Source organism: Fringilla coelebs, assembly GCF_963513975.1.
Source record: "Fringilla coelebs genome assembly, chromosome: 6".
Taxonomy (NCBI): domain Eukaryota; kingdom Metazoa; phylum Chordata; class Aves; order Passeriformes; family Fringillidae; genus Fringilla; species Fringilla coelebs.
The window spans coordinates 57,429,184-57,501,272 of NC_140034.1; the positions used below are offsets into that span (position 1 = coordinate 57,429,184).

The following is a 72,089-nucleotide window of genomic DNA, read 5'->3' on the forward strand; positions in this document are numbered from 1 at the left end:
AGTCTTATAATAATCTCCAGTATCCAGGAGCAGGTGATGACACTGGCAGTCAGGAACAGAAATTAAGAATACAGAAGGCTGGCATTTCTTGCAGAGCTGATAGGTCTCAAACACTGGATTGTCTCTAGCAGAGCTGATGCTCTATGGGGTAACCCTTCAATGCATTATCACTTGTGTGAAGGCAAAAATGTAGAAGAGGATGTGAAGAACAGCTCTAGAGCCTGAAAACATCTGCATTTTAAGCCACTCAAATGCAGTGGCTTAAATACTGCTTAGAATCCTTTAAATAGCCCTGGCCAGCCCAGGAATTGATTAAAAACCTCCTTCCCCTACAGCCTGCAGAAGGTAGCTGACCAGCTGGTTTCATCCCAGCTTTGTTCTGCCCACAGGAGTACGGCAGCAAAGGCAGAGGAAGGTTTTCTACAGAGCTGTGAACAAACAACAGCAATTTTATCAGCTCTTTCCAAAAGTGACTCCTGTTTTTTCAGTCCTGTTGGTGATAACCAAGGCCTGAGATGGAATTCCTTCACCTTCCCTGTACTCACTGCTCCAGAAAGATCCCACTGTCCAAAGCCACTGAGATATCTGTCCTAAGCTTTTTACAAGTCCACCAAATTATTAAATTACTTAGCAGGGTTCCATGGGCTGCAATGATTCATAGTATTCTGTATTTCACAGAAATTTTATAAAAGACATGGATATATCAACAGTTTCCTTCTGAAGCATCATTACCTAAAAGTCATTCAAACAGAAATTAGAATTCAGGAAGAGCAAACTACGACAAACGTTTGGCAGAAAGTGCTTGCCAATCTGCTGGATGCAATAAAAGGAGAGAATATGTCATAGCAAAAGGAAATGGCAAAAACTGGACAGCACCAAGAAAACAGGAGGCATCAACATTAAAACAGGAGCATTGAAATGAGAGCCATTCCAATGGGACTGAAAGTTTTCTGCTTTTTGAGGACTCATAGCAAAAGTAAATAAACAAGGCCTCTGGTTTAATTATTGCAATTTATTTTTAAAAATGCACAGTCATTGGGAATTCAGCCAAATACAATACCTGTTTTCTTATGTCATCATTCTGCTGATACAACCCACCTGAGCAGACTTGCTTTCCATATTAAGCTATGGACTGGGCTGATACCTTAAAAGTATTTTCAAGTTCAGAACTGTTTCCTCCTGTAAATTCTCCGATCCTGATTCCTGCTGCTGTTTCATAAAATGTCTTTGTGAATGTGCAATCTGATAACACTCCAATTCCTATAGCTCCATCACCCTACAATCTGCTCCAAAATGGCCCCATGCCCTAGAATAAAAGGTCCCTACGACTGATAGAAAAATAGAATTTAAAAGAAATTGTTCAGAACCCCTAAAAGCAGTAAATATTTTAGCTAAAGGTGGTCAGACAAAATGTTACAAATTGCAGCCAAAGGTGGCTGGGGCTGTGTGCATTCTTGTAAAAACCATATAGCTGCAAATATTACATTGGAATAGAAGGAGGAGGAGTTGGAGCAGGCATTCCCTTTCCAGGCTGGCAGCACAGTGAGATGGGGAGCACACAGAAAGGCTGCTCAGATTTGGGAGGAAAGCCCCTCTGTGGACAAGCCACGCAGCAAACACGTGGCAATGAGGTGGGGAGGACTGCTGTAAATATTTCCTGTAAACTTTCTCTTCTTATTCCCAACAAGGCACACTGGAAGCAAAAGGACTGCGCTCTCTCTGTGCACTCAGAGCAATCCTGTGTTTAAGACACCAGCAGGGACAATCATGCCTGATGTTCCGGGGCTTGGAAAAAAGCAGTGCCTGTTTTGTTGAGCACAGCTCTCCGTGCCTCTCACACCCAGGGACAGGCCTGGAGTCAGTAATTATCACTGCATTTCAGCAGTGCTGCAGCAGCCCTGCTCTTGCAGGGACAGCTCTGACACCTATTTTTGCCCAAAGGCTGTACCAGGGTGAGGAAGGAGTGAGCAGGGAGGGATCTGGCCCATAGCCAGGAGGGTGAAGTGCTGCTTCAGTGCCAAATCTCAGTTTGCTTGCTGCAGTGCTGTAAAATCTGCTTCAGCTGGGCAGGAACTTGACCCAGGAACCACAAGATGGCACCACAAGAAGCCAGAAAAGCTGCTCTGTTATCTGCAGCTCTGATCTAGCTGTTTATATAATTAATAAAGCTATTGAGCAGCGCTGTTTCTTTTTCAGAGATTATAAATGGATCTCTGCTAAGTGACTTTTCCATTCCTCTCAGCTGAGCAGACAGTGTTTAGGCTGATCCATTTCAAGCAGCTGTGCTGAAACAGACACAACACAAATCAATATTTTAAAAGGTGATCCGTGCCCACAGGTATCCCCTTTCAAGGTCATTTTAATCACATTTAGGAACACACATTTGGCAGGCTGGCTCATTGAGCTGGCCCTGCAATGATGCCTGTTTTTTCCTCACTGTTCAACCCCCTCTCCCCCATCCTCTTGCAGAGCTGCCTCCCAAGGCATGCCTGGCATGATGGTGTCCCAAGCTCCTAAAGAGGGAGGAAAAAAGAACTTCTAGGCAAGATAAGAGGCAAGATTCATCCTAAAGAGAAGGACAGCCAGAGAATGAATTTCTAGGCATGATAAGAAGCAAGATTCATCCTAAAGAGAATGATGGCCAGAGTGATGGCCAGAAAATGAATTTCTAGGCAAGCTAAGAGGCAAGATTCATCCTAAAGAAAATGATGACCAGTACTTTCTGATGTCAGGCTGGCCAAGACTCTGGCTCAGGGTTCCAGCCATCAAATACCTGTCCTGTTCTGCATTTCCAGCTGCTGGCCCCCTGGCAGACACAGGAGTGTCTGTCTGGCAGGCTGGGCAGCCCAAACCCCCCCAGCACAGCACAGCCTGTGCAGTGCCTGCTCTCCATCCCACAGCATAGAATTCCAGCTGACCCTGCCAGGGATTTTTGGGATGGGATCATTCTCATCCCTTACACCATCAAGGTGTTTCACCCTCCTGCCAGGAAGAACATTGCTAGGTTTGGATTGGAAAGCCATGAAATGATGGCATGGCAGGGCACAAACTGCTTTGTGTACCTCTCATCTCAGCCTTCAAGGATCACCAAGGAAAAAACTTCAAATCCAGAACCCTTTAATAAAATCACAAAAACAAGTGAGTCAAAACCAGACACTTCCAAATGAGCTTCCTAAACATCTGTTTGCCTGAACAAATGTGGTGCCTGTGCACCACACCCCAAAACATGTTTAGCCCCCAGACAGCAAAAAGTTCTCAATACTGTGATTTAAATGAAGCTGACCTCCTGACTTCTGTCATATTCTAGCTTAAGAACAAGGCCTCTGGTTTAATAATTATTGCAATTTATTTTTAAAAATGCACATTCATTGGGAATTCAGCCAAATGCAATACCTGTTTTCTTATGTCATCATTCTGCTGATACAACCCAACTGAGCAGACTTGCTTTCCACATTAAGCTATGGACTGGGCTGATACCTTAAAAGTATTTTCAGGTTCAGATCTGTTTCCTCCTATAAATTCTCTGATCCTGATTCCTGCTGCTGTTTCATAAAATGTCTTTGTGACTGTGCAATCTGATAACACTCCAATTCCTGTAGCTCCATCACCCTACAATCTGCTCAAAAATGGCCCCATGCCCTAGAATAAAAGGTCCCTACGACTGCTTAGAACAATAGAATTTAAAAGAAATTGTTCAGAACCCCTAAAAGCAGTAAATATTTTAGCTAAAGGTGGTCAGACAAAATGTTACAAGTGCAGCCAAAGGTGGCTAGGGCTGTGTGCATTCTTCCCAACCTATTTTTCTTAAACAATTTGACCTAAAATTACTGCACTTGGAAAAAAATATGGGTCAGGCATCTTCAGCCCAGGACTTTATTTAGCAAGCCAAGTAAGGTGGGCTCCTCATCCATCCTCCAAGAGTGCCAAATCATTCTGCACCAACTTTGTTGTGTTCTCAGTGCAGAGTGCCAGCATGATTCACACCAGCCTTGTGTTGCATATCATAGCTGCAGTTTGGAAACAATTAGCAGCTGCTGGTTTTCATGTATGAATGAGTTTCAGTCCTGCCAAATTTACTGTTTTAGAAGAAGAAGGCATCATGAAATGCATCACAGAAGCTTGCCCAGCTCCTTAACACAGTTATAGAGCAAAAGAGAAATAGTGCTGAAATATTATAGCGTCTGAAATATTGGGGTTTTTTTATTATTTCTAGGTTTAACAAAATAAGAACATGGCAGGTCAGTGAAACAACTTACTTAGAAAATAAATGCAAGAATTCCTTAAACTAATGGCAGCATTTTTCCTTTGGACTCCAGTTATTCTATTATATTTGGGCCTTGAAATATTATTAACATAAGAAATAAGAAATAATTAAAATGTAAAATAAATAAAACCAAAAATTATTTAAATCATAATAAAAATAAACTCAAATTGGATTTGACTTTTCAAGTGAACATTCAGATATGTTTGTTTGTTTTTCTCTTAATCTTTCTGATGTTCTCAACAGCATAATGACAACTCCATACAGACCCAAGAACTGCTCAGGTAGCAAAAAGGAAACCCCAGCTGATCATGTATTGAATGACTTTATATATTTCCCATCAGGTCTTACATTTGCTTTGTCACTTTTCTAATATGGCTGATCCATGACAATGCTTTCTAGTTGAAACACACTATAATACTCAGAAAAACTTGCAATAACACAGCAGCACTCCAGAGCAATGGCAGAATTAAAACTTCCACTCACACACAAAAAAAGGAAAAAAAGTACTTTTCATTTGAAAATTAAAATACTCAGAAACTGCATGATACATAAAAATGAAAGAATGACAAAGAAATAAAGAGAGAGCATTTTTAGCAAACATATATTTATTATCCTTGGTTTACTCTTGAGCAGAACCTTAACACATTTCCTAACAGATACCAATGGAGTTACCACATGATCTTAAATAAGGAGCCAGGACCACACTGTGGTTCTGCAGGAGAAAAGAGATCAAGATTATAAGAATGGCATCTCTAAAAAGAATAAGAAATGCAGCTGGTTTGTATATTTAGAAAAGTGGCATAAGACTCAGCCATGAATGAATTTATGTCACGTGAGACAAGAGCTACAAGAGGTGACTGAATGACAGCAAAGCATCTGTGCCACAGACATATTTTCTGAAAAATCCTTTTGTTAGGATCTTTTCTCCTGAGAAGCTGGGAAGCTTCAGCTTCTCCATGTTTGTTACTTTGGAATGTGATTTGGAGAATTGTTTACCCAGCATGTGAATTGTTTTTACTTGATGACCAATGACAGCCAGCTGTGTCAGGGCTGTGAGCAGTCACAAGATTTTTTTTACCATTCCATTTCTTTTCCTTGCTAGCCTTCTGATGAAATCCTTTCTTTTATTCTTTAGTATAGTTTTAATATAGCATTTTCTATTAATACAATAGATATCATAAAATAATAAATCAGCCTTCAGAAACATGGAGTCAAGATTCTCATCTCTTCCCATGTTGGGGATGCCTACAAATTCAACACATCAGGATTGCTGTGTTTATCAAACACTCCTCAGAATCTTTGATTTCTGCTGCTGTTGGCTGCAAGCAGGGTTTCCACAAGGCTTAGAAAGACTAACAGCTTCTGTAGGGATTTGAAAATATGGGATATACAACCTCAGCTCCAAGGAATGGGAACTTGTATCTCCAGAGATTTCTAAAACTCTGCACTACTAAAAGTGCAGTCAATCCATTCTGGCATTTTCTTTAGTCTCCTGAGGATCAAATATTCTGCTTTCATATCTACAAATTCATCATTAATGATTAAGTCTTTAGCTGACACTAATTAGTCTCAACTATCTGTGTGCTCAGCAGGCCCGACCTACTTCACAGCTCTGTTCATTAGTGCTGGCAACTGAAAACATCATCAGTAAAAATTATATTGACCAACAATGATCAGCCCCTCAATGCAGGCACCACTGAAGGCAGTGAGAATTTAATAAGAGCCACAGTAAACCCCAAAGGCACAGAGAGGGATAAAGCAAAAGTCATCTCCCACCAGCAGCAAGCAACCAAAGGCAAAACCAAAACTCCAGTCCATTTATTCAGCACAGTGCTGCTGTGCTCTGGAATTCCAACAGCACAGAGGGAGCCCAGACTGCAGCACAGCAGCAACTGGCAAGCTTGGTGCTTCAAGGATATCCATTTAGTCAGTCACTGGGGAGCAGCAGCAAACCTCAGGCTAAATCTGGAGCTGTGCAGAAAAGCATTTGGACAAGCACAGACAGGGGAAAGGAAAGTGCTTGGGCAAGACAGGCAGTGTCCAAAGGAAGCTGGCAGAGGCACACACCCAGCAGGGTGGCACTGCTGCACTGCTCCACACCTCCATGGGCTGCAACCACACAGGAAGGGAATCAAGCCACAGGTCTGAGCACCTTGGACATGCCTTGTTCCAATGCAAAGCAGCTTTCACATGCAGAAGCTGTTTTCCTCAGTAACATACCTATTTATCAAGAGCTAAAACATGTAATCAGAACTAGGAACATCAGAAACTGATAACCACATCCCCTGACACTGTTAAGTTTAAAAAGATGTATTTAAGGTTACATTAGAAGCTAAAGCTAGGCTGCAGCAGGAATAGTCACAGGTATTCTATACCAAACATGTTTTTTCCCCACTAGAAGGCTGAATACATCTTCTGTCAGGACAGAGTCAGATTTATTACTCGTGGTGGATGCATTGCACACATATAACCAAGTCTTCCAATAGCCCTTGGACAGATGCTGAAGTTCTCTTAGATATCTAAACTACCTTATTTTAAGCAAGACAGACTTAAAACCTGTAGCAACAGACTCATTAGTCTTAGTACCACCACACCTGAAGAGAGAAATTCCATTTTTTTAAGGCATGTAAAGAAGATAAAAGCTTTCAGTTCTGTATTAGATGCTTTTGCAAGAAAAAAAACCCAAACAAAATGAAAAAACAATATCCCACACACACAAAACCCCCAAAACAAACAAACAAACCAACCACCAGAGCACAAGCAGAAGAAAACAAGCTTTTGCTGATAGAAGGGAAATAAGAACAAAATGTGGCACAGCACTTGTATTTGAAGTGATTAAAAAGAAGCAAAGCAAAAGCTCCCTTGTGACAGTAGTGGTGACAATGGCTTGCTAGGTTACAGCAGCAAACAGTCCAAGGGAAGGAGCCACAGAACACTAAAAATGTAGCGATACAAGAAGCCTTTTATGTCCCCAGGAAGCCACTAAGGCATCACAGAGCCATGTGAACCTGCTGTCCTCTGTGACTGCCACAGGAGCTGGCGAGTCCTCACCCCCAGACCCCCTGTGTTTGATGAACCAGCCCCCTGCTCATGCTGAGCATCCCCCTTGAGAGCATCTCCCAGATTCCTGCACCCCCTCCAGCAGAGTGCAGAGGTCTTGGCCATCCACTGCTCCCTCAGGGCCCTTGAAATCAGGGCAAACCTTCATTAAAGTGTTTTCATTGTGTTAACGGGCTCCATGAACTCTTCAGGAGAAGAATTTCTGCTAATCCCAGCCCTCATTCACACTCTCCAATCAGTCTCATCACACTCACACACCTCTGTCTCATTCTGGAACAAATACAGAATCACAGCAGCACTGTAAAAGTCAGCTTTTCCTTTGAAGAGAACAATTCCCCTGAACTGTGCTCCCACAAGTGAGGAGGGCTGAGAGCTGGGGTGCTGAAGATACAATTTGGCAGGGGCTAAACTTGCACTGTCTGCTTGTCAAACCATGCTTTAGTCCAAGTGCATGACTTCTTCAAAACATGAAACAGATCAGATATTTTCTGTACTGCCCTCTGCAGATGAAACTTACTTCATCTTATTCAATTTGCATAAATTAGGACTTAGAAAAGATCAGATCCTCAGTAGGGATATAACAAAAGTAATCAGCTTTTGTCTGGCCTCTCTGGAATTAGAGATTTGCAGCAACTGAGAACCTCCTCTGAGAAGACAGACTGTGTTGACAATAAATGGTCTTTTGTGTCATTATCAAACAGTCACAGGGTTTATATTCATTCAGAGAAAGAGATCTAATTTTTTTTTTTTTTACTTCTTTATAGATTTAAGCGAACTCTCTTCTCATTCAAACAAAGTTTTTATTACAGGAGACGCCCAGGGAAAATTTTCAGCTCACTTTCTAACTTTGGTGAGATGCAAAATTCCTTTCCAAACGCAGGTACTGCAGGGAAAGTGGAACAGATGGGCAATCTGCAGGACCCCAGCAAGGTATGACACACTTAAAGGGCTCATTTGTAAAAGCCACTTGGAAAAATACCCCGTCTGCAGGAACCTAATAGGCCAGGGAGAACTTATTTTCATGATAAAATGCTTTTAAACTCTATGTCCTTGTCTAGCTTTCCTTCAGGGATGGATTTCTGTAAAAGTCAGACTGACCATAACAGAACAGTCATAACAAAGCAAGACTGGCTGTTCTGGGCAGGTAATAGTAAATACAGTGAGTCATCCTCCCCAAAAGTGGTGTGTGAAGCTCAGAGATCTTTCTCTGTCCTTATTCTGGTGAAGAGGCACACATCCCTAACTTGTGAATGCAGGAAATACCCAAGCACTATCCACAGACTTTTATTCCCATGGAAAACCAAGGAATACATTCAAGTTGGGTTTGCATGGTTGCCAGTTAAAAACATTAGGATTTTCCCTGGAACATGAAAATATTTCATCTGAGATCACAGACATGAGAACACAAATCTGGAGCCTCATTATGAAATCCTAACAGTCCCTTTCCCCAACACAAATATCCTCAAACAAGTTAAAAACGTGATCATGACAGGAAGCAGGACTGCATACACTGAGCTAGAAAAGAATGGCAAAGAAAAGAGGAGTTCTTCGTAGTTTGACAAAAATCACATTCCTAGCTTTATTGGATCAATGAATAAATACATATGCAGCTCACTGGGTAAGATTAACTCAGAGAAAACCAATTAAAATTGAACATTTCCCTGAAAAAACCAAGAATTTAATCATTAGCTAAGAAACACTACTGGAGTGTCCCCACTGTGAGGGGTCCTCCACTGCCAGAGGACCACCTTGCACCCCAAGCCATCACCTTGGGGGCTGACAGAGCACTTTAAACACCTGAACATTTCATTTCCAAAAATAGGCTTCTCAGCCTTTTTCAGACTGTGAAATGGCTCAGCTATTTCTAAATGCCACTGAATCAAACGCAGTGACATGTGGGGAGAGACACTGTGACAGTAACCTTCACCATCCCTTCCTGAGTGTGTTTGGCTTTTCTTTTTTCCCTCTCAACAAAGCTTAATCTCCCTGTCTGGCTGAGCATTAATCCTCTTTCACCAAGTCCCAAACTAATGCTTGCTGCATTAAGACATTGCAAATCCTCAAGGTATAAATTACACCCAATTCAGTATAAAAGGAAAGCACAGGGCTTTCTTCTCACTACAGCTGGTACTTCTAGGAAGGCAAGTAGAATACAGGTAAGTTTTCATCAGATCCTGATGGAGAAATCTTTTTTCTTTTTCATATTGCAAACTCTTAAAGTAATTAAATGCTTCTGAAAAAATACGTTATACTTTGCTCTTTCTCTCTCTTGCTTCTTTGTCTTTACAGACAGGATACATTCTCTCTCCAGAAACTTAGATAAAAATATTTCATTGGAAGTAGTATGGTATTCTGTTATTATTACCATCCTGCAGAGATTGCTTGCCATGCCATTTCCAATGCTTAGGAAAACCAAACTCCCTGAGGAAGATCTCTCTCATGTCTCTGTTCTCACTGATGGCTTTGAACTCTTGCTGTTCTAGAGCCACTTGAGGATAAAACAGTCAATTTCTCCCTGCTTCTCTAACTATTTCCTGTTGGAAATAACTATACCTGTTGCTCCAGCTGAGTTCTACTTTTTGCTTCATAGGCAGGATGAAGACACTTATTTGCTACGTGCTGCTCCTTTGCTGGAAAGCAATTTGCTGCAACAGCTGCCAGCTCACCAACATCACCATTGCTGTGGAAAGAGAAGAATGTGAATTCTGTATCACAGTGAATGCCACGTGGTGCTCAGGATACTGCTTCACCAGGGTGAGACTCTTCATTTCAGGCACCAGAATTGACTATTTCATGTGATGGAGGGATGGATACTCCATTCCTGCAGTCCGTAGCAGACACAGGCAGGATGAGCCTTGTGTAAAACAGGCTGAATAACTGAGTAACACAGGAGTAGATGCACAGCCAATCTGAAGCACAGACAGAAGGGTGAAATAACCTCATTAAATTCAGCTAATTAACTGGCTGCATGTATTATGTATGTATCATAATGTATGACCACAGTTAGAAGAATTACAATCTGGATCTCTGCTTTGTGCTCAATTCATGCTTGCAAGCAGGTACGATAAAGCAGCCATTCCTGTGTAGGCTCCTCTGCTCTTCCAAATAATTTAAAGACTCAAGCAATTGACCTGAAAGATTGTCTGGTGATGGGATGAGACAAATTTGCTGTTTCAGTCCTCCTGAAAGGGGAAATTTAAAGATCTAAATGAAATTAGATGAGTCAGACCCAAATGCTTTTGATCTCAGTAGGATTTTCCCATTTTATTAAAACTATGAAACCTAGCCCATAACAAATTTTAAAATGGTTATTTCCTTCTAATTTCAGGATCCAGTATATAAATATCCTCCAGTATCAACTGCTCAGCAGACCTGTACCTTCAAGGAGGTTGTGTATGAAACAGTGAAGATCCCTGGCTGTGGTGACCACCCTGAAGCTTTCTACTCGTACCCAGTAGCTACAGAATGCCACTGTGACAGCTGTGACACCGACAGCACTGACTGCACTGTCAGGGGACTGGGGCCATCCTACTGCTCCTTCAGTCAGAATGGAAGCAACCAGTGAGGGGCACTGGGGACAGCAGTTGGGCTTTCAATGTTCCCTGCTAGGTGAAGGTCCTGGTCAGGTTTCAATGGAAGGTAACAGGCTAGGTGTTTAAAAACTGCCAAGACTGAAACAAAGATTTTGAAGGCCAAAATGAAGAGCTACTGACTAAACTCCTCTTTCGTGCCTTCCTCACTTAACCTAACGTTTGCCTTAAAAGCATTTTCATAGGTAGGCTGCTTCCAATCTCTTCTGCCTTTCCCCCCCCCTTCCTCTTTATCACAACTTCATTATTTATATTCCTGTATTTCCACTGCCTGGTTCACAGAGATTACTCTATGCTATTCTGTACTTTCAAAAAGTTCCCAGGTTTCAAGTCTTGGTAATCTCCTGCTTTTCATCTCTCCTAAGAGCACACTTATTTTTCAAAGCCTTGCTGCTGGTTGTGGTTCTATTAGCTGGACTGTAAACCTCCCTCAGCTGAGATCCTGACTGATTTTTCTTTGCATTCTGTTCCATATAGTCATCATGCTCTGCCAGCAATAACAGCATGCATATTTAAGAGCCAAAAATCTCTGTTCAAATATTAAGTGCCACCTGAATTCTTGTACTTTCTCAGTAAGGCTTGTTAGCTCAGCCTCACAAGTAACATGAACTCTGCTTGGTACCTGGCTAACTTGAAGAAATCATCATCTCTCTGTTTTCACCTGAGTGCAGGATGCAACAAAGAGAAATGTTCAGCATTATTTAACACAGGATTCTCAAAAATTGTTTAGAGATGGATCCAGAGGCACCTAACCCCAGTAGTGCAAACATGGTGCGCTCATGTGCCTTGAGAGCCATTCACAGGAGTCCCTTCAGAGAATGGAAACTCACAGAACCCTGCAGCAAATCCCAGGATGAAGCTGGGTCTGGAAGGGAGCTGGAGGACTGACTGAACCAGCATGGGAAATTACCTCACGCTGTTGAGAAAATTCTGTGAAGCCTACAGAACGAGACCCTAGGGGGAAAATGAAAATTCCTCGCCGGAAAAATCCCCTGCACAGGCACAGGATGGAAACAGTGGATCCTGCAGCAGCTTGGCACTGCAGGCTTGGTGGTGTCAACACCATCCAGCAGCACCCCAGAGCCACAGGGGTGCAAGGAGCAGAGCCTACGAGACACAAGCTACCTCCAGCACTCAGCTGAGTGCTTATTTCTGACAGAACTTCGGAGCTCTGAAAAACCACAGAAAACTCATGCAAGAAGAATAAGAATGGAGAGAGAGGCCTAAAAAAAAAAAAAATCTTAGGAGGAAAAGATGATTTAAATAAATGTGGTTGTTTTGCTCAGGGGAGGGAACACTTAGGGGGAACATCAGCAGAACGTTTCACATGCTTGAAGACTGTCACACAGAGAAGAGCAGTCCGCTCTCCGTGTCCAAAGAGAGCAGAACAAGTGATGAAAGATTCAGAACAGGCACCAGCAAATCTCCTGAAAGCTACAGACAGCACAAAAAGCTGGGAGGAGGAAGGGTGTGGGGTCTGTGGGCTCCCAGAACACCTGGAACCTGTCAGGAATGCCAGGCAAAGCCCATTCAGCAGCAGGAGGAGTTACCTGGCAGGTCTGCTTTGGGGACCCTTACAGATGTGTTTATTTAAGGAGGATTTGCCTGTCACTCTGAATCTGTCTTGTAATAGATCATAGGTGTTTTAACTTAGCTTTTCTACTGAAAGGTATTCATTCTCTTGGTTTTATTTCTAAGATTTGTGTGCATGGACATTTTGTTTGGTCTAGTGAAGCTTTAAAAGTGGCAAAGTAATGGGTAAATCACATTTGGTCTCACTCAATTCAGTTTTAAAAATGAGTCAATTTCAGTTAAAACTAAGCATATTATTATTATTAGCAATTATTCCATTCTAAATGAGAGAATTTTGAATTACAATTGCAAAACAAAAGTAGCTTGTAGTAAAAAAAGTATGTTAAAAAAAGATGTTTTCAAAATAGATCTGTATTGTCTCTTGTGTATTTTCAAATAATAAAAGTAATTTTATTCTACTTCTGTTATGAGTCTTAATAAGCCAATTTTGCAACTTAAGAGTCCACCTGCCAACCTTATTGTGCTTTAAATTGCACGGTTTTTTTCTTCCTCTCATAATTTTTCCCATGTAACTAGCACAGCCACCAGAGCCATTTATACATTATATGACCAAATCACATCAAATGAGACACATCAAATATTTTAACTGACCCAGTAATATGATCATGAAATATTACCTAGTTGCAATATAAGAGCAATGTAGATAAGAAAAATGATAACCATTAATATTTTATTTAGATTATAGACATTAGAACCTGTCCAGAGCTGTCTCCACATCGGTCACAATTAGATTGCATGCAAAACCAAAAATTCTACAGGTCTCATTTCTTCCATCAGACAAATGCACCACACATTTTCCTTTTGCACACAAAACTACTCAGAACCTCTCAAAGAAGGCTGGTCAGACTTGAAGGTGTCTTAGCCTACATTTGATAGTCTGTAAGACAGACTTTACCTTTTTAAGAGTTCAATTTCCATTGAATGCCCAATAATTTCATTAAACTTACTTTTACATCAGTGTTTCTGCAAAGCTTTAGTGAAGGTACACACAAGCCATGAATATCACTACAGTATGACATCCAGATCTGCCTTTTATTATTTAAGAAAAACATTTAAGAGGTCATTTTTGTGCTTGTTCTCTAGGTCTGTCAAGATAAATAAACGGGAACTCTGTCAGAAGTGAAAGCCTCAGTATGACATGCTAGTCAAAAAAGCAAATTGGTGGATAAGATTTTAGGAATGTTTCTAATACAGTTAGAAGAAGATTTTGAAGAAATCCTACCACGGGCCTAACACTTTTCATTGAAACCAATATGTAAAATATTTTCCAACATGAACAGAACCCCTCTGCCAGCAGTAAGTGCATATTAATTCCATTTTTAATGTCAGCTTCTGCAAAAAGACCTTGGAATATGCCAGAATTCAGCCACCAGCCTGCAAAATCCAATGTTAGAAGCAGTCAAAATTAAAATGGACCGATTTACTTGCATTCAAGCCAAACCAACTCTTTTCTTGCATGAGCCTGGAAGAAGCAAACCTGGAAAACGTGAATTTATACCCCCTGGTGAAGGCAAACAGCACAGAGGCAGTGCCCAGTGTTGGACTGAGGGCCACTTGATGCAGGATTCTCTGTGCTGCAGTGGATGAATGCCCAGATGTGTGGCTGCACTGCAGGCAGAGGATCATCTGGGGGCAGATTAATGCCCTCTGCCATGCCGCATGCACACAGCCTGACCTTGATTTTGGGAGGGGCTGTGCTGGGATGGGAACACAGAGTGCAGCAGCAGCAGCATTCAGAGTCCTCCCAAGGAAATGACCTGCTAATCCCAGCTCATTTTGGTGTGCAAAACACAGCCTGGCTTTACAGGTGGGCAGGGAAACACACACAGCTCACCTTGAAGCCATTAACAAAGCATCCATGGAATTAGCATCACCACACTCCTGTCAGTGCTCAGCTGCTGTTCCCAGCCTAAATAAATCATTCCTAAATAAATCATTCCTCCTAGCTTAAAACAGGCTTGCACTTGCTTTTTAATTTATATTTTATATATACATAGATATTATACATATTAAATATATATTATATATACACATTCTATTATATATAATATTGATATTTTCTATGTAAAAATAAAGTAGGAAATGCACGTATAAGGGCAAAGTAGGAAATGCATCATATGTATAAAATAAAGTATGAAATGCATCATATGTATAAAATAAAGTATTAAAAGCATAATATGAATAAAAAACTATTGTATGCATCATATGTATAAAAACAAAGTATTATATGCCTCATATGTATAAAAATAAAGTACTATATGCATATTAATTTATACTACATATATAAATAAAGCCCATATAACTGGGCTCCATTTTTTTGCTTATTTTTGCTCGTTTTTATTTGCCTGTTTTGTGCTTTTTGCTTATTTCATCAGACTGTATTTTTTACCACATGCGAGGAACATAAACGTCCTCTCCCTGTATTAACCCAGCTGATCAATAAGAACTCACCAGCCATTCAAAAAATCCCCAGACAAATCCAGCCTGAAGCAGAGGTAATTACAAATGGTGGAAAACAAGAATGCTTTTGACCAGAAGCCTGGACAAAAAGGAGAATCAGGAGCACTCTCGGCTTGGGGCTGCACTTAACTGGGACTATTGAAATGGCAAAGGGAAAGGCATTTCAGCCTGGTGTTCACATGCTGTGCTCCTCTTCCACCCTCCCAACCCAGCAAGGCCATTCAGTTTTGTCAGTGTGCAATATTTAGCCACATACTTCATTTTCATTTCAAAAGTACAACTGGAATCTTAGTTGAAACTACCAAAAAAAAACCCAGCTGAACAGCTAGTCTGAAAAATTCATTCAGAGAGGGCAGCCTTGAGATGAGTGGCTCCCCTCCACTCAGACAATGGGATCTGTGAAACTTTTCTGGCTTTCTCATGTTTCTCTTCAATTTATGTTATTAGCACAGGCTCTCAGAGCCTTGGTCTGTCAGCATGACTTATGCTGATAGACATTACAGCAGCTCACAAGGTTACAGTCTGGGAAATAGAGCAAGCCAGACTGCAGCAGGGCTGGAGAAAGGACACCCTCTGCAGAAACCAAATGTCAGCGTTGCATTCTGTGTGGGTGGGGAAGGCAAAGAATTAACCCCCTGTGCTTCACAGGCACTAACCATCAGACCTCTGAATTCACTGGAGAAATGTGGCAGGTGGGTCAGATACACTTCCTGCCCTGTGTTATTCTGTGTGAAACAGACATTACATGTAAACATTGTTCTGTGTGAAAAAGTAAACCTAATTCTGGAGATAATATGTTTGGATTGCATTCAGCTGCAGATGCATTCATTAAATAATGCCAGAGACAGATGCATTATTCAGTCCAAGCCCTAAACTACGTCCTTCTTAAAATTACAATATTCAAGATATATAACTTAATCTAGCATTATCCAGTGGCTGGTAGACAAACCTTTGAGCAACTTAACCAATCCACTTTTCCTTCATGTGTTTACATTTAAATTTTCATTCAAAAATCATCCTGTCTTGATCTCCTTCTTTCATTACACAATATTGGCAAGACCTTATGCTTTTGTGAATGCTGTGGAAAATCCCAGTCAAAAAAACATGATCACAAAGAAGAATCTTTGGGAGGTAGAAAGAAAAGTTTTTGATCAGACACTCTCAAAATTTATGTCACAGTGAGGCAAAGGGTTATGGATAAGGTCCATGCCCCAAACAGGAATTTAGACTCACCAATAGCTGGGTAACCAAATTGGGGTATGCACTTCATCCAGCCCAGTGATCCAGAAATAACACAGACAGCTTGAAACTAACCCTGCTCCGAGCTCCAAAAAGTACCCAAGACAGCCTTGCCCAGCATGGCTCTGGCCCAATAAGTTAAATTTCTTCCCTAAATGATTTCTCCTTTTGGAGAAATACCTTGATCTTGATGAGAATTCTGAAGTGAGCTAATGCTTTAGATGGGAGACTGATTTGCACCGTGGGTGTGAACAGACACAAACTTCACCTCCCTGGCTTTGTTTACACAATGTAGCCTTAAGACAAGTAGATCCCGATCTACAAGTATCTAGATGCATCATATACTTGGATTATTATGTCTGGAACTCAAAACCCCTTTACACTGTGATGCTTAGTTCAGGGACAATGTCTGGCTAGTCAGTATTTGTTATTCAGCAAGCACAACACGTGGGCTGCCATTTTATTAAGCATTTCTCTAAGGAGAGTGTGGAAATCACCTTGTCAAATTCCAATATCCAGCTAATAAATTTATAGAGATAATGAAGCTGTGGTACTTGGACAAATATTCAGTGCAGCCCCAGGCACCACCCCTAAAAACAAGCCCTGTAATTAATGGAAGGTGTGTTTTGCTGTAGTGGTATAATAGACTCATGAGAAGCACTCAAAGAATATCTATTTTCACCTATTTAACACAGTATTTATGTTAAGATTAGGATAGCCATTTAATTTTGCTTCCACGGTGTAGACCAGTGTTGCTTTAATAAAAAAGTTAATTTTAAAAAATAGCACAAGAGGAATTCTAGAAATGAGCATTATATCATAATTAGTAACCCCTAAATATGAATTTCAATGCTTCAGGGGCTAAATATTCAAGGGCTTGTGATGTCCTTAAATAATTCAGTCTGCATCCTTCCAGTAGATATCTGAGCCATTAAATATTCACAAACACTTTGAAGACTGGAATAGTGTCAGAGCTCAAATTAGAAAATTTCCCTTTAATGCCACCCTTAACCTGAAATAAGATGGCAGAAATTAAGGTATCTCCCACATCTTCAACTAGGTAATACTGATAGCACAAAAAAAGGACCTTCTCTTTGGAACTCAGTATGTCATATGAAAGGAACAAGCCACTCTGCTTTTGACTTACAACCCATTGCCTTCCAAACAGGAAAAGTGGCCTGCCCAAGGATATGGCATGGATAACAGATTTCAGGACCTCCCAGCTTCTCACTCTAACAAAACAACACGAAAACACAATTTTAAATTACTAATATTACTATACTACACCAGTCAGGCAAATCGCACTGCCCTTTCACTGCCTAACCTCATGCTCAGGATTCCAGGCTAACTCTCTTTAAGACTTCTGATCAACAACAACAAAAAAAGAAACCCAAAAAAACCACCCCCAAACCAAAGGCAAACCAACCAAAACCACCCCCAAACCAAAGGCAAACCAACCAAAACCACCCCCAAACCAAAGGCAAACCAACCAAAACCACCCCCAAACCAAAGGCAAACCAACCAAAACCACCCCCAAACCAAAGGCAAACCAACCAAAACCACCCCCAAACCAAAGGCAAACCAACCAAAACCACCCCCAAACCAAAGGCAAACCAACCAAAAAAAAAACCCCAAAACCAAAGACAAACCAACCAAAAAAAACCCCAAAACCAAAGACAAACCAACCAAAAAAAAACCCAAAACCAAAGACAAACCAACCAAAAAAAAACCCAAAACCAAAGACAAACCAACCAAAACCGCTCCCAAACCAAAGACAAACCAACCAAAAACACCCCAAAGACAAACCAACCAAAACCACCCCCAAATCCAAGACAAACCAACCAAAACCACCCCCAAACCCAAGACAAACCAACCAAAACCACCCCCAAACCCAAGACAAACCAACCAAAACCACCCCCAAACCCAAGACAAACCAACCAAAAACACCCCAAGGCAAAACCAACAAGAAACCCCCCAAAGCAAACACCTTACTGGAGCATTTTAAATTCCTATTTAAAAGTTTTAATGAACCAGCTGCTTTCCCTTCCTTTTCTCATTTTCTGGCTACTGACTAGCACAAAGAGAGGCATTCTTGCACTTTTTGACCATGGCATTGCTAGCAACTCCCATCTGCTTCACACGGAGTCTTCTGCAGAGCAATTCTGGTCAGTTTTGAATTCTGTTCTCATTCCTTTCACACTGCAAGCACCTGCTTTTTCTCATGTCTGCTTTTCCCAACTGCATGCAGAGCATTTCTTGAGTCTGCAGGTGAAATGTATCTATATGCATCCATCCATCCATCCATCCATCCAGTAGCTTTGCACTAATATTAATGGGACACATTTTCACTTTCAGGAGCTCATAATGCCACATGTAAGCTGGAAATTCAAGCTGTCAGTAATTGATAAATGGCAGTGACATCCAGTACCAGGAACAATCATCAGTCATCTTCTGCTTAAGATGGTGAGTGGATGTTTTTGAAAATACCTTGCACCTAATTGCACAACAGCATGTGTCCTTTTCAAAAACACTAAACTGAAGGACATACAACAAAAGCTAGTTACTACAGCAGAAAATTATGAAATGCTCATATTCTGCAGTGAAGAAGGTGGCAGAAATACCTTCTGAACCACCCACAACTCTGGCTCTCTTTGGAAAAATCTGTTATAGCAGTAAGTCCCTCCCACTCAGAAAAAGGTACAGTCAAGTCTGTAAAATGCTCTCACTGGTATTTTTAAGTGTTGCTTTAGCTGAGCACAAAACTGAGTCTATTTTACTATTGTTTAAACAAAGTCCTAAAGAAATAGAATTAAATGGATATTGTGAACTCATAATTGAGCATGTGAGTGATGCACTCACAAAGGCTGCTTTCAATGTAGAACAAAAGACTATTTCCCCTTTCACCTCTTCAACTCAGTCAGTTTTCAGTGTTTATTGAGCTCAATGTTTTGATTTCCAATAATGTTTTGCGGGTTTTTTTTTTCCCCTGAATGAGAATGTCCTCAATGTGCTGCCTACACTTAGGTAAAATTCATTGGGAAACCAAGGCCAGACAGATTTTCCTGGTGAACACTTGAGTATCCAAAGCAAATTACATGTAATTCATTGTGAGCAGTACATTCAGGAACTCAGCTTTAGTTATCTAAATTAAAATCTCCACAAGTCAGGTTTCCTAAATCTCATTTAGCCTTTAGTATACAAATGTGTCCCCAGTAGCAGAATAAGCCACAGTCCAAATAACAGTTGCCTGAATTCAGCTCTGAAATTCCATCTAACTTGTAAAACTTCCTCTATTTGACTTCCTAAATGCAGAATTCTTTTTTAAAGCAAAGTCTAAATCACAAACAGGCTTTTCAGCATAAGAACCCATTGTCATTTGCCTATGGAGCATTAAGAGTGGAATTAATGCAAACCAAAGGTCTCATATTTAGGTTTCTGGTGGTGCATGCCCTCTCCTTCCCCTTTCTTCAGGCTGCTCAATACTCTCAGGAATCCTTGTTAGGCCCCAGCCTTGATTAATGGTTTCTGGGCAATTAATCTCCCTTGAGCTCATCAGTCTGTTCCCAGAAAGTTCTATTGCCCAAGGAACTTCTCCTGTCTAACAGAACAAAGCCTTGAAACATTATTTGCCAGAATCACAGCCAGAGTGAATCAATATTAATGTAACAGGACTTCTGAGGAAAATCCCTGTAATTAGCACCTCAGATTATGGCCAGGACAGGGACTGGCAGGGGACTAAAGCCAAAGAACTGGCAGACCATGAGCAGCAGCCCTGTGACGCCCTGTGAGCTTTCCTGGAGCACCAGGGGCCATGCCAGCATCTCCCTCTGAAGGGGAAGCGTCCAGAATTTGCCAACCCTCAAATCTGGGATGCTCTGAGAACCATCAACACAAGAAGACAACAGGACTGATACCCCCCTCCATGCCTTGTGCTGGCTGCCCTAGAGCAGAGGCTGGGCAGAGCTAAAGAATGAAGCAGGGATTTATTGCCAGGATCTCCTCCATGGACCCACCTTGGGCAGCACCAGAGCCCAGCCAGGGCTGCACCCAAGATGAACCAAAATGGCCCCAAAATGCACCAGCGCTCCCGGGCTCTCTCCCTGGGATCAGCTCTGCTCCATTTGCACCTTGCAGTTCATTGTCCCATCCCAGCTTTAGCCCAGGCAGTCCCACCCTGCTTGTTTTTCTCTCTGCAGCCCACGGGGTTTGTGCTCTGGGGCTGACATTGGCATCATTTGTCCTTGGTGCCCAGCTGGAGCAGGAATTGTTTTGTCTCCCTGCTCTGTGCACAGAGCTCACCATCCCCTCGTGTGAAGCCCAGACCCACACACCAAAGCAGCACAGAGTGTGAAACAGAGAAAAGCTGAAAGTAAAGACATCACCTCCTGGAGGCTAAATCCTTTGCCCTGAGAGGCAAAAGCAGCCAACATCCCTCATTGGGGAATTTAACACCTTTGCACATAGTCCTTTGCATCTGTGTGTACATAAGTGTAGAGCAAATGTTGCCTTCTCAGCTCCACAGTTAACGTTACTCTTGAGCTCATATAAATCCTACTGGATTGTTTTGCAAATATTAAATTAGTCAATGATTAAGGGCTGCTAAATCCTTTAGAAATAAATTATTCTAAACTGATTCCAAGCAGATTTCCCTTTGTGAGCCTCACCTCCATATTAAGTAATGGAGTGAGCCTTGCGCTGAACTTTGTTAACAGTGTTGCTTCTGCATATTTATATTAAATCTGGTTTTTCTAACATCTTTGAGAGTGATTCTTTCAAGTGACCTACACCACTTATTTGCACCAAAGTTCCAAAACTCACTTATGAGTGGCTTCCCATCATCTTTGTAAGTATGTATTCAACTCCAGTGTAATTGAAGAACACCTCTGGGCTATGTCCCTTCCAGGAAATTGAGAAGAGATGAAATGGAGCCAGCTACTCTTTACCTGGGGATGCTAAGAGTCTCTTTCATATGGTACAGATGTTGTCTCTGACTGTAAAATATACCCTAGTAGTAAGGAGTTCATTTCCTTTTATTTCAGTAGATAGGGATCTTACCTTTGCAATCTACCACTGATCTTTTTTACCCAGTCAAAGACACAAAGACTGAAATGTCATCTGACTTTGGAGTGGAGGGAGTTTTCCTTTTAATTCCCATAGACCTTATCTGGAAGCATTATTACTCTCTGGATCAGAACTTACAGATGCAGCATTCAGAAAATAATCTTGGAATAGTGTTTGGAACAGCACAAAAAACCTAGGATATTAATCAATTAATATAACCTCTTTCGCAGCTCACAGAATTCTAGAAAGCAAGCTAAACTGATATATCTGGTGGTTTTACCCCCAGACTGCTTCAGAATATTTCCAAAGGAAGTGTTAAAACTCAATATTTGAAATCCTATCATCTTAGCCGTTATGGTGAGTCACACAAACCAAGCAGCATCATCCTTCTGCGGCTGAAGAATGTCAACTCCTACAAAGAATCCTTGGCATACCACCAAGCATGGCTATAGGTATGAAGTTTCCCAGGTATGATGATTCCCACATGTAAACCTGAAAGTCAGTCTCCTCAAGCAATTGGCAGTAATAATTCCTCAAAGGTATTTTAAAAAGATGCTAAAACCAGTAGAGCATTGCTGAAGCACATGAAGTGGGGGGGAACCAAAAAACAACTCAAAAACCCAAATCAAATACACACAGAGAAGTTGATTCTCCTAGTTTGTAAGCATCAAACAATGGCCAAATAGCATGCACTAACAAACACAAGCCAGGCACCTGTCACTGTCATATTTTCTGACAAATTCCTTCACCAGGCTTTCTTCTCCTGGGAAGCTGAGAAGCCTCAGAGAAAAATGTAAATTACAATTATCTGATTCACTTCTCCTATGTTTGGCTGCTTTGGAATGTGGTCTGGAGATTGTTTATCTAACAGGTGGTTGTTTCATTGCTCCCATGTGAATTGTTTTTAATTAATGACCAGTCACCATCAGCTGTGTCAGACTCTGAGGAGTCAGTCACGAGCTTTCATTGTCATTCTTGCCAAGCCTTCTGATGTATCCTTTCTCTATTTTTAGTGTAGTTTTACTATAGCATTTTTTAATATAATATCATAAAATGATAAATCAGCCTTCTGAGAACATGGAGTCAGATTCTCAATTCCTCCTTCATCCTGGGGACCTCACAAATACCACAGGCACCCACCCCACCTCTGCTAAGAGGGCATTTCAGACCCACAGAAACCATGTGGGTCCACCTGCTTTCACTCAATTGAATGATGCAGTTGTGGTTTGCCAGGAAAGCAGCAGAAAGCCAAAGAAGAATTAAGAATTGTTGTTTCAGATATGCTACAGCTAACAGCACTTCAAGCCTCTGTCATACATACAAGTGTCTCACTAATTTAGCTGCAAAATGAAGAACATGCCATACCCCATGTGATGCTGTGCTCCAGTGGCACATTTGACAGAAGGAAAAACTGCAGATAAACACTTTGTCAGAGATTATGTTAACATCAAATATTAAAAACCATAGAAAAGTAAAAATCTTTTGCACTTTTTATAGATGATAGGTTTAGAATGCTGCTGATGCCTTGCTTGCCCATCCAAATAGATCTTTGCAATCTTCTGCTGACCAGCCCTTCTCTGCTGCATTAACCATAAGGTATTTGCCATCACATTTCAAGCTCATTATGACTGATCCTTCCTAGCCATCACCTCTCATCAAGTATTCAGAGGCCTACAATCAAGCTGTAGTGACAGCTCCCATCATCTTTGTGTTCATCTTCTATACAGGCATCTCTAAAACTTCTGTCAAGTCAAGAGCTGACACATCCAGAAAAGCAATTTCTGGTTCTCTTTCATATCTTGCTTAAAATTCTCCTTTCCTATGATGTCAAGAAGAAGAATATTGTGCTGTATGAAAAGAGATAACGTGTTGATCAAGAATATTAAATTGTCTCCCTCACAACCTATCTGTAAGTACCTTTGTGTAATTCTGAAGCCATGAATTATTTACTCTTCTTGATAAAGCCTTAGAGTTCTGTGGTTTATTAAAGATAAATATGCAGGTCTGCCTCTGAGGTAAAAGAAAAGCACTCAGCAAGCCCACAGAACTTGTTACTCATTTTCCTCTGGGTGAGTGCAACACAGCTCCACAAGATGGCATTGCACATAGCATTCCCAGGTGAGGAATACTGCCACACTCCCTCTCCTGCCTGCTTTGGTCTGGGAGGATGCAGCCCTCAGCAAACCCTCTGCAAACCGCACTCAGAAAACTTTGACATCCTTCTCCAGAAAACTTTGACATCCTTCTCGCTCTTCTTGGAAGCCACATGAGAAGACTTACACAGGCAATAAAAATACATTAAAACCTACCATTTTTCCTTTTAGAAAACACAGAGTACTCACTCATTGGGGATATTTTACAGAGGAACAAATTTCAGGTGATAATGTATAGGATACTCCAAGCTCTAGGCTCAGTGTCACTGCAGAAATAACTCAATTACATCCTGACCACTGCTGCTTATTCAATCTTATCAAATACAATTCTCTAGCTGAAGAAATGTTTTCCACACAAGCTGACTGGCCCAAAAAGGGTATCATTTAAATACAGTGAAAATTAGCATGGGACCAAAAGGAGACTCAGCCTCTCTGTGCAATTAAACAAATTATCTGGCTACTTTTCCTATTTTGAGAAACAAGTGTACCTAGCCTGCCAGAAGGATCAAAGCCAGATTTCTCATACATTATAATTTTATCAAGTGAAATTAACTGGAGGGGGGAAAATTGCAGTAACTTCAGAGCTTTGGACTCCTCCATTACTTCCATTTATTTTGCTTCTTTTACTCTTTCCCCTTCAATCCTTCCTTTCCCAGTCCTTGATTCTTGCTAACTTGCATTCCCAGTTCATCTCTAAGTTAGGTTCTCAGTCAGTCCTCACTGGTCCTCCATTTATTTTATTCCCAGTCCCCTAGTCTCTCATTTTGTTTTCCTCTGGTACCTTTTCCCCTTCTGTTCATCCTGCTAAGTTCTGGCACAAATTCTTTCTGCACTAACATCTGCTTTGGCTTCTCAGAGCTAAACATTTTGCAAAGCTCGAGAACTTGTCCCACAGGGTTGCACTGTACAGGCATCAGCCTGCTTGTGCTACTGCTTGAAAAATGAAAATTCAGACATCACTTGGTGCTTGGGGAGACAAGAGTCTGAAAAGGATTGGATGGTTGTACAGTTTTTCCATGCAAATGACTGTAACAGAGCACATTGCCTCTTTTTTGTTAGTCATGGTACTATCTGGAGAGTAAAGACAAGTCAAAACAATTCATACCCATCCTGCTTGGTGCCATAAATTATCCATTCCCCAACACAAAATCTTTATTCTGCTTTTTTATATGTTGGCCACTATTTTCTGATGCTCTCCATCGTTACAAAGCAAGCAGACAAATAAAAAACTACCAGTGCACAACCCATTGAATACAAGAGTGACCTGACTCCAGAGCACTCCCCCTGATCCAAGCACAGCACACAGGGACCATATTTCACTGCACAGAATGAGCTCTCCCCTCCTTCAGCAGAAGAATGTTCCACTGTGCAGAGCACGAGTTACCTCATGGGAACAAGCCCAGAACAAAGCAGATGCTTCTGTGCACTTCACTGTGCTGTGGCGCTCCAGAGAGTGAAAGAAAAAGCACTTACAAGCTGAGAAACCTGATAAATACACAAAACATTCATTTATGGGAGCGTTTCTCCTGAGACTGAAAGTTCTGAAAGTTCTCTGGTGTGTCCCTCACTTGAAAAGCCACTGACCTTAGGATGAGCCTGCACATCAAGGACCTTCCAGGTGTCTGTATTGTGAGAAGATCCAGGTAAAAATCCAGATTTAAGACATCTCTCCAGCCAGATCAATACCTAACAAAACTGTAACGATTCCAGCTGAGAATTTCTAAGAAGCTATAAAATATTAACAATATGAAGTAGCCCTTTGGGGGAGAAATTTTCTCAGCCTACATCCTCAGAATTAATTTGCTGAACTGTTTTGTTGACAGGTTTCTTAATACAAGAATTCAACAATAAAAGAATTCAATTCTTTGGTTTGCTGTAATTTTCTTTTTATGCAACGCTTGACACATGCAATTTGCAGACCATAAATGTGGCTCCTGGCTGTCAAAACAGAACAATCAGACACTTGTACAAAGCTAATGAATTTTTAGACACTAAGCACTTCCTAGTATTACAAAATCCATAGACAGTCAGTGAATTGAAGTTTAACATCAACAGCAAGAGTCGTGGAGACTCTAAAATTTTAGAATTCTTCCACTCATTGTAGCATCATACTGCAAAGAGGCTGGATGAAAGCAATATGCATAGGCTTCAAAAGAAAGGGGGAAAGAGCAATAAAAACCACCATAAACACTGAGATAACAGGAAAGAAAAGGAAATTACACAAAAGGAAAACAACATTTTGGTCACAGTCTATTAAAGAGAATAATTAACAAACTTGATACAGCAGTATGTTTATGTTTTTAAAATAACGTGAATTCAGCATAAAAAATGGCCCAAATGTTTGTCTCCTACAGCTGGAGGGCAATAAAATCATAAAAAACAAAGCATGTTCTGAAAGGAGTGTCTGAATTTCAAATATCTGAAAGATAAGTGTCTCTGCACTTAAAACTAAAATGAAAATACTAAAAGTGTAAGAGAAAGAGGCATTTTTCCTTTGAAAAGAAAAACTGAAAAAGTACAAGGAGATCTGTTCAAAGCAGTTAGCAATTGTCTTACAACTGGGAACCTGAAATCATGTCCACATGTCTAGACATCAGCTGGGCAAGCAGATAATGGGAATCTTTTTGTTCCTGCTAAGGAATGAGCATCTGGATAAAATGGTACTACCCCCAATAACAGAACTGTTCTTTGCACTTGAGAATTGCTTCAAGAAAATCTCAGAAGCAAAATTAACCCCACATGGTGAAACAATGATTTCTCTGGGATTTCAGTCACCACTGAGCATATTTTTATCAGCTGTGCAAAAGCTTGTGATGCCTCCTAACAGGAGCAGATTTGGAGGAAGTTGGATGGCTCAGCAACTACAAAAACCTCTCAATGAATTTTTAAAAAGTCTTGACCACAAGAAAAAAAAAAAAGGTCAAATATCTTGCTACTGACTAAAAGAAATAAAAGTATATTCTATTGTCAGTCACACAGGAATACTGATTGTCCCACATAAACAGAGAATCAGCTCAATGCCCTGACAGTGAAAAATTGGTAGCGACAAAGCAATTTAATTATCTGAGAATTACATTGAGCTGATCCAAAGCAAGAAAGAGAAGCAAAAACTCTCAACAATTTACTAACTATAAAGCTCAGGAAAACCATGGGCTTTCCTACCAAAAATTCATTTAAACAGTGAATAATTTATTTTTCCACTGTAAGAGTGGTTCTACATGATAGCAAATTCACATTACTGACACAAGAAACAAAACCTTGGACACATCATACAACACAGACTTCTTAGAGGACAAGGAATGCTTGTATCAGAAATATTATTAGAGAAATGTGGAATTATGTCTGAATCAAAGCAGCAGACTAACATTCTGTGACTGCCTCAGAAACAGACATGGCAAAATCATTACAGATAAAATGAGAGCGCATCATTGTGGTGAAGCTGGTACTCAACTTACCCAGGGAAAAAAACTTAAAAAGAACATTTGAGGCTGGCTGCAAAGAGAAGAATGTTATGACATGAAGGAGTAAAGCCAGCTGATAGAATGAGCTGCCTCAAGAAGTTGTTTGAAGATATTCTAGAGGGTGTTCAGATATAGAATAAAAAGGAGCCCAGGCTCTCAAAGCAACTCACTGCTGAGCCTGGAGCAGGTTCCAGCTGCTCCTGGGAACCTGGCACTGGACACACACATGGAGCCTCCCCTCAAGACTCTGGGGACACACAGGACATCCCCCTTGCCCTCAGCCACTATGCTGGCACTGAAATGGCACTAAAACCCAGAGAAACAGCAAGTCTCAATGTCACTGCCTCCACAAAGAAATTTTAATTGCGTGTTGCACATTATCACCTTTCCTGTATCTCAGCTTTCAATAAAGGCATAAGATGAAAATCCTTAATTTGATAAACCAAAGCTTATAATTACTGTCAAAACTAAAACTTTTTCTGGGTTTTAGTCTTTAGTCTGCACACCTGCTGGTGTTCACTTACATTCATTTGTTCTGGAAGCTGAGGGGTCCTCTTATGTTACTTGGATTCCATAAAATCTATAAAGAAAACTGTTGCTGTAACTCCTAATACACTGTACAGCACTAGATAAATTGTTGCCTGACTCATACATTGCTTAGTTCAAGCATGATGAGCACTAGCCTTGGTTTGGCTTTGATACCCAAAGTACACCCACAAAGTGGGTCAGGCTGAACAGGTTTTACCGGGGTTTCTACTGGGGAAACACTTGACTTTCCTTCCATCATTTGTCAGTCTTTCCCTGTTTATCTTCCAAAACAGTAACAGAGGGTAAAGCATCCAGAATCTCATTGTCTGAACACTTCTTAAAAGCACAGCCTAATGCAATATGTAATGGGTTTACATTCATTTCTGCAAGTCAAAAACTGCTAGGATTAGACTGGGACTATTCACAGTAGTTGCTGGAAGCTGCTAACAGGCCTATCAATTGCAGAGAAATGGAGCATTTTCTCTCCAAATACCTAATGAGGCATGAAATCAGGGGGCAAACAGCGTGGTTTTAGGTCAGTGATTTGTCAGAAGGCCAAAAAACTGATGGACAATGTAACTGTCTCCTATGCCTTGGGAAAAAAAAAAAAAAAGGCACTCTCAAAAGTAAAACCAGAAAAGATATAAATAAACTTCATTTCAGTAAAGCTTTCATGGGATAACTGTCTTATTTCTAAAAGGATTTCAAGGAACCATGGTAATTCTCATAGCTACAGCTGACAGAAAATTTTGATGTACAGTGAGTCACGGAGCAGAGCACTGCAGAACTGATGAACAGTCACAATTTCTTGCAGAGCCCAACCCTTGCAGCAGAAGAGGACTGAAAAAAAAAGAAGCTAATCTCACAGAAACATTTCATGTTTGGTTTGTGCATACACCCAGCTGCAGTGACCATTTTAAAATCAATTTGTGCAACTCACTTCATAGTCAAATGTCAGAGTCAGTTTCTGACATTCCCTGCCCATAAACATTCCAGGACTTGCTGCTCCATGAGTGGAACTGGGGAAGCATGGTAGAACCCATGAGTTTGGAATAGAAAACTTAGCAAGCAAAGATCCTCTTGCAGTAAAACATTCTAAAACATGCGCCCCATATGAATTTTGCAGCAACAAAACATTGCACAGGAGACCTCAAGTCCACACTGAGGCTTGTGAGGTGCTGTTACTCTGCTACTGGTCTGCTCCAGGATTTCAGCAAGCCATTCAACTTCTCGAAGTGATATTGCTGAGGCCCTTCTCAATGAGATAACCAACTGGTGATTGGTAAGATAGATGTTATTTGCCCTGGAAAACATCCTTTTTTTAATATAGTATGCATCAGCTACCCATAGTAGCAGGGCTATGCCAGTATAGCCATGTCAACAGAGTAAACGTTTGCCTTGAATAAAAACACCACAGGAAAATTTCTACCTCTACAGACATCATACACAAGAGTTTCCAAAAAATGGCTAATAATCAATCACTGCTAGCTATTTTGCTGGATGAGTTTCCCAAAATTAGGGCTTAACTAGAGTGCTTTGCACTGGCTGCTGGCAGCTACAGAACTGACAATTCTTGACCTAAATGCTGATCTGTTCCTTTCTTCTCCTCAGCCTTGGTGCTCCATTAAGGCAGCCTTAATTGAAGGCAAAGAGCATCAAAGAAATGCTGAGTAACCATGAATCAAGCGCTACTATTTAATAGGCAAAAACTGTGGAAGGCTTCCTGGAGTGCTGTGTGATCCATAAACCCACACTCACAGACATAAAGCCCACTCACAGATCATTTATTCATGACCTCCTTGCTCCCCGAGACATCAGGGTGCGCTGGGGAGAAGTAAAACCCAGACAAATGATTCAGCATGCACCAAGTCAAAAAAAAAAAGTAGCTTTCCCTATTTGATTCTTCACCAGCTGTCAGATTAACAACCTTCATTTGCCATCAAGCCAAGCATGGAAAGGATATTTTTCTTAGGAAAGGACAAACCCTAAATTCCTCGAGCACCCTAACCTGTTACCAGTGAGTAACCATTGACTGCCTTAGGGCTGTGCAAGGATTAGATGCTCTGGAAGTGACTGGGAGGCTGAATGAGATTGCTAAAAGCAATGTCCCTGCTTTTTGAATCAGAAATAAACTCAATACCTTTAGAGATGGGTAAAAGAAACTCCCAAACATTGGGTTTGTGTCCCAAACTGGCACAGAGTGGCTGCACCAGATCCAAGTTTCTGAGCACATTCCCTCCAGCCCCAAAGCAGGGAACACAGAATAGCAGCAGGGTGATGCTGCATCATCTGTGAAGCTGCTCAGACGAGAGGAGCAGGCTGGAAGCAGCAGCCAAAATCCTCCTCAACACAAAGATCTCACTGAGCAGAGAATGTTCCAGGCTATAAATTTATAAGGAGCATCACGAAATCAGCCTGGAAAGGGCAGAAGATTCCCAAAGAGGCATCCCAAGGTCAATGCCAGTAAAGCAGAGGATTCTGTTAGTGAGATAGCAACACTCAAAGTGTTGAGGGGGATTTTAGTTTTTTTTCAGCCTGACAATTTCTATTATTTCTAGATACCCCAAAAACTCCACATCATAAGAATCCACATAGTCAACAGTTGTGCCAAAATGTAAATGTGAATTTAAATAATCAGAAATCTTAATTACATTGCCAAATTAAAATAAAAACAGAACAGCTAGGCTAGAAAGCAATTTAAGACACTACATGCAAGCTATAATATACATAGCTAACAAAATAAAACTTATTAGCATGCTACAAAATATGCCAAGGTAATTTTTAAGATTTTTTTAAATGAGTTTTATGATATTACCCAGACTTTCCATGACTTGAAGATTTGGTGTGAAACAAACAGGTCTGTTTGTGACATTAATTGATGATTTTAGATAAAATACAGCATTTTGCATCACATTATCTACAAGGCAAACTCATGTAGGCTATTTATTTTCCTTTTTCCATTTATGTCTAAATGCTCCCTACCAGAACTACCAGCTTTTTTCTCTGCAACAATTGCTCTCTATAGCTCTGACTTCATGTTTCTAAAAGAGTAGATGACAATATTTAAAAAAAAAAAACATAGAGAAACTCAAAGCAGACAACATCTATGCCTAGTTGGTGTTCCAGCACATTTTGCAGGAGCTAGACAGAGATGTTTGCCTTGAAGAAAAGTAATAGGATGCTTGGTGGTAGCAAAAATACATAACCACAATTACATTCAGTTTTGATTTTTTTTCAAACTGCCAAATATAATAATATGGACATTTTATTTCTATTTGACACTAAAGTTTTAAAAGACACACTCAATGAGATAATGATCCTATACTAGTAGAATATCTTAGCCTGTTTCATTTTAATGAAAAACCAATTTAACAGCATCCTCAAACTTGCTTAGACTGAAAAAGAAATTAAATCTGACACTTTCCACTATTTTGCTGATTTCCAGACCACACTAACTGGATAGCATATAGGTGAATAGAATCACTAGGAGGTTTTTTAAATTAGATGTAAGATCTTAAAAGAATGCTGAACAAGGGTCAAATGATAGACAGTTATGAAAAATTTTTGCCTGATTACCTTTAAAATATGAATTGAGCTACCTGGAGTTTATACTATACTGAATACAGTTACACATGGCTTTCTTCTGAGTCTATCACAAAGCTTTTTGCAGACAGCAACACATCTGTCACTACTTTAAGCTCTGGAAATCAAGGCAAGGAAAACCATCAATTTTTAAGTGATGATGTATGTCAATGCTGCTTTATGCAGTTTTTACACATGAGGGAATAGAAGGACACAAAAATCATTGACTTAGTGAGCAGGCACAAACTGGAGAGAGTAGGACTTCTGCTAGTGTTCAACCAAAAATCCATTAAAAATTACTCTGACATACATATCTCTTTGCAGCATGAGCTTTGACATTTTTCAGACACCCTTAGGGGCAAAAATGGCAAATGGAGCCTGCATTGGCAGAGAAACAAATTTAAGTTCCCACCTGCCACAGCTGAGACAGCCACAACCCGCAGAGCGCCAGCGTCCAACTGCAGAGAGCTTCAGCCCATACAGAACAGCACCACACCACTTCAGAAGGCTGCAAATGCCTGCCCTTTTTGTCCTTCAGCCTTTTATACCCCTCATGCCCTGCACCTGTGAGCCCTCTGCTCCCTGTGTGATTGTTCAGCACTCCATGGCTCCTTACCTTTAATATTAGTCACCTGCTTTTCACAGCTGGAGCCAGTTAGGGATCAGGCTCAGCTGCAGCCCCGCTCCAAATCACCACAAACTGTGTGCCTACACCCACCCAGTACCACCAGAACACATAAGAATATTTCTACCACACCCAGTCCAGCTCCAGTTCCAGCTCCCCTTCATCCTTATCTAGAATCCTTTAAATCCCAAAGCTCTCCCTCATTAAAGCACCATTCCATTTGCACAGAGGACAGCTAATGTGATCAAACAAAACCAGCCTAAATCCATGTCTGGCAGATTTGTTAATTCCCAAATAACCTGGAAGCAGCCCCTTACAGTCAGCCTCACATATTGACACTAACAGTGAAAAAGTGAACACACCTCACTGCTCTTCCTATATTTATGTAATACAAATTGATGTCACAACCTGTAGCTCAAATATCTCCTCTCATGAATTATTCCCCTCCATTAACTCCACATATTTCATCCTAAGCCACACAAGTGAGCAGAAGCAGCCTCACTGAGGTTTTCTTGAATGATAGCACTTCACAGTCTCTCTGTCACTGCTGACCCACTGCATGATTTAATATCTGGAATTTACAATGGTTTTCTTTAGTGGTCAGATGGAGAAACAGCAAATGGCACTACCTGCATGATGCTACTCCCACATATTACAGCTTCACGTTCCCATGCTTTAGAACCCTGGGTATCTCCTGAAGCAGGGATAAAATAATTTCTCCACAGGCTTTTAATTATTTTCAGACCACAATCCCACCAATTCTTCAACACTGTTTAAAAAGTTAGGTAAAAAGGTATCATGATTTAGAGCCTTACATTCTAAAGGCAATTTCAGTGTCATATTTCTGTATGAAAATACCCTCTCCCTAATATCTTTCTTAATACTGACAAAGGCTACTGTAAATAACAGACTTTTAAAAAACCAAACAAAAACCACTTTGCTGCTCTGGGGGTTTTGTGATGTTTCTCCTCCATGTGCCCAGCTGGCTTCAGTACTTCATTTTCTAATAAATAAAAACATAGCAAAAATATACCAAAGTGATAACAACCTACTGCTAGGTCTCAAGAGAGCACCTAGCTCTATACCCAAATATTTATGGTTAAATAAAGCTGAGCTTCTATTACCCAAACTGCTGCCTCATCTCAGTCCCAAATGGTTTCTTTAGAACTGTCAGCACAGCTATGAAACCCCATGGAATTCACTGTTCTGGTACTTACACCAGTTCCTGTGGCTCACTGCAATTCCTTTTTTTAAGGTTCTTGCCATGTCTTTCTGTATTTGCCCTAAGAACCAGCTTCCTTGCTATTAAAACCCACTGGAGATCTGTTGGAAAGCAATTATTTAGTTAAACCAACAAAACCTTTGTATGGGCATTAAGAGGCTTCATTTAAGATATCATAGTACCATCATAAGTTGAAAGATTATAAATTTAAGGTGCTTATTAGGGCAACTGTGTTCTGTTTGTTCTAAAACTAAACTTTGAACTCTAGAACTAACTTTGTTCTAAAAACTAAAAACTCCAATAATAATCAGGGTGTGCTGTCACTATTCAGACGTGGACCAAATAAAGGCAGGTCAAAATTTCATATTTCCTCCCTGATAAATCCATTATTGTCTTGAAGGATGGAAAAGACCTTCAAGATCATCCCAGCACAGCCCCTAAACCACCACACTCCTGAGGCACCTTTCAAACACACAGCAGAATTTATTTTAAAAAAGCCAACCAACCAAAAAACCCAAACCCAACCAACCAAAAAGAGCGACAGACTTTTGAGGGACATTCTAGTGACCAAAAAAAAAAGTGTGACAGACTTTTGAGAGATGTTTTGGCGACCAAAAGGGAGTGACAGAATTTTGAGGGACATTCTGGTGAGCAAAAAAGAGTGACAGACTTTTGAGGGACGTTCTGGTGACCAAAAAAAAGAGTGACGAAGTTTTGAGGGACGTTCTGGTGACCAAAAAAAGAGTGAGAGAGACTTTTGTGAGACATTCTGGCGAGCAAAAAAGAGTGACAGACTTTTGAGAGACATTCTGGTGACCCAAAGGCCGTGTTGGGTTTTTCCCCTAAATGAAGAGACCGATTTGAGGGGGCATTTATTTATTTATTTATTTATTTTTAAAACAAAGAACAGCCTTGGTAAGAACTGATTTTGGGGCTGGGGTGAGATGAGAAATAGAGGCTGAGGGACCTGGGGGAAGCACAGGGCACTCCCGGGATAGCACAGGTGACATCTCGGATAGCACAGGGCACTCCCGGGATAGCACAGGGCACTCCCGGAATAGCACAGGTGACATCTCGGATAGCACAGGGCATTCCCGAGATTATCACAGGGCGCTCTCGGGACAGCAGAGGGCATTCCCAGGACAGCACAGGATACTCCCGGGATAGCACGGGGCATTGCCGGGATAGCATAGGGCATTCTCAGGACAGCACAGAGCGCTCTAAGATGGCACAGGACACTCCCGAGACAGCACAGGGCACTCCCGGGACAGCACAAGCAACTCCCGAGTCCCGGCGCGGCCCCGGCCCCGCTCAATGCCGGTCTCCCTCAGCCCCGCCGCCGCACTCTGCAGCCCGGCGGAGCCTGCAGCGGGCCGCGGCCCTCCGCTCACCGGCCGCGACGGCGGCGTTCGCTCAGCACTGGCCCCGGGAAACACCGGGAAATACCGGGAATCACCGAGAAATATTGGGAAATACAGGGAAATACCGGGAGTCACCGGTCCCCTCAGGCCGGGGCCGCCCCTCCGCGCCGCCAGGTGTCGCTGTGGGCGCCCGCCGTGCGGAAGCGCCGCTCCGTCCGCCCCCGGGCTCTGTGGAGAGGCGCCCTTGATGGCCGCCGCCCGCCGGGCAGCGCGGAGAGACGGAGCCCACGGCCGGAGCGGCACGGCGGGACACGGCACACGGCCCACACGGCTCACACACCGCGGGGAGGTACCGGCACGGCGGGAAGGTAGCGGGGCGGCCCTGAGGTTGCGCGGCCGGCAGCGGAAGGGCCGGGCCGTCCTTTGCCCGGGACATTGCAAGGCCGGCCTGGGGCGGGCTCCTCCTTCGCCGTGCTGCCCCTCAGGGAGCTCGGGCTGGGAAACATCGCACAGGTGCACGCACAGACCTCGGGGGCTGGGGTTTCCAGCGCTTTTGTCTTTGCGCCAAGGGGAACTCACAGCAAAAGCAGCCGTGAGCTCCTCCCGAGCGGAGGAGAAACGCGCTGCAGCTCCCAGCGAGAATTGCTGAGGATTAATGGGTGAGATCGCCATGTCCCGTCAGCAGTAATGTCGTTTGAACAAAGCGAGGTGACAGACGTGTCGTGCTTTTGTGAAGTTTAATATCACATAGCATACTACAGATACCAGACATTGTAATAATTCTTTGTTTTGGGTTTGTTTTGTTTTTTTTCCCTTAGAAGACAAATTTGGTTTCTCAATAAGAACATCTTCCAAGAGTCCTGACTTACAATCCACGTGCAAATGTTGAAAATTCAGACTATCACTTGTGTGTTGACATGGTGTGTTTCAGCCACACGCACACACGAACCCCACCTTCCACAGCAGGAATCAGTGTGAAATGCACATTAGCACTTGAAGCAGGCTGGATATAGCAGACTTCTTCGAGAAAAGTTACTTGCTATTGCCTGAATTGCTGTTCAAATGTTAACTCAGTGAACTTTGGTCATTAACAGCTCCAGCTGCCTTGGCTTGAAACACAAACTTTGTGCTGCTTATAATAAAAGATTGCCATTAGAGCTGGTTCACTAACATGGTGAAGTTTGATAGCTGGGCTTTTAAAAAAGATTAAAAAATCGTTCACACACCAGCTGCTGTGAAAAATTTGACTCTCTCCCAGACACAACCAGTACACCGCTTTTCCATTTTTCTGGGTTTTACCTTAGCAGAATAGGGTGTAGGTGAGCATAAACATCCCAATTAAAATACATTCATTGTAATTAAGGTTCTTGGAGGATTTGAGAGCAAGTGATTCCTTTCTTTTGGCAAATCTTTTGTTTTTTTACGTTGTGGTGGAAAATAGTGCAAGATGGGATCAGGCTCTGGTGTGTTAGGGCCAGCACTGGCAACAAGCAGGGTGTGAGATGTAAGTTATTGTTACTTTTAACCCAGTAACCAACCACCTGTGCCCACAATGTGGACTTTTTTATCCAATTACACAAAACCACCCAAACCCAGAATAAATTTTAGTTTTATCTAGACTAGAAGGTTATATTTTCTTTCCATGTTTTTTAAATTACTTAAATCCAGTATGTCAGGCTTATGGATAAAAGTTTGCGCTGCAAATCTGATTGATTTTAATGCTTTCTCTAGGGTGATCTTCACAGAAACTCCTAAAGGCTTCAAAGAGTTATTTTGGGCAAAATAAATGAGCTAAGTTGTTCTGATAAAGCAAAATGGATCCTTGTTCAGTTGGAGTTCAGCTGCAGGCTACCAACGAGTGCCATAAGATCTATTACACCCGTCACACTGGCTTCAAGACCAAACAAGATATCTCTTCATCTGACCTCCTGCTGCTTCAGCTGAGAACTGGGATAACCCTGTCAGAGAACAACACAATCTGCTTCCACCACGCCAAAATTTACATTGAGAGATTTGAAGACTTACAGAAATCCTGTTGTGATCCCTTTAACATCCACAGAAAACTGTCAAAGAAAAACTTGCGAGCGATTGACTTGGACGATGCAGCTTTTCTGAGTGCCAAGTTTGGAAGGCAGTTTGTTCCTGGTTGGAAGCTTTGTCCCAAGTGTATGCAGATAATCAATGGAAGTGTGGATGTGGAACCTGAGGAGCGACAAAGGAGAAGGCTGGATCCAGATGTATGTATATGGATCAGTTTTCCCATCCCCTCTGAGCTCTGCAAACTATTACACTTCATATAACTACCACATGAATTAAATTTTCTCTCATAGAAATAAGAAAGGATGTAGTGTTTTAGATGTACAGGAGTTTACTGTATTTAAACCTTTGTTTGGAGAACCTTAAAATCTTCTTCTCTAATTAAATAATATCACCTCTAAGTTTTGAAAAAATGTGTCTACTTATAAATTCATGTAAATACAAGACTGCTGCTGGTATTTTAAGCTGTTATTCAAGCCTTGCAAGCAACTGAGCACTGCAAAAGTTGCTTCTAAAGATGTCTCTTCAGTTAAAAAGGAAAAGAAGGCTCATTATGAAATGAGCCTGCATTGAGGTGCATTAAGTGTACTCCTGTTGTGGTGTCTAGGCTGTGAAGGCCGTGGCATTTGGTCAGGGACACTGATGAACGGGTGTGGGAGGACACTTCTCCAGGTGCTGAGCTTGGAATGTGGCTGGTGCCTTGCTGTCTGCAGTGTTCAGGCTGTGCACAGGGAATCTGCACCCTGAGCAAAGAGGAGTTGCATCCTGTTCCCCTGCTGTATTTTTCAATTATGTGTCAGTGTAATGAGGAGGATGATTTGAAAGCATTGATTAAAACTGCCACTACAAAGCTTATGTTGCTGGGGTCAGAGACAGGTATAGTTCTCCAGCATAAAGATTTTAAGTTGTGCCTCCTGGGAAATCATAGAATCATAGGTCAAGAATTCATCTAGGTTATTACGCTATCCTTGACTAGATATTTTCTTAGGATTCGTATTTCTAATGAAGTGACATTTTCTCTTCCTTTAGGGGCGTACAGCTAAGGCTTTAAAGTCTCTCCAGTTTGCTAACCCAGGACGACAGACTGAGTTCACTCCAGAGACCAGTAAAAGGGAAAAAAGGAGGCAAACAAAAATCTCAGTCTTTAATTCAGACAGGTAATTTGTTAGCTGTCTTTACATTAACTTTCATTTGAAAATAAAACAGCCTTGATGGTCAGCCTGTAACATTAGCTATGTAGATGTTTGTGTGTGTATGGATTGGGTTCTTGGTTTTAGGGATGTTGAAGATCCCTCTTGCTCCTGAGGTAAATAAAAGAGAAAATAAAACATTAGCTTACAGTTCATATTTCAGGCAAACACAAAAAGGTGTTTGTGAGGCACAATAGTACACAGACCATAGGTGTAGCTACTAATACATGCATAAACTAAAATTCTGATAAGATAAATTTGAATACAGTAAGATCAAGTAGGCTACACTTAAAATATTGGTCATCATCTTTCTGTAAACTCAATAGTTACACTTGGTAAACAAAAGTGTGCAAGTTAGGACCTTACCTTCCTCTTGATAAACAAAGTTAACATCCAGATTGGGTAATAGTGGATAACAAGTTACAACCTTCTAATGTGACAAATTTCTATTTGTCAAAATATACAAGAAATAATCACATTAGTGTGTTGTATCACATTAAGTGTAACTGTAACAGACAGAACCAGACACTAAATGTGCTGCTCACTATGCATCCTTCCCTCTCCCTCTGTTTCTCTTGCTTAGTTTGGGCACAGAGTGGAGATACAATTTTTTAGAGATACAAGTAGGACTGACAAACGTTACCAAATGCAGTAAGGTATATTTGAAATTAACAGTGTTAAAGTGTGCACCTGAAGACAGCAGACTTCCCTTCTGTCCTGGTTTTGCATGGGAGGCATTCACAGAAGTGATACAAAGCTTTTAGCCACTAGAAGGCTGTACACAGCTCTATGAAGAAACAGATGTAAAAGACAAAAGAAAAACTTCCTTTCCGGGAAGTTCCTTTTTTCCTTCCAGCCTAAAAAAATCTCGTCAACTTGGCATCAAAACAATAAGGGGGTTTAAACATAATAAAAATAACTGTTTGTTTTTCATTGCACAGGCAAGTAATTCCAGCCAAGAGTAAGGTGTACGACAGCCAGGGGCTGCTGCTGTACAGCGGGATGGACCTGTGTGACTGCCTGGACGAGGACTGCCTGGGCTGCTTCTACGCCTGCCCCAAGTGCGGCTCCAACAAGTGCGGCACCGAGTGTCGCTGCGACCGCAAGTGGCTCTACGAGCAGATCGAGATCGAGGGCGGGGAGATCATCAGGAACAAGCACGTGGGCTAGGGGCCATCATGGGCATTATTCCATCCTGAGTGGATGGGCCATGCTTTGGTTAAACACAGCACACACAGTGTTTAGGTTAATGGGAGCCATTGGGACTTGTCAGAATGTGCTCACTGTCACAGTCGTTTTCAGCGTGGTTATGGACATAACCATGCTGCTGTCTTTGCACTGTAATCAGGCTTCTTACTCATCCAGGTAGGATCTCACTGAAACAGCTGTATTCAAGTGCAGGATGCTGAATTCTAACGTGATCTGTCCTGAGCCACTCGCTATTCCTTTGTACGTTGTTTTGTAGGATGTACCATCTCAGTGTGTTCCTCATTTCTCTCCTTCTCAAATTCAGGATCTCGTGGGTTTTAATCTGTTTTATGTGAAAGTTCTCAATGAATTTACATGCAGTATTAATAGAGGTCTCTTTCTAGTATTAATAGTGAATACTGTGTCTTCTACAGAGTATTGAAGCTACATCTGATAAATCTAATCCTGTTCACTTAAAAAGGAGTCAGAAGCATTTAGGTGTTCAGGTCTCATCCCAGTCACTGGGATTTGAGGTCAAGTTATCCTTACGAATTCTTAAGGATATGAATTAATATGAATTATATTAAAATATTGAAATTAACTTGTCAAGGCACTGTGTTAAAGTATTACTTAATACTTTGTTGGTTTCTGTAGAACAAAATTAAAACAATTTTGCTCTTTTTGCTCAGTCTGTAATTGGACTGAACCAGTACTTCAACAGCCCTCTCCCTGTTTTTTTTCTCTTTTTACTGATTTTTAAGGTTTGTACGCAGCTGAAAAGAGCTTGAGTGTCTGTTTCCAAACCAAGATTATCTAGACTGTTACCAAAAAAACCCAGATGAATGGAAAGTATCTTTAGTTGCTACATTATCTGTCCTCATAATATTAAACTTTTACAGTATAAGTAGGTTTATTGAAAAGGTTTTGTAAATTTAGTCTTAATAACATTTTTATTCTTTATATTTTTGTTGTGTTTTGTATAAATTTCCTATCCTTTGGTGATTTGGTTTGCTGGGTCACATTTTTTCAGTAATACTGTTAAGTTCTTGCAGACTTACTTGGTAAAGTTGTATAGTCTTGCAATGTGCTCAGCAGATCTTTTTCTGTTCTGGTAAGTGTCATGAATGTTGCCTTGCCAAAATCCAAAGTGATGCTTTGAGTTATGCTGACATCTGCTGGTCCTGCTGGAGTATAAGCACTGAGATACTACATTTTTATTAAATCTGTTCTAAAAAGAAATCACTCTTTTTTTGGTCAGAGCATTGGCAGCTGTTGCAGTGGATGTCTCTCACTGTTTCTTCTCTTAAGCAATCTTTTCAGTCAGGTGAAAATATAAGCAGGTAACTTCCAGGAGAGTGAAAGGGGAGAAGCTGGTTGAGTTGTGTCACTTCCATGTGTTTATTAGTTTTTTTTAATTAGACCAGAGTTGGCAGTACCCACTATTAATAAAGTTAACAGGCTTCCATGATGAGTGTGATGAGTGTAACCCTTTCACAGCCAGATTTTTGATTCACTAACCACCAGTAACTTAAGGTGCCTGGAGCATCTCATTATTAGAACTGTATTTCTGCACCTCCATTAAGTCTGTGCAAAGTTGGTACATTCAGCCTCTCATTTTATAGCTGCACTAGCAGGTGGTTACTTTCCCAAATAAAACACTTGTTTCCTAACAATGCAGATAGTGAGTACTGTCCCTGAGGACACCCAGGGTTTAGGTTTTTTCTCACATTTTGGTGTTTGCTGTTCACATGTCCTCCTAACACATTTATGACATTTTCATTTAGCTGCATTTCCTAACATGCCTGGGCTGTAGTGTGTCCCTAAGTTCAGTAGCATGTTTTTATACAGTTCCACATGCCTCACAACCATTTTTATCTTAAAAGACATTGTTACAAGTCAAACTTGGCCATCTTGCTAGATTTAACCTGCTTACAGCATGGATTTCTTTTTGCTGTTTTTATAAACACCACACAAACTATTTTGTCATCATTTAAAGTGAGTGCATGTGACTCCCAGCAGCACGTGTGCTTCCCCATCTGACAGAATTACTCACAGCTAAGCCTGTTAAACTGGGCATTATTTTAATAGAGCCAAAGGAAACAACTACTTTCCATAAAATCCAAAATTCATAACCATTTAAAGTTCTGCATGCAGTGAAGCCCACTGCAGGTGTACCTCAGTGGCTGTATTAAAACTTTCCTTTTGCTATTAATTGCAAAAAATTATGTCTTTGCAAAGTTTACATGTTCAAGGGACAAAAATCAATGACAATAAAAGACTGGTTTATGAAGAATGCATATCCCACAAATCAGTTTGTGTTTATTGAGCAGAAGCTCCAGAATTGTGTAAGAAACCAAGCCAGTCTGCTTTCTCACACAGAGCAAACTTCACTTCATGTTTAGAAAATGGTCAAGTTTAACATCTTCAAAAGTCAGTGAGGGTTCTTCTGTTGGCCCTGTGAGAATTGCTGCACAACCTGTGGCCAGACCAGAGATAGGATGTGCCTCTTTGTGAAGCTGAACATGTAAAACCAATGAAGTATCCCTTTGGATTATTTGTGTTAAATACTCAACAGTATAGTGCAGTCAGGTAATTAACTCAGAGAAGCTTTACACTAACTTTTTCAGCATTATGCTACAAAAAGACATTTATCTTAGGGAGTATGTTATAGCCTTATCCTTAGACACAGCATGAATCTGGGTTTTTTTTACTCAGTTAAATTCATTACTTCAGTAACTAACATAAGACAACTTCTAACTTTTGAATCTGTTACCAATTAACACATCAGAAAGATCTGGAAGTGGACTGACCTACACAAAAATTGTAATTTTGTAAATCCAGAAGTCAGAATTAAAGCTTCTTAAGGAAAAGAAGAAAGTTAAGGTGAAATAATTATACCTATTTTAGATCTGTTTTAATGTTTCTTTTAGCCTTTTCTCATAGGCATGACTCACATTAGCCAGAATGGACAACTGCACTAACTGTCACTGAAATCCCATGGTGACAGAGCTCCAGAGAGGTTAGGTGGACATCTGTCCCTTGGTGGGTGACAGAAACAGCTACAGCAGTCAGCCCGAGTTCTCAGTCTCAGGGCAAAACACAAACACACCATTTCCAGCTTTAATTTGTTTTCCCCTAAAATTCCCAATTTTCTTTTTTTCATATTTGTGTCTCAAGAAATGCAGCTCCAGCTTTTTTCAGTGGAATATAGGGTGTGCTGACATATGGTAGATTGTCCCTTATGACCCAGGTCTTTTTCCCCAGTAACTCCTCAGCAAACATTCTGAAAGCTTTATTCATCTTTATACTGGTTTCTAACCAATACCATTAATGCAACTTTAAAGAAAGGTGCCTTCAGACACTTCTCTCTAAATTATACATTCTTTTAAATCCAGCTGATGGCAGAGGAGCAGTTCATTGAAATTAATATATTCAAAGATCATTAATTACAAGTTGCATCTAATATTCACCAATGTGGAAGGCAATACCAGAACTACTGTTTTTAGATTTCATATCAAATAGACAGCAATTAGATTTCAAATCATCAGCTGTCCTCCAACATGTATTGAAAAAATACTGTAGGGAGTTGTGAACCCTTGCCATTAAACTGTCCAGTTGACTGCTGGAAGGAGTTTAGTGCCACTATCCCACTCTGAAATAGGGAATTTCCACACTTCTAATCCCTCACACCCAGCAGAGGGCATCAGCTTACTGCAAACCTGTCCATGAGTTCTGCGGTGCACCTGCAAGAGATGTGACCCCAGAGCTGGGGGATTCTTCAGGGAGGAATTCATGGAAGCATTCAAAAATCGAGCGCAGGATGAGAGAAGTGTCACCCACAGCCACGAGGTTGCAATAGAGCTGACTCAGGGACAAGATTTGCACTTAAGAGAAATTAATTTTCTTTTGGGGCTTGCTAAGAGCTTTGCACCCAATCCCCAAACACCTCGATGCTTGCTACTTCTTACAGAGGAGAGCAGCACTTTTTAATAGATACATTTGAGTTTTACTTTCCGCTGTCAAGGTTTGGCTTGGGTCTCCTGCCTGAACATTGCCTCAGAAATGCAGTATTAGGTAGCCAAGGAAGCACTCACAGCAGGGCCCTGCTCTCCTGACAAAATGGGAAACTTTCCACACAAACAGGGAAAGCTTTCCCACACCAACAGGGACAGTGTTTTCCCAGAGCAGCTACAGCACCAGCCAGAAGCAGCCTAGCCTGAGGCTGGGGCAGGGGAAAGGCAAGAGAGGGACTTCCCCTGCTTCTCCCACCACAGCCAAGCGGTGAGAAAACTGCCCTAATTCTTCACTCCTTCCCTCCAGCAGCCCTGTGCACGTACTCAGCAGCAGATGAGATCTGGATCACACACTAGGTGATTTGCCTTTCTAAGCTCTAGTTAGGACAGCATTAACAACTTGGACCCCAAGCTCAGCTCTCCATCTCACCCACAGATGTCAGCATTACCTACTGCAACCTCCTGAGAGTGGCTCCATGCAGAGCTCCAGCCTGCAGCCTCAGGTAAAAGCAATTCTCTTCTATCATCTTCTGGATTTCTCCTTGTTATTCTTCCAGTTTTCCTTGCATTTTAACTGATAGCTCTCCCTACTTTTAATTTGATTGTTTTTGCTGCTAAGTTAGAACCATGAAACATATTAACAAGTAACATATTAAAAAGAATATATATATATATATGTATGTATGTATGTATGTATGTATGTATGTATGTATGTATGTGTACACCACCAAGCACCAGCTGTGCAGCCTGGGTAAGCTGGTTACCAGCACCATCACAATTTAAATTCTCAAAGAGAAATCACTGGGAATGCAAAGATCCTACTACATTCACAGATTTAAGGCCTCACAAGCCATCTGAGAAACCTTTCAACATAACCACTTGGCTTAAAGGTAGAAAATATGATTTTAGCAAATGTCAGTAACATACGTTTTCTTAACTCACCATTTCTTTTTCTAGTTAATCCTGCATTAGAGTATTTTATAATCCACGTGAGGATGAGTTTTCTTCTCACTTCATCCATTTTCTGTTCCAAGTTTGTAGTATGCAATAAAACCACCCACAAACAACTCAAAACCCCACCCTCAAACCTCCAAGCTGCTCCTCTCCTTCTGTTTTATAACATGGCAGTGCTCTCTCAGCTGACTTGCTTGTCAGTTTTCAATCAGATGGGCTGGATCTTGACAGCTGGCTCCAATGCTCCTGGAACTTCTCTCTCAACCATCTCTTTTTAGCAGTCATTATAATTAGAGTGATTATCTTATGGCTTAGTTTTCATTTGTTATCTTTGTGCTGCTTCCTGGGAGTTTCAGTTCAACCTCTAAAAAAAAGAGAAAAAATCAGAGCTAGTTCTCTGTTAAATACACCTGTGCAGGATGCCAAACCTCCAGCAGGCTCCTTAAATTGTCAGCAGAGAGGGAGCCCCAAACCTCAGCTGCACCGTTCCATGTCCCACCAGTGAGCTCCAGATAACAGTCCTGGGGATTGGAGTGGAATTGCTTAGAGCAGTGAAGGAAGCCAAGCAAAGAGGTGTGTTCTGCCCAGGTGAAACGTGTCAGGATGAAATGCTGGGACTGACAGACCTGTTTGGACAAAGGCATCACTCACCCTCACTGGTTATGTGTGGAACAGGAGGAGAGATCGTGCCCAAGATCTTGTGATCCTACCCTGGAAAGCAGCTACAGAGTGTACACCTAAAATAAAATTGCCTTCTGTTGTGGGATTCCCAAAATAAAATGCTGGGCAACCTTTGCAGGATTGCTCCCTAAAGATCCAGGGAAGCCTGAAGTGCCAAATGCCTGGATCTGAACCTCAGTACTTATGTTTCCCTCAGGATGAGGCTTAGAGACAGGGCAGCCAGACAGGAGCAAGCAGAACAGATGACTTTGCTTGTGCTTTCTGTTGGATGTGGTCAGTACAAACAAACTGTACTAATGAAAGCTGGTTATATCTCCAGACAAAACCAGAATTTTATTTTTCACCAGAGAAGATTTTATTTCTTCCTATTGGGTTTGAGGGTTTGGTTTTGCTTTTATCAAAAACCCCAGAAAGGCCAAATTTATCCAGCCTAACCTGTGCCAGCCACCTCTGCTTTATGACTCCCCTGGGTTAATTTCTTATCTGTGAGCTGCTGACTTCTTGAAGTACAGATTGGGCTGGCCGTGCTTTGGAGCAGATGAGGATGCTGGGCTGCTGTCAGAGGACATCTGTCACTGGAGCTGCTGCAGAAAATGTCTGCAATTCCTCCTCTGCTGAGAGTGGGCTGCAGCACCCAGCTCTGTGTGCACACTCCATCCCACCCAGCCATGGTTGGCCTTGTCCACCCTCCGAGCACATCCTGGCTCCTTGGCTATTCTGTTTTTCTGGGAAGTTCCATTTGTGCTGCAAAGTGGCAGAACCCACCTCACTAACATTGTACCTGTACCTTATTTATTTTCTGTCTGCACAGTGCTCCAAATGGTGCAGGGCTGAGTCAGATCCCAGTGATGTGCTTGTAGGGCTGTAATGTGCAGTTAATCCAGCCAAACTGGGTGCATCTCCTCTCTCAGAAACACCAGGTACAGGTGGCGTGGCTCTAAGTTGCCACTAATCTGGATTAGTTTGAATCTGCCCAAGAAGGAAGAAATAAAATCACTTTTCTGCCTGAGTGTTTGTTCAGTCCCACGGGGTATAAGGAAAGGGGACCTGCACTCCATTGTATTGACCTTGGTAATTATTCAATAGTCAGACACCACCACGTGCAGCAGAGCTTCTGGAGGAGCAGAGCTGGAGCCCTTTCCCCTTCCACATCTCTTCTTTCCACTGACACCACTAATTATTATTATTATATGATCACAATATTCTTTTTCCCACCCAACACTGGTTGCTGATACTTCTCACATGTCCAAAATGGCTACAGACATTTCAACTTTGTTTTATTTTTCTCTTTTCTTTGATGGAATTGCAGACAACATTTACATTTCAATAAAAAAAGCAAATACTGCATGTCAGACTATGCATCAGGGAACATCAAATTGTTTTTTTCCAGTTAGGAATCTATTTCAAATAGGGTAATGCAATTAAAGGATAATTACTAGAAGTGCACAGCCAAGGTTATGATCAGAAATGGTTACCCTTTCACTTCAAAGGGCTGTCTGACTAAATAAAACATTCCTGTGGGGCAAGTTACCCTGCATTTCTGCAGGTATCCAGAAGCAGCATGTCTGGCACTACAAGTAGAGGGGCTCTTCCAGCATAAACTACCACTTTAGGAAAGGGGACAAATATAAGTGGCTTTATCACTGATTGATAGTGGCATAACTTCACTTCAGGATAGGATATTAATTAATTATACATTAGTAGCTTTTAATAAGCAGCATCTTAACACACTTTTAAATAGTAGTGATGGTAAACTAGTCATGCTTCCTCAGCAGTGAGCTTAGTTGGAGCTGCCATTGCTTTGATGAACAACCAGCAGCAAGATAAAGAAGCAAAAAGGTAATTCCAGTGCTCTGAGCAGCTCATCCCAGGGGCTGCTGTTCCCCAGCGGGGGGATCAGGTGGGGTGGAGGAGCTGCAGAGCAAAACCCTCAGCCCACAGCAGCTGTGGTGACCTCCTGTTGCCACAGGCAAGTCCCCAAACAGCCTGGCACTGCTGATGTGGCTCTGGCTGTTCCATTTTGCTCCCAGACCAAAACTGAACCAAACAAGCACACGTGTGCTGTGCCCTGAGGGCCCTTCAGCTGCCTGCAGGAACTCATTCCCTGTCCTTCCAAATGGCAAAGGACCTCAGCCTGCAGCACTGCCAGAGGGACCTCCCACCTTCCTGCATCCTCCTGCACCCAGCTGATGCCTCAGGTTTTAGTTTTTCTCTGTTTCACATTCTGTGCTGCTTTGGTGTGTGGGTCTGAGCTTCACACGAGGGGATGGTGAGCTCTGTGCACAGAGCAGGGAGACAAAACAATTCCTGCTCCAGCTGGGCACCAAGGACAAATGATGCCAATGTCAGCCCCAGAGCACAAACCCCGTGGGCTGCAGAGAGAAAAACAAGCAGGGTGGGACTGCCTGGGCTAAAGCTGGGATGGGACAATGAACTGCAAGGTGCAAATGGAGCAGAACTGATCCCAGGGAGAGAGCCCGGGAGCGCTGGTGCATTTTGGGGCCATTTTGGTTCATCTTGGGTGCAGCCCTGGCTGGGCTCTGGTGCTGCCCAAGGTGGGTCCATGGAGGAGATCCTGGGAATAAATCCCTGCTTCATTCTTTGGCTCTGCCCTGCCTCTGCTCTAGCTCCAAGGCATCCCACCCATGGCAGCGATGGAGCCATGGGGACAGCCCAGGGGGGACCTGGGGCATCCCCTCTCCCATGGAGGGGCTCTCCCTCTGGGGTTGGGCTGTCTCCTGATAGGAGAGCTGAGGTGAGCCAGAAGTTCTCAGAAGTGAGAAGTTCCTCTTCCAGAGCTGATTCCCCCTCCTGGGGAGCAGCATGGCCGTGCTGTACCCCAGCTCATCCACTGGGAATCCAGCCATGGCAGCAGTCCAGCTGTGCCAGCTGTGCTGCCCACATGCAGCGCAGAACTAAAAATAACTTTCCTGTGGCACAAAGATACTTTTATAACAAGCAGAAAGTATTGTCACCCCCTGTGTCACTGCCAGGACCCTGGGCAATGGGGCTTTTTCCTTCAGCTGCCTCAGAGAAGGCTGAAGAGGGTCTAAAATAGCTGGGAGCTGTGGGAAGGGTGGTTATAGAGGTGAGGGTGCTTCAAACCTCATTCAGATGAAGTCATGGACTCCTTCCTTCCCTTCAGAAGTCCAAACCTGCTGGAAATTCCTGCCTTTCTCCAGCAGCCTGTCTGCTGCTATAGTGCTTCAGCGTCAGAAATGATTAGCAAGGTTTTGCCAATCTCTTTTATTTAAGTGCAGGAAATAAAGCAGCAATCCTTTATTATTAGCTGCTTTATTGGACTGGTAATAGTGCCTAAAAAGGGTTGGGACTCCAATTTGCTCCACTTGGAACCGCTGTTTGCTGTGAGAGCACGTGGCCTCATTTCCTGCAAGGGTTTCAGAGGGACAGGGACTGAGTCTTGATCCTGCTTCATTTGTCTTCATCTTTTTCCTGGAGGTGCCTGGCAGGCAATGCAAAGTACCTGTTAACTGCACCCCGGGAGCAAGCCTCACTTCAGTGAATGTTCCAAACCACCACTGGTTTTGGCCGTGCCCGCTGGCTTTCCCCTCTCAGGCCCCAGAAAAAGGGTTTCATGATGTTGTCTTGGGAGGCAGCTGAGCCCCACAGAGATGCAGACCCCAGATAACACAGAAGGGTTCAGCCCCTGGTGCTGTTAATCCCCTTGTGCTCCACTAATGAGAAGCCAGATGGTGAAATTAAACATACAGAGAATTTGTTTTATAACATTTACATTTTAAACAAATATAATAATATTAATAACAATGTGAATAATAGTGATGATGATGATGATAATTATAGTAATGATAACATAGTTCTATTAAATGATAAATTGTTTTATTTCTCATGTCATACATCCAAAACATTTATTTTGCCTGCATCCCACAGTACCTGAGGCAGACAAAATTGCTCCTCTGTTTACAAACTAGGTAAATGGGGCAGAACAGCAGACTAGCAAATACTGAGCCCTATGGAGCAAACAGGGAGTGGAACAGCAGCTGAGGTAAAGCATTTCCCTCATTCCCTGGAGGTATTTCCCTGTCTCAATGACTGCAGGAATAATAAGTGAATAAATACAATGTCTTATTTAGCTGTGTTGTTGTTGGAGCCCTTTGTCTGCAGCGTACTCAGGAAAAACTTTTGGATTGATCTGGAGTGCACAAGCCTATTTTCTATTAAAGTGTATTAATGCCAGGTTCTGTGCAATTAGTGAAAAGTCAATTCCCATTACTAGTTAACATTATTGAGCATCTGCTTTCTTTAATAAAAACCTATGTCCAGCATCAAGACAATAAATCGATAGGCAGCCACTTTCTAAATCTATTCTGTCTCCTCCAAAAATGCAGAGAGTGCTGCTGTTTGGAGTCAGAATGGATTTACAAGAAGAAATCACCTGCAATTCCTTTTTTTTAAATTTTTTTTTTTAAAAGCTTTTATTTTTTCCAAGAGTTGTACACGTGCAAAAAGTGGTGTTTAATTTCACATTCATTCAGCAGCGTCTCAGAAATCAGAGAAAATGAGAGAAATGGGAGAGTCTCGCAGGTTTGAATCAAATATACCTGCTATGATTTCTTTTTCTGTCAGGGTGCTGAGGCCCTGGCACAGAGAACTCGTGGCTGTGCCACCCCTGGAGGTGTCCAAGGCCAGGCTGGATGGGCTCTGAGCAGCCTGGTGTAGTGGGATGCTGCCTTTCCAGTGCTCATGGAAAGGGATTCATTGCATCCTACCATGGCAGCAGAGACTTCTGGGTGCCAGGAGCTCAGCTAAAAACCAGATCTGCAAAAGGTCTGCTAGGTGTGTTTTTAAGCTTCTATATGTGCAGGTTTCATGTCTGGTTAGCACTGAAATAAAGGAGGAATGTTATTTGAAATTAACAAAAAAATAACTAAAACAGAAGTAAAAAAAAAACCTCTTATTTTTCTTTTGGGTGAGAAAAATGAAAGCTAAAGGAGAATTGAGAGGAGGTGTGAAAGATTTATTATTCTTCTCCTGATGTTTCTTTAGTTTACTTTTGGCTTTCACTTTCCCCATGGAGCTGCAAAACCCCAAAGGCTGCTGCTCAAAAGGGAATAAAAGGCAGCTGAAAGGCAGCTGCTGCCAGTGGCCTTTTTTGTTGCTGTTAATGTCACCTGCAGGACCAGGGGGAAAGCAGTGGCTGGGTGGCAGAAGGAGCTAAAGATGGCTCAAGGAAAGCAAATGGATTTTTCCTTCATTCTTTATGAGAAGCAAGGAAATGAAGCTGCTCTGCCTGTTTTAATGATTATTTGCTAAACATCCGAGCAGCTGAGTTGTTAGTCACAATGAATGTAGATGAAATTCAGACATAGACAGAGCTATTTGTAGGAATTTGGTTTTTATAGACACATTGGCATTACTTTTTCCCCAGAAGTATTACATTTTGATTTAGCTGAGGGAAAGGAATTGTATTATGTGATTTAATTACACGATTGTGACTCACACTTTGTTACAAATACTGAGCAGTGAAAATGGGAGCAAAATGCAAGCTATCTGTTAGGTAAACATGTTCTTTTAAACTCTTGGCTGAGTTTGAATAATGAATAAATTGGAGGAAATGGCAATCTGCTTGTGGAGGTTTCAGAAAAATAAAGAAGGGCTAAGCTCAAAAGGTAAATTATTAATGTTGGTATATTCGCTTTGCTCCTGTTATTTGTAACACAGAAAATGTGATTTGTGTGCATGTGTCATTTTAATATTAACTCAGTTGCCAGCTCAGATCTGGAATAATGAGACAGATGCAAGTCTTTCATTTCCAGAGAAGCATTTTTAATGCAAATGAAATCAATATGGTCAAACATTCTGCCCAAAGAAGAGCTAAAGGCTGGGCTGTGGGAGGTTTTCCACTCCTCATTTTCTCCACCTGTGGTGGGACAGACACATGCACACATGGAAGAGGATGGTGACACCAGCTTCTGCTCCCGAGTTCAGCACATGCTGGGCTCTTGTCTGCACTCAGCTTGATCAGGAGCAACTACAGCACTGTTAGGAAAAAAATGGAGAATCAGATACTTGGAGACAGCTGTGTACAGTGTCTGAGAGCCAGTGAGTGAAAGCTAATGCTCTAGGGGAAGCCTGCCCAAGGGTCTGGTAAACCTGAAAGGCCACAGCAGCAGAGAAACACTCAGCTCCTCTCCTCCTGTAAGTGGGTCCGTGTGAATTACCACGGAATTCTTCTTGGGCACCGAAGGGAAATGGCAGACTGGGTCTCACCTGGCTCTGAAGTGGCCAAAAACAGGGAGGGAAACCCCTGATTTTTGAAGGAAATCCCCTGGAAAGCTGGGGAGATCCCTCGAGAGAGCATATCTGCTCTCAGGATGCTTGCAGGGCTGCAGCTCCTTCTCGTTTTGTGTTGATGAAATGGCTCCTGAAGTTTTAGAAATTCTATTTTTCCCAGCGCTGTGACCGAAGAAGAAGTTGAGATTCCTCGGCTCTGCTTTTCAAGGTTGTTTATTTTCTCTTATCCGTTACATTCCTTCTCTGACCTGCTGAGATCTGTCCAGCAGGTTGGGTTGTGGCACACTGAACACCCCTGGGGTGGTGTTAGCTTTTTATACTAATACCTGTACTTTATTTACACTAATTTTCCAATACCTATCACCTATGTTAGACAGTCTGTCTCTACTCTAAACCAATCCAGAAGTGCCACCATCCCAGCAGAAGATGAAGGAGAAGAAGGAGAAAGACAGGACACGCCCAGATTCCTCCCTCTTGCCTCTTGAACCCCCATTCTAAAAATCCCAAAATTCTACTTTTTCACCCTGTGATAAATTCACTATCATTCTATTCAAACTCTTGTGGCTTGTAACTCCTCACACAAAGCTGGTAATTGTTTCCAAGGGCTAAAATCAAAGGCACAGATGTCTTTGACTCTGTGCCAAGGTCTCTGAGCCCCCTGCCAGGGTCTGGAGTCCTCCAGGGCAGCCAGAGGAATGTCCTGGGCTCTGACATCTCCTCTCCCTTCCCTGCTCGTGGTGCTCACTGTGTCTGCAGCAGGAAGGGAGCACTGGTGAGCATCCCTTGCCACTGTGATATTTCCTGAAAAATCCCTTCACCAGGATTTTTCTCCTGAGAAGCTGAGAAGCTTCAGAAAAGAAATGTAAACAATAATTATCTGATTGCTTGGAATGGGGTCTGGAGGTTGCTTACAACAGGGGCAGCTTTGATTGGTTCCATGTGAATTGTTTTTACTTAATGACCAATCCCAGTCCAGCTGTGTCGGGACTCTGGTCAGTCACAAGATTTTATAATTCATTCTTCTCCAGCCTTCTGATGTCTCCTTTCTCTTTCTTCACTATAGTTTTAGTATATAATTTTCTTTTAATATAATATGATATCATAATATAATAAATCAGCCTTCTGAGAACTTGGAGTCAGATTCTCATCTCTCACCTCGTCCTGGGGACCCTCACAACACCACAACAATTGGTGACCACAATCCCTGGGCTCAGGAGAGGCCACCCCTCTTCCAGCTGGGCTTGTTCAGCCCCACTGAGCTCCAGTTCCCACCTGAGCAGCTCCTGGTGCACACCTGGCCTGGCCCCAGGTGCCCACGAGTGTCACACACAGGGGAGGCAATGTGATGGAGCTGTCCCCATCCATTGCAGCTCTGAGCTGGGATTTGGGCTTTCCAGGCAAGGGAAACACAGAGCATTGACTGTAATCATTCACCTTGGCCTGGAGGGTTGTTTGAGACCAGAGCAGCCCTGTGGTGACAGGTAATGGCACAAGAATGAAATCACCCTCACCACCTCCAAGATCAGCTCTCTCAGCAGCACACAGAGAAGAAATAATAATGGGAGTTGGTTTTTTTGATTTCAGCTTGGGCAAACCTTGTGCCAAGTTCAGTGGAAGTTCACACCTACGAGCTCCAATGTGTGAAAACAATATTGCCAGGCAAAATTCAGCTCTTATTTCCATACCACGGGAGGACAGCAGCTCAGGTGCAGTTACAGCTGGATAAAAAAAATGCCTCTTTATTTGACTCAAAGGGTGGTGGAGCAGAGGTGAAGATGCTGTGGAGTCTGGTCCAGCACCTCTCTCCTTTATTCATGCCTTCAGCCCGTGCTGTCTTGGGGTGGACCCAGCTTTCACAGCCAGCTGAGCTGCCCTGCACAGAGGCCAGCAGCATGCTGGCTTCCTAAAGGCTTAGAAATTTCCTCTCCTCTTATTTCCCATGCTGCTGACTCCGTGCTCCCCAGAGGCTGCTTGTTAACAGCACACATCACCACCAAAAATTAAAAACAACAACAAAAAAAAAAGACAAACGGTGCGGGGAGAGGGGAGGCAGGACGAGGAAACGAGACAAACCTGCTGTGCATTCCCTCTGTGTCCCACCAACAGTGTCATGCAGGAGGAAAATTGTTCCATCAGTGAGTGTGTTAGATTCATGACCCCACCACAACCTTGAATTGGCCTTTAGTTGTCGCTGATGGGAGCTGAAGAACAGCTCCTGTCGACATGATTGCTGCTCTCCAATGAATCAGAACACACAGGGCACAGAGCAGCACATTAAACCAGCAACAGAAATATATCACTGCACTTTTATATAGATGTATTGCTTTTGCCCAGGCACATAAATGATTGGGCTATCCACTTATTTTTTTTCCAAGGACTATAAATTAAAAATAAGCTAAGGGTTTGGAAATTATGTTCTCTCTCTTTCCCCCCTCCCCTTCTCTCTCCTTTATTTTTTTAATTTTTTTTTTTTTTAACAAAGCTGTGTAGCTATTTTAGGTCTACAGAAGAACATTTTAAAGATAATCTTACTGCCTATGCCTACTTGACCATCCTTTATTTTTTTTTTTTTCTTCCTAAGAGAAATCTACCAGAGCAGTTCTTGCTTAGGTAATTTAACATTTCATTTTGATCCCACTAACTGTAAGTATGGATCCCCATGCTACTTCTGCTGCTAATGAACACCTACAAGGCTGTATTTTTTCATTTGGCAAGACAAGTTTCTGAAATGGCAAAATCTATGTGTGCCAGGTGCTGGGGGGTTTTCCCCTAACCCATATTTTATAAAGTAAGATTATTTCAATATACTTTGACCAAAGTATATTGAAAGTATTTTGACTTGAAAGTTAGTGTGATGCACTGCTGCATAATTCAAGGTAGTGCCTCAGAAATGGAAATGCTTCACCATTAAACTGCACTTAATTTTTGCAACTTTCTCTGCTTGCTGATTGAATCATCTGTTAAAAATAGCCCTTTAAACTGGAGGTGATATCACCAGATATCTGCAAAAACTGGGGTACATTCTGTCCATTGCACATTTCCAGTTTTTTGCAGTTTTTCACTCACCAGCTTTGCAGCCAGAGGTAGCAGCAATAAGAAATCTGCTCCCCTTGCATCCTCCCCCCAGCTTTGGGAATTTTATTTGGGATGAAAGGCAGAACAAGAGTCCAGGGATCCATTTTCTGTGGGCTGAGCCAGGGCAGGCAGATCCAGGTGAGCAGCCCCTGGCTGTGAAAGTAGAACAGGGCAATTTTTTCCTACAAGGATCCATGGGACTGAGCTTGCCAGATTGTTTCCTGCTGGATTTTTGTATTGTAAAACCTTTTTAACTTTACTTTTTTTGGACTACCCGCTAAAGGAGTTTGGTGGTAGCCATGTCTGTGTGCTGAATAAAAGAGTTTTGCTGGCCACAAGCAAATGACCTGATCAAAGAAATATTATATTATATTATATTATATTATATTATATTATATTATATTATATTATATTATATTATATTATATTATATTATATTATATTATATTATATTATATTATATATTATATTATATTATATTATATTATATTATATTATATTGCTATACTAAAGAATAGAGAAAGGATACTCACAGAAGGCTTAACAAGAATACTAATGAAAAACTCATGACTCTTTCCTGAGTCCTGACACAGCTGGCTGTGCTTGGTCATTAAGTCAAAACAATTCTCATAAAACCAATCACCCACCTGTTGGATAAACAATCTCCAACCACATTCCAAAGCAGCAAAACACAGGAGAAGCAAATGAGATAATTATTGTCTTCATTTTTCTCTGAGGCTTCTCAGCTTCCCAGGAGAAGAAATCCTGGCAAAGGGATTTTTCAGAAGATGTGATGGTGACAGACATGGTGGCCTGTCCACGTCCATTCTTAGGCTAATGGATGCTGATAGCCAGCCCTCCAGATTTAAAAATTCGTGTTATTTTATTTAAAGGAAAAAGAGACTTGCTTTGTGGCCAAAGGGCTGCCCCAAGGCATATCTCTCCCTAATTTACCTTGTGGTCTTGGGAAGGACAAGTAGCTGGTACCTGTGTGCTGAGCTGGGGAATTTGGAAGTTTGGCATGTCTTTCTTTTTTCCTTTTACGGAATTGTGGTAAGCCTTTACTTTCTAACAACCCTAGCATATCTTAATTGTTTACAGACTAACTTTTAAGCCTGATTGGTGCTAAGTTCTAGACCTAATGGTGTTTTGTGTCTCAGGAATCGCTTCTGAGCAATTTAGGCTGTGAGGATAAGATTGCTTCCACTGCCCTCCTGTCAGGCTTGGGGGGGATCTCCTGGAAAGGGCATTTATCCTTCCCTGTGCCCAGCAGAGCATGGTGCCTTGGAGCCTAGAACAGAGGCTAGACAAGATGAAGATAATAAAGTGGATATTTATCAAAGGCTTTCAAACAGCATAGTCAAAAGCTTCTGAGGTGACAATCAAGATGGCTAATGGTCACAAGTTGTTCAGACAATTATAAATTTGGTCCAATAACATATCAGGGGTTAATCCTCCAATTAAACTTTCAGGTAATGATGTCATATTCCCCCAGTTCCCCCACCTCCCAATTCACTTTTGTTTATGCTTCTCAGGGCCTGAGGCCGCAGGGTGTCACAGGCTCAGAGGGATTGTTCAGTCCAACCCAAATGTGAAGAGAGTTAACTACACTCTGTGTGGAGTTTGGAGTTAGGTACTAATGCACTCAAGGATTTCAAACCTATAAAAGCTAAAATCCTAAGGCATCAAGGGGAGCAGAGGGGGCAGAGGCACAGCTTGGCTTTTGCTCTTCAGGGAGAAAAGGATGATCTCTCACTAAGCTGGGGACTGGCTCAGGTATCTCCCTCTTGTGCAGGCTGCCCTGGAGCAGAGGCTGGGCAGAGCCAAAGAATGAAGCAGGGATTTATTGCCAGGATCTCCTCCATGCACCCACCTTGGGCAGCACCAGAGCCCAGCCAGGGCTGCACCCAAGATGAACCAAAATGGCCCCAAAATGCACCAGCGCTCCCGGGCTCTCTCCCTGGGATCAGCTCTGCTCCATTTGCACCTTGCAGTTCATTGTCCCATCCCAGCTTTAGCCCAGGCAGTCCCACCCTGCTTGTTTTTCTCTCTGCAGCCCACGGGGTTTGTGCTCTGGGGCTGACATTGGCATCATTTGTCCTTGGTGCCCAGCTGGAGCAGGAATTGTTTTGTCTCCCTGCTCTGTGCACAGAGCTCACCATCCCCTCCTGTGGAGCTCAGACCCACACACTAAAGCAGCACAGAATGTGAAACAGAGAAAAACTGAACCCTGAGGCATCACTAAAGGAAGGAGACTATATGACTGTCAGGGCAGTGAACCTCTGCCAGCTCTGGGCAGGAGTATGCCTGCATGCTGTTTTTAAAAATACCACATCCCTTTCTCATCTGGTCTTAAAAGGCCAGAAAAAGCTCTGGAAAGCAACCATGGCAAATGCAGAACGAGGCTCTAGAACTGTCTCAAAAAGGGATAGCGGTGGGCAGGGAGCAGCACAGGCTCCCATCACAGTGTTCCATGCCCAGAACGATTTACATCCAACTGTAACTCAAGCTTGGTCCTGATCTTCAGCGAGGTGAAGTTTGAGTGATCAACACTTGTGTAAACACCAGTCCCCAGACTCAGGCACACCTGAAATACTCCCCCCCCCAGGAAGCATCACTTGAAGGACACATAGAAAGTCACTCCTGAGAGGTGCTAACTTTCCTGATGACAAAGAATTCGTTTTCTGACTCCCTGGATGCTTTGTCAGCCCAGTCAGGAGATGGTTTACAGCACAGCTCTGGCTTATTGATGCCATCAAGTCCATAACTTTACTTAGAGTTCAGGTTATCACCAGATGTTGAGATTGTACTGGGGGATGGGGAGAAATCTTGCAACGTCCTCACCTGATCTATTCAACTGTTCCTGCAGCAGCTGATGTGAAGGGAAGTTGACAAATTCCTGATCTCAAGCCCAGCTGTCAGAAGAACACGGGGTAATAGCTGTCCTTGTCAAACATGCCAATTAATTCAGCAGCTGTCAGTGCAGGGGGAATTGATGGACTCCCCATTCTGGCTGAGTAATGAAAGCCTAAAGCCTGGCTAAAGCCCATTCCACCTCCTAAGAGATCCTGCAGTCTCACCTGAGCTGTGGTGAGGGGCACCTAAAGAAACCCAACACACAGGACAACAGCTTGCTGCAAGAGCAGGTCGAGGCTCCACGTGAATCTTCATTTTAAGGGTGGAAAAGGCTGTGAAAAGAAAGGCTGTGGAACAATGCCATGATACTTTGGGCTGACAATTTTGTTCAAATGCTGCTTGAAGTCAAATGGAGAATGCAATTAGAGGAATTACTTCTCTGTGAGAAGCAGAATGTGTTTTGGAGCCTTCCTGTTAATGAGAGTTGCTTTTAGAAGAAAATGTGGCCATTGTCTCAAAAACTTGTGGAAAGGCAGTGTCAGCTCAGCAGGCTCATTAGCATAATCCTTTGTCTTACTCAGAAAATATTTGTTAAGAACTTCTAAAACAACAAGCAGAAATTGCTGTTGGTGTTCCCTGACTACTGTGCTGGCTCATCTACTTGCAATGGAGATTTTAGTTTAATAAATGGCTTGAGGTCTTCTGGCTTTAGAGGGCAGGTTTTATATTAGGCATTCATTTTACCCAAGGGAAAAACAAAAAACAAAACCAAAATAAAACAACTTTCTTCTTTATCACCACAGCACAGGGATAAGGTTGAGCAGGAAAAAATAATAATAGCATAAAAAAGAATGAAATGTGTCTCACCCTCTGCCAGCACTGCACTGCCTCTGCTGGGCTGTCACAACTGGGGGTGCTGCAGATGCATCAAGGCTCTTTGCTTTGAAAAACACCTGCTTGCTGGGAGGAGCAGGGGCAGGGCCAAGCCTGCTTCTCTGGGCTAGCACAAATCATCAGCAGGAGCCCCAGGGAGGGAGCAAATCCCACCTGGGATTTTAATGGATGCTCTGAGAATCTGAAATTAAAAAAAAAAACAAACCCAAACAGATCTTCTAGGATAATTTAGGACAGCTTTTTTATGTGGGTTCTTTATGCAGTTCAGGAGGTGATTGAGGGACATTACAAGCACTGGCAATGATGAGAAAAGCTGATGAAAAAGGGCCAGCAATGCTGGTAGCTCTGCTTTCCTGCTCCCTAGGATTTATGTACTTAGGGATGAATTTAATGCTTGGTGATCAAAAGAGTTCAAATAGTGGTTGTATTAATGATTTCAGCATAACCTCCAAATCCCAGGATGGCAGTAGGAATCTTCAGCTTGGTCTTAATCTCCTGACATTTTTTATTAAGAGCAAAATTAAGTGCTGTTGCCTGATGATAAAGCCTCTTACAGAAGTGTGAACTGTGGCACTGCCACCACACTGTGCCCTGGTCTCAAGCCCTCCCTGGGCACACCAGCCAGTCCTTTCCCAAAAAAATGAATTACTGGAGGATTTGGATTTGATTTTTGTTTGGGTTTTTTTGTTATTTGGTTGGTTTTTGGGGGGGGGGGGGGTTGGTTTGGGTTTTTTTTTGGTTTTGGCAGGTATTTGATTAATTCTTACCTGATCTTTACAGTCTCTGGCTCTGACTCTGCAGAGTGATGCACATTATTGATGCATTTGTCACAGTGCATTGCTGTGTTATATGCTGAGCCTCTGCCAACTGCTTTGGTCCTAAATTACCAGTTTTTCTTCCTATTTTCTCACTAAATATTTGGTACCCATTAGAGACACCTGCAGGGCTCCTGGCTCATACAGGTGTTATGCATCTGGCAGCAAAACCTACCTTGTTTTGGAGCTCAGCTCACCTGTGGTCTGTGCTTTGTGGCCAAAGAAATATTAATGTGCCTCCAAGTAACATGGGAATCATCTCACCATCACTCTTCTTCCCTTCCTCCCGCACTTTCCCTGCAGTTTATTGATCTTTGATGTGCTGGCTTTCTGAAGCCAATTTGAAGACAAATTGGGATGGAAATAAGTGATATTTGAAGCTGCTCTCAAACCTCAGGACAGTTTATTCTGCCTTTGCTACGTGAGTCACAAAGACTCCTCAGTTTCTCAGTTAGGGATGTTATCTGCTAATTGAAGGCATTGACATCCCCAAAGATGAAAACTGCCAGCTCTAAGTCTTAATTGTGAAGCCATAAAATGTGGCAAGGTCTGATCCCAAGGGCCTTGAATGCAGGGCAGGGGTTTTGGGGTTGACATGCTATTGTTGTTCTGCCCCCATTGCAGGGGGGACGGTGTTGTGTATAATTCTCCTGTGGCAGAACTGGTAAAAGATGGTGACAAAAGAGATAAAATTGTTCCTGCAGAGTTTCTTCTCCTTCCTTACATGAGGGAGCCCAGATCTCACAATATCAGTTGTGGTGTAGCCTGACAAATGCTGAGGATGGTCTGATAATCTCTTCTAGGAGCTGTGCTCACTCCAGCACAGTCCCTCCACAGCGCAGGACTTGTGTTTGTCCTGCTCCTCCAGTCTGCTCTTGTCCCTCAAAAAACACTCCAAGATCTTTGGATCAAAAATGAAATGCTTATTGTAATGTTATTCTAATTATTAATTAATCAATAATCAATTATTACAAATATAACTAATACAAAATCAATTATAACCTATTATTAATGTTGTTTCAGTGTTCCCACATAGGATGTGAGGAAGGCAAGGTGTTATACTGACAGCTCCTACTTGTTAAAATGCATCTAGGATACTTCCAGAGGAAAAAAACAATGGGAGGAGGACATGGTGACAGCTTCTCCATGCTCCCCCACCGCCTGACCTCAGGTTAGTTGAGTCCCTGCTTGTGTAAGACACATGGCAATAATATCTGAACGTTGTGGCCTTCAGTGAATGCAAGGTTTGAGGTGTGAAGTGGGAGACATCCATAAATTCTCTGTGATGGATGCTTGGCAGTTTCATTTGAGTACTTCCTGCCACAGATATTTAACATTTTTTTCCCAAGGTGCCAAGGTTTAACCCCAGCTGGCAGCTAAGCCCCACACAGTCACTCACTTATTCCCCGCCTGGAGGAATGGGGGAGAGAATGGCGAGGGTGGAAGTGAGGAGAACCCTGCTGAAGGGTTTTCCAGGTAAACACAGAGGTACAGGCAGTTTGGTAGAGAAAGCAAAAGGCACATGTGCAAGCAAAGCAAAGAAAAACAGGAATTCCCTCCCCAGCTCCCCATGGCAGGCAGGAGCTCAGCCATCCCCAGGGTCCAGCTCCCACAATGGCACACTGGGGAGACAGATGCTGGCACTGAATCTGTCCTCTCCTCCTCCTTGCCCAGCTGGGCATGAGGCCACGTGGCCTGGGGTGTCCCTGGGGTCAGCTGGGGTCAGCTCTCCTGGCTCTGTCCCCTCCCAGCCCCTTGTGCCCCCCGAGTCCCCGGCTGGGCCAGAGGAGGAAAGGCTTTGGCTCCGTGTGAGCCCGGCTCAGCACCAGTTAAGCTTTTCTGTATTATTAGTTCAGCTTTTTTAAACTGTTTTTAAACTTTTCTGTGTTATTGACACCACTTCCTAAGCAGCCTGTCAGAGCCCAGGACATTCCTCTGGCTGCCCTGGAGGACTCCAGACCCTGGCAGGGGGCTCAGAGACCTTGGCACAAAATCACCTGTGCCTTTGATTTTAGCCCTTGGAAACAATTACCAACTTTGTGTGAGGAGTTACAAGCCACAAGAGTTTGAATAGAATGATAGTGAATTTATCACAGGGTGAAAAAGTAGAATTTTGGGGTTTTTAGAATGGGGGTTCAAGAGGCAAGAGGGAGGAATCTTGGTGTGTCCTGTCCTTCTCCTTCTCCTTCTTCTTCTTCTTCTTCTTCTTCTTGTCCTCCACCTTCTGCTGGGATGGTGGCACTTCTGGATTGGTTTAGAGACAGACTGTCTAACATAGGTGATAGGTATTGGGGATGCTGGGCACCCTCTCTCTGCTGCACTCTGAACCTGCTGGGGGGAAAGGCTAACAGGACCTGAATCCTGCTTTCTTTACCTCCACTGGAGCTTTGTGCCCTGAAGCCCACTTGAAAAGAGTAGGGCATGTTATCCCTGCTCTGAATCAGGTCGAGGTCCCCAACATTCAACCAGAAATCAGAAAGGGAAAAGCCACAAAATCTGTTCGTAAAGGCTTTATCTGTGTCCTCTGCAGCATTTCTGACATAAAACACATGCAGTTATCTGAGGCAAAACTCAGAAGAAGCATCTCACATTCTCCTTTTGGTGAAACAATTGGATCCACCAAGCTCATGCAAGGCTCACCCTTGTAAATGGGGAGGAGCAGAGAGATTTCAAATGAAAAGGCATTTTCCTTTGGAAATGGCCTTGTCCTTATTTATTTCTCAGGGTGCTATTCAAGTTAAGCTTTTTCCCACAGTTCTGTGATCAAAATATGAGGGGAAAAAATAACAATCTGCTCACCACACACTTTTTTTCTTTTCCATTTAGAAATATTTCAGTGCGAGCGCATTGATTAACAGAATAACTACAGAGTGACAGGGTGATTTATAAATCACGAGACATGAAAGCAGCTCTGACCCAAAAATCTCTGCCCATTGTTTTAACTTTGCTGGGCTCTCTGTTGTTACAGGAGTGGGACAGAAGCTCAGGGTGACAGGGGCTGATTTAGGGATGGGATGGTGTTTGGGATAGAGTTCATTTCCCCCATGGGAGCTGCTGTGGGATTGTCTTTTGGAAACAAAGTTGGTCATACAGGCATGCTTTCCTTCCTGCTGAGCAGAGTGCCAAGGCCCTTTTTGGGGAGCTGGCAGGGGACACAGACAGGACAGCTGACCCCAGGGGTGTTCCAGACCATCATACTCCCATGGAGACCTGGGGGAAGAAAGAGGGAAGGGGGTGATGGTGTTTCTCTTCCCAAATAACCCTCCATGTGATGGAGCCCTGCTCTCCTGGGGATGCTGAGCACCTGCCTGCCCTGGCAGTGGGGAATGAACCCCTGGCTTTGCTTTGCCTGCACCTATGGCTTTTGCTTTCCCTGTTAAACTGTCTTTATCTCAGTCCAGGATTTTCTCGCCTCCACCCTTCCCATTCTCTCCCCCATTCCCGTCTGGAGAGAGGAAGTGTGGATGTCCTGGTTTAGGGCAAATTTGGGAGAAAACCTCTAAAGGGGTTGAGAATTTGCTGTAGAAAGCAAAGATTTCCTTGGAGAAATGGGGAAAAAACCTGTTTATTTAACAGGTAAAAGCATTCACCAGCACAAAAAAGTGAACAGTATTTAAGGGCACTAAAAAGTCACCCCAGGACACAGCAGCTGCTGGCTGGGTTAAACCATGACAGGACAGGTCCAGGCAGCAGAGCTACCCCAGTCTAAATGTTATGAATACCAAAGATCAATCTAGAGGGTTGGATTTCTGTTCTTACCTTTGCACACAAATCCAGGATCTTTCCCTTTTAATGCCCAACATTTCATTTATGAATATCAAAGATCAATCTAGAGGGTTAGTGTCGCAGACACATTTTATGAAAAATCCTTTCCTTAGGATTTTTTCTTCTGAGAAGCTGAGAGGCCTTAGGAACAAAAGCTAAACAATAATTATCTGCTGCTGTGGAATGCAACAGGTGGATCTGGGATTGTTTTTAATTCATGGCCAATCTCAGTCCAGCTGTGTCAGACTCTCTGGGCAGTCACAAGATTTTATTATCATTCTTTTCTATTCCTTGCCAGCCTTCTGATGAAATCCTTCCTTCTATTCTTTTAATATAGTTTTAATATAATATATATCATAAAATAATAAATCAGCCTTCTGAAACATGGAGTCAAGATTCTCATCTCTTCCCTCGTCCTGGGACCCCTGCTCTCCTTGGAGCTCCTTGCCCACTCCGAGCCATTCCAGGGCTCCTGGACATTTGGTGTCCCAGCAGGGGGACACAAGCTCCTTCCTTGGGTGGCTCCACTCCCTCTGGCAGACGCCACCAAGACACCCTGGCTTCCTCAGCCCTTCCCTATTGATTTCTGCAGCCTCTCCTTCCCTCAGCAATTGATCAAATGAAGAACAATCCGAGCATTTAATGGGGCTCCTTCAATATGATGAAGTTTGATTGCTCGAAGTTGAAGTTCATGATAATTTTTTATGCTGACAGCACCCTCACAGACAATAAAGCCTGGCCCTTTCCTGAAGGCCTCTCTTCATCAGGGAATTATTTTTATCCTGCTGTGCTTACCTGATACACTTCTCATTATTAAATATATTCACTATATATATTAGTAAATACATTACTAAATACACTTATATTAAGTACACTTACTTCTCATTATTAAATATGATAATGATCAGAGAACGAAATGTATTCTATTTCTACCAAAAGTGGTGTCAAAACTCTTGTTTTGGTTCTTTTCTCACTTACCAAATAAAACCCAGCAGCAGCTCACCTGGAGTTTGGAGGTTAACAGGCAGAGCTTTTGGCTCTCCTGGGTGGAGGATCAGGGCTCTCCCTGCTCATTTGCACTTGCACGGGACTTATTAAATCCATTTGTGATGAAAAGTGCAGCATTTTGACATGTCTAAGAGGTCTGCCTGTAACCACCACTGTGAGTTAATAAACAGATTGATCTGTGAGCAGGCATTTTTCAGAGAGGCTAAAAAATAAATCTCTTGCAGCTTCTCGAGTTCTGTCATTAAAAAACCCTCATGGCTGGGTACAATGAAACCGTCCTCAAAGGGTGTGTGTGTATCCCACAGAACCTGAGGATGTTTGTCAATGCACACACCACCAGCAGGTTTGCATTTGTGCTGTGTGTGCACCCACAAAAAAAGGTGAAAACAAGATGTGGTGCATTTATACCCACATCTAGAAATACCCAGGTGTAAAGGAGCCCTCCACTTGCAGCTGCTATAAATGGAGCAGCGGAACTCCTCAGCCCCCCCAAAAAGTGAAAAGGCAAAAAAAGAGAATGCAATTTTCTGATTAATTTTTTTTCCCCCTTTACTTTCCTCACCCCCCCTCAAACAACAGCTACATCCATCCTGCTTTTCTCTGCAACACAGCTGTTAAAAGAGAACACATTTTGGGACAGCCCCACACGCGTGCTGCTCTTCTGTGGCAGGGACAGCAGCACTGCCTGTGGCTTTCCCAGCAGGAATGTAGCATCACCTGGGCTGGGCAGTCCTCCTGGGATGGAGAGGGCTCTCACATACCCTCCTGGAATGGTCCTGGAGGTTGCTGTGAGCAGCCAGCCCAGCCCTCACCAGTGCAGCTTTCTCTCTTGCTCTCAGAGAACAGCTGCTGGCTGGGTTAAACCATGACAGGACAGGTCCAGGCAGCAGAGCTACCCCAGTCTAAATGTTATGAATATCAAAGATCAATCTAGAGGGTTAGATTTCTGTTCTCACCTTTGCACACAAATCCAGGATCTTTCCCTTTTAATGCCCAACATTTCATTTATGAATATCAAAGATCAATCTAGAGGGTTAGTGTCGCAGACACATTTTATGAAAAATCCTTTCCTTAGGATTTTTTCTCCTGAGAAGCTGAGAGGCCTCAGGAACAAAAGCTAAACAATAATTATCTGCTGCTGTGGAATGCAACAGGTGGATCTTTGATTGGTCTCATGTGGTTGTTTTTATTAATGGCCAATCTCAGTCCAGCTGTGTCGGACTCTGTGGTCAGTCACAAGATTTTATTGTCATTCCATTCCTTTCCTTGCCAGCCTTCTGATGAAATCCTTTCTTGTATTCTTTTAATATAGTTTTAATATAATATATATCATAAAATAATAAATCAGCCTTCTGAAACATGGAGTCAAGATTCTCATCTCTTCCCTCGTCCTGGGACCCCTGCAAACACCACCACAGGTTAGATTTCTGTTCTTACATTTGCACACAAATCCAGGGTCTTTCCCCTCTAATGCCCAACATTTCATTTCTCTCCTCTGAAGACAATGTGAGTGGAGGCACAAAACCCAGCAAACCGAAACCAGGAGTGTATTTTTGACTTGAGCAGCTACAGGCAGAGAGGGAACAGGAGGCGCTCTGGAGGCTGGATCACTCATGGAATGCCTTGCATTACACAGTGCTCCTCCAGCCCTGGGACTGAGCAGAAAAATCAGCCTCTTAAGCCATCTAAATGCAAAAGCTGTGTTCCTGGAGGAAAGTTAGCAAACATGCAAATGGAACTGAAGCTGCATGGAGGCAGCAGAGGTTCCCTCTTGTTAGGAAATTTTATTCACAAACATCAGAGGTTTATGTCCAAAAAGCAGACAGAGGAGCCCTTTTACTTCATTTGAATAAAGGGAGAGGCCATGGGGCATTCCCCTAGGATCTCTCACATATTTTGGGGGACACATTTTTATCCTAATTTCCCAGCCACATTTCCCTTCTCTCTTTCCCCATTAGCTGCAGTACTTGAAAGATACAAACTTCCTGATACACCTGATACCAAAAATTTCCTTCTAATATATAACCCTCCCTTTTACTTTTTAATTCTTACAGAATTTAGAGGTTTTTCTTCCCCAATGTTTCCTTCATCTCTCAATGTCTAATTTCGTTCATCAGCAAACCTAAAGTTTATGTGTAAGAGCAAATCTCTTTTTCCATTCATCAATCAGTGGAATCCTTCCCATTGTTTCTTTTATGTCCCAGCGCTGGTTTTGGTTTTATCTACAGCTCGTTTGTAAAGATAAATCTGCAATTCCTCTCCCTCTCCTGCAGCAGTGACAGGGAAGGAGCAGCTGATCCAGGGGAGGAGGGAAAGCACATTGTAGGAGTTCCCTTGGATGGATGGCCATGTTTATCCCCTGCTTTGGCTCTCGTTTGCTCTTTGTCACATCTCTGCCCATCCCTTTTGGGCTGCCTGTCAAAGCACATCTCGTCTGGGCGGATTGCTCTGACACCCAGGGATGCCTTGGCTGCTTCCACCCCGCCGAGGAACCAGGCAGAAGGAGGCTGGAGCTGCCCCCAGCACATGCCAGGGTTTGCATTTTGGGGGGCAGTTGGCTGCTTGGAGCAGGGGAAGGGTTTTCTTGGCAGCATGGCTTGATGCCATGAAAGAAAAGGGCTCAAACCTGCTCCTCACTTGAGAAAAATAATGAAGCAGGAGGCAGGGAGGGAGCTGCCCTGTTTCTTTAAGGGAGGGAGGCTGTGTCAGCCCCTCTGCTGAGCAGTTCATGCCATTCTCTGCCCTGCTCCAAGCTTCTCAGTGACACTGAACTCCAGGTGACCCTCAGAGACAGTAATTGCTTTGGCTTGGGCCTGACAACAACAGCAAGAACAGCCCTAAAAATAAGCAAAGCTTCAAATAATTTCCAGCCCTGGTGTGAGGAATCCAGTAGACCACCTGTATTTTCCTTGAGGAGCCCCACAGTTCTTGGCAGCTGGAAAAACCGAGAGTTTTCAAGGGATTTCCAGTGCCTAACCTGGTATGGAGTCAGCCAGGACAGACGGCAGGTGACCTTGAAGGGAACCTCGTGGGACAGCTCCAGGCCAGCATCCCTGCTCACTTACCCCATCAGCTGCCTCACTTAAAGGTGGGATTTAGAGAAAACCAAATTTCACTGCAGTGCCTGGGATAAATGCCTTTCCTTGCTTTGTAGCTGTAACAAAATGAATTTTAAATGGGTTCATCATACCTGGCAATAAATAGGACCTAAAAGCCGTTCATTCATCAAAAATGCATTTAGCCCTCAGGAGAATGAAACAATTCTCTGCCCCTCAGCAGGAAAAGGGAAAATCCCAGCTGCAAGTGCTGCAGGAATTGTGTGTTCTGGACACGGGACACACACAGAGCAGAGGCAGGTCTGCAGAGTGCTTCTAGAACATTTCCTGCCATAACAAACCATAAGGAATCAAATTAGCCCTGCTCCTGCAGAAGTTTAAAGAGGTGCATGTACCTTGCTGCCACAATGAATCTGGGGTGCAAATTTTCAGTAAATTCAATAGAAAGTAACCCTTCCTTTTTCAAGAGGAAAGTATTTGACTGGGAGAAAACACAGTTTCCTTTTTCCAGCCCACACACAGGATGGGTTTTTGATTTGATGAGTAATGAAGAAGAGAAGCAAATTATTTTTTTCTCCCTGGCTCTTTTTTTTAAAAGACATTTTCCTGTTTTCCAGGCTGACTTTCTGCAGGCAGCTGTCCCACAGTATGAACTACTGAAAGTTAGAATGTGCCTGCCCCACGTGGCACAGCCTCCCCTGGTTCATGTTTTAGAGGATGGGGTGTCAGGACATTGCAGAAGAACCCCAATTGTATGGAATTGTACACAGAAATGAATTTGTAGAAGATTCTTAAAGCTTAATCCGCCAAATAACCCAGGCTCCTGTGTTTTGTCCTCTTAGAAAAACTTCAAGTGTTTCAAGAAAAGAATTCACATCAAGTTTTAATCCCCTATAGCAAACATGTAGAAAATAAGTGTTCCAAACTTTAAATACCAGTGGGTTCCAGGATGTGTTGTGTGGGGCAAGAGGAGACATAATTTCCCTGCATACAGCTGTCTGGAAACTTGGCTTCTTTTTCTTTTCCTTCCCCCTCACCAATAAAAGCCAGAGTCAGATCCCAAATGTAAACTGAATTACTCACCTGACAGCAAATATTCAGTTATTGCAGGCAATTTTAAAGCAGCACTTTCTCCTGTGACAAAATGAAAGGTCTGAATTCTGAAAAAACATACATACAGTCCACAACCTTTGCTTGTTTTCTGATTAAATACACTTCTGCTCTATCATCACTGCTGAGGTCAGTTTGGTCCAGTTTGGATGAGACACTGCAGTGGACTTGCTGTTGGCTTTTTACTCAATGCTTGCATTTTAGAAAAAAAAAAAATTGTCTATATCAGCTTGCTAAATAACAAAACTCGTGAAATGACTACTTTTAGTCAGCATTTGGATTTGTAGCAATTATGCCTGTAATAGTAAAATGAGATTTTAATGCTGATTAATGAAACTGCTAAATTGTCAAGACTGCTGGCCACAGTTATCAGTCTCTGGAGACTGTGCCCTAAACCAGTTGTCATCATGTGTGTGATATGGCTCCTTTTGTAGGGCCAGATGTGAAGCATATGGTGACCTATTACAGCAGGGATGAGCTGTGAGCCCACCAGGGCTGAATTGTACTGGGCAAACTGTGAAAAAATACCATCCACCGATCCCTGCAGGATCACAGCAACTTTCTGGAGGGTGAGGGGTGAGGAAGGACTTGGGAAACTGCCCAGCTGAGGTGATCATTGCTGTAATTCTGATTTTCTTCCACGTTTGCTTGTATCCTGGAGGAAAGCTGTGCATGCAAGCACCCTGTAGAACATATTGATGCTGTCTGCACTCTTTATTTTCATGCTGTTTCTCTTTCCTGCCTGTCTCAGGGAAGGAAATCCTGTGGGGTGCTGGGTGCTGGCAGGGGGAAGCTGTGCAGTTCCCCAGAGGAGGAAAGGTGCTGGGTGATAGGAAGGATGCTGGGCCAGCCAGAGCACCAAGCAGAAGGTAGGAAAATGAAAACTAATGCAGTGAAACTCACTGCTCTCATATGCAGAGACCCCATTTGCCCTATTCTTGGGCTTGAGGACTGCTCTGTCCAACAGAAGTGGACAACGACTTTGTTATCCTCCTACAACAACCTCTTCCAACAGCTTTTATATCCTCCTGCAACCTGCCAGGTCTCAGAAATGCTGAAACTCCACCCTACCATTCTGTAACCATGCAAGGACGACTTCTTCTTCTTCTTCTTCTTCTTCTTCTTCTTCTTCTTCTTCTTCTCCTTCTCCTTCTTCTTCTTCTTCTCCTTCTCCTCCTCCTTCTTCTCCTCCTTCTTCTTCTTCTTCTCCTTCTTTTTATTATTACTATCATTATATTACTATTAAAATCATTATATATACCTCATAATATATAAAATAAAATATAATTATAATATGTAATGTAGCATTTATATTCTATATAATATATCATATATGGTATATTATCTATATCATATAGAAAACTATATATTATATATAAAATATATAATATATAATTATATAGAGTTATATATAATTATAATATATTCATATGTAATATATAACAATATATATTATCTATTAGCTTATCTATTATCTATAAAATATATATGCTATATATAATATAATATATATAATATATATGATATATAATGGATATATTATTATATATCTATTATATATCTAATATATGTTATATATAACGCAATATTATAATATATAAGATATATTGTTATAATATATAGAATATATATAATTATAATATATATAATTATAACAGATAATCAGTATCTGCTTTACTGCAACAGAAGCTCTCTTCAAATTGCCTGGCAAGAGAAACTGAGGTATTTTTATTATAAGGCCAAGCTTTCTGTGACAAACAGTGCTACCACAGCTTAACTGGCATTTCTACAAATATCCAGGTCTGTAAATGATACTGGTAGAAGCCAGAGCTACAGCTGGGGCTGTCTGCATATGGTTACTGCGCTGGGGATGGATAATTTGCTCCTTGGAAAAGTCTGTTTTCACAAAGCAGCCTCTCAAGTGCCACAGTGTGGGGAAAGCACATCACAGGCAGAAGGTAATGACTGCTGACACCAGAGCAGCTTTCCTCTTGTTCCAAATAAAAGCCAGCAAACTCTAAATCATCAGCGCAGCCACGCCGCGTACCTGCCCCCATTGTTCAGGCTTGGCTTTAAGCTGGGAACAAAATCTATCAAAATGCAGCTTCAGGGGGGAAAAATGGGCTGTGTGACACGTACAAGGGCAACCGGCTGGCCTGAACAAAAGTAAACTGGGATTAAGACTGCAACAAAGAGCACTTCCTGCTAAGGAATAGTGCCTTGGGAACTACTCCACACAAACACACAAAAAAACCTCCAAAACTCCCCCTCCCCTCTCCAAGCAAAAGAAAATCTGGGGTGGGATGGTCCTGGATTCGTTCCTGGCCTGTGTGTTTGGCACACACACACACCCTTAAGAAGGAATATTCCAGTAAACAAGTCATAAACTGCTGTTTGTCCAGCATTTGCCAAAACTACAACCTGTGCATTTTAGCCTGAAAATCCAGCTTGTCTCTCAAATGCCCTTTCTGTTATCCATTGGTTATCTTTGGCTCAAATGATAGTTTGCATGTGAAATCCTTTGTGGGCTTTCAAATGATTTTGTTTCTCCAAATGAGGATAAGGAATCTGGTTCATTCTCACTGTGTGATCTTTCTAAAGAAAAAGTTGTGAGGAACTAAACAGCAGCAAAAATCAGGAAATAAGGATTCCATCCTTAGTTTGGCTACAGGCCACTGGTGTAGCTGTGACAGCAAAAAACAGCGCAGTTATTGGCTTTTTGCTTTTCTCTGATTCCTGTGTGACTCAGTGAAGGGACCCTCTGACCATGTTTGACAAGGAACACCGAGTCAGGGAAGTCTTTGTGCTCCTGGAGTGCAGCTGAGGGCTCCAGCTTTTATTCACACTGCTGACAGTTTGCTGCAGGGCATTATACTAAGGAAAGTAAATTTCATGTCTGATTATCCACTGTGCTAAAGTCTGACTGGTACCTACAGCACCTCCAGAAAAATCCTAGAACAACAGGTAAGAATTTTTTTATAAGATATGCCCAAAACCAGGATTTTTTTAAAACACATTTCCAGATACAATAAGTGATGGGGTATTCAAGAGTAACATGTCCCTGGCATGAAAATCTGGCTTCAATTTGGTAACAGAAATGCAAATCACTAATAAAAGCAAACCACCTGAATTTCATTTTAAACTGCTACAGCTCTTGGGTTTCAAAGTTTTGTACTGAGTATAATTGATTATGAATAAGGCTATGTATTTTGTAGTTTCAAGTCTGCAGAAAATTCAATAGCACTTTGTGCAAGAAGTCGTTCTGTTGATTAGGAGACCTTAATCAATACAATTTAGTTCCTCTTAGGAACTGCCCCTCTCCCAGCCAGAGCTGGGCTTGAGCCTTGTAGTGTCAATATGATGCTCAAACAGAGCCTTCAAAATTCTCCAGATACCTCCTAACACAAATCCAATAACAGGGTGGTGTTACTGACAGGGCTGCAGTTTGTACCTCACAATAATGCAGGTTTGCAACCTGCTTCAGACCTCTGAAAGAATCCATGATGGTGCTCATAAAAAAGGTGACATTCTTCCTGCAATTGCAGAAAAAAGAAGAAAAAGAAAAAGAAAACGAAAACGAAAACGAAAAAGAAAACGAAAACGAAAAAGAAAAAGAAAAAAAAAGAAAAAGATTGTGCTGTGGTCCTTGCAGGGGAGTGAATGCTGGAAATGCTTGAGCACAGCATGCAAAACCCCTCATATTTGTGGTGCTGCTCCTTCAGTAACTGAGGGCCCAACAGACTGACACTTCTGAGCCACTTCAACAGTAATGAAAAAATACATCTTCCTGCAATTCCTTTTATTTTATACTTTAAGCCTATGCTTTCTGGCCAAATTTTTTGAATATGTTGCCATTTATCTGAACTCCTAGGGCTTTATGCAGTCCCAGCTCCTGAGCCCACAAATGTGACAATTGTGCCACTGACACCTACCTGAAGGAGCAGCACCCCCTGTTTGGGGAAGAGATGAAGGTGGGCTGTTCACTCAGTTATCCTGAACTCAGGGTTTTGCCACACCCCCTTTTTGTGAATGCAAACCTGCACAAAATAAGTGACTGAGCTGTGTGGTAAGAGTTAGAGAGAAATGCTGCCCAGAGGAAATGGAGGGCTCCTCTGATTCTGTTCTATAATCAATCAAGAAAGCAAATTGAGCCTGAGGAAAACAAGGGGGAAAGCAAAATGAGATGCATCCACGTAGCCACATCCTAATGGAATCACTGCAGCACGGCTGGCTCCTGCCAGAGGTGCAGGCAGGAAAGGGATAACTGCATGGGGAGGAAACAAATCAATGTGGATCACTGAAAACTGATTTAGAGCACTGAGTCTTCTCTTGCATTTTCCCTAGATTAGGCTGGCAGGAAGTGGAGGTGAACATGTCCAAACCTGACTTTAGTCCGTGCTGCCCTTAGGCTGCACTCCTGTGCTGGACTCCCTCTCCTTGCATTTCTGCAGGGACCTGCCCACAGGGGTGTCCTCTGGCAGCTGACATCCCTGATCACAGCACAATTTCATTTGGGTGGCTCAAGTAAATCAGCTGGTGATTGTGCTCAGCAGCCTGGTCGCAGCAAATGAGGAACCTGCAAGGAAGTTAGGATTGGTATAAAGGAAAGGGAGCACAGCTGCTTTTAGAAGGCATTTCCCTTTCCATTAAAAAGCTGTGATGTCAGGCAGAGAAAAATCAGAATGCCTGCCTGTAACTGCTAGAGAATATTAAATTGAAAAAAATACATGGGGGGGGGAGGGAGAGAAGGGGTGAAAAGAAAATTCCAGAAACGTCATTCAAACACCTGTAGTCAAAAAGCAAGCTCTCAAGAAAGGCCCTGGGGTCAATACAACAGAGAATGGAAGGACTGCAGAGTCTGGACTCCCTGTGACTTCAATTCCAGATAGTTTCCAAGAGTTTCCTTAATGAAATTTGTCTAAGGAGAAAATATCGGTGTCAGTGAGGGGAGAAACTCTGATCCACAGAAAATGGA

The 72,089-nt window shown here is 42.4% G+C and overlaps 2 protein-coding genes across 2 annotated transcripts; both read left to right on the plus strand.

Annotated features, from left to right (window-relative positions):
- Positions 1-9,919: 9,919 nt before the first annotated feature.
- Positions 9,920-10,889, plus strand: FSHB (follicle stimulating hormone subunit beta; the record flags this gene model as incomplete). The annotated part of the gene is made up of 2 exons (XM_084207813.1): positions 9,920-10,078; positions 10,653-10,889. The coding sequence occupies 2 exons, from the start codon at positions 9,920-9,922 to the stop codon at positions 10,887-10,889; spliced, it is 396 nt and encodes a 131-aa protein (XP_084063939.1).
- A 23,533-nt stretch (positions 10,890-34,422) lies between these two features.
- Positions 34,423-40,696, plus strand: ARL14EP (ARF like GTPase 14 effector protein). The gene is made up of 4 exons (XM_084207878.1): positions 34,423-34,548; positions 35,931-36,436; positions 37,266-37,393; positions 38,368-40,696. Exons 2-4 carry the CDS (start codon positions 36,014-36,016, stop codon positions 38,594-38,596), a joined length of 780 nt encoding a protein of 259 aa, XP_084064004.1. The 5' UTR covers positions 34,423-34,548; positions 35,931-36,013; the 3' UTR covers positions 38,597-40,696.
- The last annotated feature ends 31,393 nt before the right edge of the window (positions 40,697-72,089 follow it).

Coding starts and splice junctions, on each gene's coding strand:
- ARL14EP (XM_084207878.1), top strand. CDS start 36,014: ATGGATCCTTGTTCAGTTGGAGTTCAGCTGCAGGCTACCAACGAGTGC. Junction 36,437..37,265: donor GGAGAAGGCTGGATCCAGAT/GTATGTATATGG, acceptor CTCTTCCTTTAG/GGGCGTACAGCTAAGGCTTT. Junction 37,394..38,367: donor TCAGTCTTTAATTCAGACAG/GTAATTTGTTAG, acceptor TTCATTGCACAG/GCAAGTAATTCCAGCCAAGA.